The sequence below is a fragment of the Culex quinquefasciatus genome, chromosome 2 (genome assembly GCF_015732765.1).
Source record: "Culex quinquefasciatus strain JHB chromosome 2, VPISU_Cqui_1.0_pri_paternal, whole genome shotgun sequence".
NCBI lineage: Eukaryota > Metazoa > Arthropoda > Insecta > Diptera > Culicidae > Culex > Culex quinquefasciatus.
In genome coordinates this window covers 121,667,060-121,739,148 of record NC_051862.1, presented here as the reverse complement: position 1 = coordinate 121,739,148, position 72,089 = coordinate 121,667,060, and the positions used below count along the sequence as shown (strand labels likewise).

The 72,089-nt window shown below is 36.9% G+C and overlaps 1 protein-coding gene and 4 non-coding genes across 5 annotated transcripts; 4 read left to right on the top strand and 1 right to left on the bottom strand.

The window, feature by feature from the left end:
• The first annotated feature begins 15,539 nt into the window (after positions 1 to 15,539).
• Trnas-cga lies at positions 15,540 to 15,621 on the top strand. The gene has a single exon. It is a non-coding gene; the product is annotated as a tRNA-Ser (tRNA).
• Positions 15,622 to 35,936: 20,315 nt separating this feature from the next.
• Trnas-aga lies at positions 35,937 to 36,018 on the top strand. The gene has a single exon. It is a non-coding gene; the product is annotated as a tRNA-Ser (tRNA).
• A 1,523-nt stretch (positions 36,019 to 37,541) lies between these two features.
• Positions 37,542 to 37,623, top strand: Trnas-aga. The gene has a single exon. It is a non-coding gene; the product is annotated as a tRNA-Ser (tRNA).
• A 6,757-nt stretch (positions 37,624 to 44,380) lies between these two features.
• Trnas-cga lies at positions 44,381 to 44,462 on the top strand. The gene has a single exon. It is a non-coding gene; the product is annotated as a tRNA-Ser (tRNA).
• Positions 44,463 to 51,921: 7,459 nt separating this feature from the next.
• LOC6034134 (protein atonal homolog 8) lies at positions 51,922 to 62,746 on the bottom strand. The gene is made up of 2 exons (XM_001844447.2): positions 62,175 to 62,746; positions 51,922 to 53,785 (listed from the first exon to the last, which is right to left on the bottom strand). Exons 1-2 carry the CDS (start codon positions 62,239 to 62,241, stop codon positions 52,812 to 52,814), a joined length of 1,041 nt encoding a protein of 346 aa, XP_001844499.2. The 5' UTR covers positions 62,242 to 62,746; the 3' UTR covers positions 51,922 to 52,811.
• Between the last annotated feature and the right edge of the window lie 9,343 nt (positions 62,747 to 72,089).

Sequence of the window (72,089 nt, the reverse complement as noted above, 5' to 3'; positions counted from 1 at the left end):
GCTGTGGAGTCGGAGTCGGTTGAGTCGGGTCTTTTTGGGGACCTGGAGTCGGAGTCGAAGTCGACTAAATTTTATAAGCTGGACTCGGAGTCGGAGCCGAAGTCGAAAATTTCTGATAAACCCGGAGTCGAAATCGGATTTATTTCAATTCAACACAAATATGAACTTTTTTATTGTTCAGTATTTGTTGCAATGCATGTTTGTTTACAAAACTTTATATATTTTAAATTTATTTTTTAAATCGCGTGTACTGCATGGACATTTTATCATTTAATTTATTTTTTGGGCCTAAGAGATTTTTCAGATGCCATCATGTTTTTGAACCGTTATTTATTGTGATTGGATAGCACTAATTGTGTTCTTTCACTATGATCACTAATTGATTACCTCCAATCTTACTCATAATGGAAGTCTCATAACAACTATTAATATTAAAAAGTATAATCAAAATGTGAAAAAACATTCAATTGATTCTTGACTGCATCCTTTGCATGTTTTTATATACCCTTTGGCGAATGTCGTACAAAAAAAATTAATTTCTATGAAAAAAAGTGTCGTATTGAAAATATTTGAAACTATTTATTTTCAAAAATCTAAAAGTGCTGATCCTTAGCACACTATATTGATATCGTTGTCCAAATTTTGAGATATTTAATATAAATATCATAAACACTGATAGAATTTTAATTTATTTTTTGAATATTATTAATTGTTAAGAATTTTATCATGATTTATATGCTTAAAACATATTATGTCCACACTGTGTGCACGTACGTCTTTGAAAAAATCAATAGAGCTTCGAAAAAATAGATTCGTTGTAAATTGTTTGTTTAAAACCGGGGTGACTGCTATAATTACTGCGTTTCTTACAAATTTCAGCCTGAAATTGTGCAAATTGAAGTTAAATATCAAATCGATCACGAAGGCTAGGTTTCTTTTAATGTTTCATTGGAAAAAATAAGCAATTACATATTTGTTTAACTAATTAATTAACTTTTCATAAAATAAATGTAAAATTGAGTTTTAGTTAATAAAAAGTTTCAAATGTTCAAAGAACAAAATCAATAATTACACTGAGAATTTTTCAACTAAAAATGCCTTTCACGTAAAGATATTTTTGATTTCAATTTCAATAAAGCTATAAACAATTTCAATAAACTATAAATTTGTAACAATGAAACTAATTTTAGCTGTTCTTATTGTTAAATTGTCTAAGAATCCGATTATGAAGTCTGTTTTGCAATTCGAACTCAGGAAAACATTTCAATTTTAGATTATTTCAATAGTCCTATTTATCAATATATTCATCATTCTACAGGTACTCCATGCTAAGTATGATTCTGTTTGTATTTATTTCGTATTTTTCATTTTGCAAAACAAAACTTCCACTTAAAACAAATTTCATTTTATGAAATTTTTTGTAAATGTTTTGCTATTTTTTGATAATTTTTGTAATTTTGTGTTAATTTATGTTATTTTTTTGTTTTTTTTTGTAATATTTTGTATTTTTTTGTATTTTTTTTTGTAAATTTTTGAATTTTTTTGTAAGTTTTTATAAAGTTTTGTTTTTTTTTGTTTTGCTGATTTTGTTAAATTTGGTAAATTTTGATAAATTTTGTTGATTTTTGTTCATTTTTGTTGAATTTTGTAAAAATTTGTTTTGTTTTGTTAAATATTGTAAATTTGGTTTAATTGTTAAATTTTGTTGAATTTTGAACATTTTTGTAAAATTTTGTTGAATTTTGAACATTTTTGTTAAATTTTGTTAAATTTTGTTCTGTTGGTAAACTTTTTAAATAATGATTCAATTTCAAATTCAGGAAAACATTTCAATTTCAAAGTATTTAAATAGTCATATTTATCAATGTATTCCTCATTCTACAGGTACTCCGAACACTTCTCTGCCAAGCTTAGAATGATTCTGTTTGTATTTATTTTGTAGTTTTCACTTTGCAAAAAAAAAATTCAACTTAAAACAAATTTAATTTTATGTTTTCTTTTTGGTAAATGTTTTGTTATTTCTTGATAATTTTTGTAATTTTTTGTGATTTTTTTGTAAAATTTTGTAATTTTTAGTAATTTTTTGTAATTTTTTGTAATTTTTAGTAAATTTTTATACTTATTTTTGTAAATTTTTGTATTTTTTTGTAAATTTTTGTTAACTTTTGTAATTTTTAGTAAATTTTTGAATTTGTTCGTAATTTTAGTTTTGTGAATTTTTGTAATTTTTTTTTTGTTGGATTTTGTTAAACTTTGTTAAATTTTTTTAAATTTTGTTAAACTTTGTTAAATTTTGTTAAATTTTGTTAAATTTTGTTAAATTTTATTAAATTTTGTTAAATTTTGTTAAATTTTGTTAAATTTTGTTAAATTTTGTTAAATTTTGTTAAATTTTGTTAAATTTTGTTAAATTTTGTTAAATTTTGTTAAATTTTGTTAAATTTTGTTAAATTTTGTTAAATTTTGTTAAATTTTGTTAAATTTTGTTAAATTTTGTTAAATTTTGTTAAATTTTGTTAAATTTTGTTAAATTTTGTTAAATTTTGTTAAATTTTGTTAAATTTTGTTAAATTTTGTTAAATTTTGTTAAATTTTGTAAAATTTTGTTAAATATTGTTAATTTTGTTTCATTTTTAAATTTTGTTTAATTTTGAAAAATATTGTTAAGTTTTGTTAAATTTTGTTTAATTTTGAAAATAATGTTAAGTTTTGTTAAATTTTGTTTTTTTTATAAATTTTGCTGAATTTTGGTAAATGTTGGTAAACTTTGTTAAATAATGATAAATTTCAAATTTTGTGCTGAAATTTAATGATTTTTATCTTATTTTTGATTTTATAATTTAATTTTGGATATTTTAAGCCCATTTTAGACAATTTTAGACAACTTTAGACAATTTTAGATAATTTTAGACAATTTTAGACAATTTTAGACAATTTTAGACAATTTTAGACAATTTTAGACAATTTTAGACAATTTTAGACAATTTTAGACAATTTTAGACAATTTTAGACAATTTTAGACAATTTTAGACAATTTTAGATAATTTTAGCCAATTAAGAAATTTTGTTGACAATTTTAGACAATTTTAGACAATTTTAGACAATTTTAGACAATTTTAGACAATTTTAGACAATTTTAGATAGTTTTAGACAATTTTAGACAATTTATGACAATTTGTGGCAATTTATGACCATTTATGACAATTTATGACAATTTATGACAATTTATGACAATTTAAGACATTTTTAGACAATTTAGGACAATTTAAGACAATTCTAAACAATTGAGGACAATTTAAGACGATCGTTGAGCTTCCAACGACCGTACAATACATACAATTTGAGAAGAAGAAAAAATAAATAAAATTTTGGATATGTAGACTATTCCAAGTGTGGACAATCCCCAGTGTTTATTTGATGTTAGACCAATTTCTATTATCTTTTTATAGTAAAAGGACATAATTTGGTTAAAAAATATTCAAACAATCAATATCACTTTTGTTCAAATAATGCAACAATCGTGCAGACGAAGCAGCACGAAAATTCAATATCTTTCGACTGGACACTGACTTGCATTGTACTCCAACAAGAGTGCAGCAGTCTCATGTCTCGTCAAACTTTGATTCCAGAGGAGCTAGACGGCAGCATTTCATGTCCAGAAGTGGGGACAGTGGGAATATGACAATAATATAATTTATGAAACATAATTTCACGTCTGCTTGCGCTCAGCTTTTCGGACTGCCTCGCTGCAGCTTCCAACTTGAGAAGTTTTGAGGTTCGAGAGTCGGTTCAGCAACAAAAAGAGCCACAAGGATGAATGATGCGCCAAGTATGTGATACGTACAAATATGTATATTTGTGAAGTGATCGGTTTCGGTTGCGATACTTTCCAGGACTTGTTGGAAAAATTCATGGGAGTAGGGATGTTCTTGAATGTTTTTGATTGGACAATTAAATGTTTTCGAATGATAAGATTATCGGGCAAAATCACAAGTCTTCCATTCAATTTATAAAAATATATTTAGGGAAAAACAAAACAGACCATCCTTTGAGAGATTGTCCTTTAAGGTTCAACAAATTGTCTCAAAAAACCCCAATTGAGCAAGCTCACCAGCAAGGGGCGAGTGGGTAGATTTTTGTATAATAAAACCATTTATCATCCGATCCCCGGCGAGGAGGTACTTTTCAGAACGCGCGCGCCAAAAGGCATGGCCCGGTGCACAGTTTCGATTTCACTTGACAACATGCTTTCGCATATCATGGGAGCTCTACCATCCGCAGAAATGTTATGACCATCAGCATCAGGTTGTTATGATAATAAATTATGATTTTCAGAACCGCAGAACTCGAAGCTTGATGAGAGGAGGACGGGGGGAAATTATGCTGGTTGCATTGTCATTTCTTGTAAAACATGAAGTTCGGTTGTACCAATCGAATGTTGAGCATGTTTTTCACTCTTTGGCCAGACGTTGAAATTCACATTTCAATCATGGAGACACTGGCGTCTACGACTCCAAATCGGTATGCCAAACCTTTTTTGAATTCTTGCCCCGACTTGAAACATTATTTCACCACACAAACAGGAAATCGGCAATGACAACATCTCGTTGTAATTAAAAATTTGATTGTATAATGCTAAAAAAACTGTCTCAACATTTTTGTTGTGTCTCAATTTCTGCTGCTGCTGCTGCCTGCCAAACCCACAAACATCATAATTGTATTCACATGCCTTGATAAGCCGAGAATCATGCGTTGTCTATCAGCGAAATACCTCAACCGTTTAAAAAACGTGAACAAAAAATCGCATCTGGCATAGCGCAACTCATTTACGCGAGGCGCAAATTATCAGCATTTATTCACGACTTTTCTTTTTTTTTGGCGTGATTGTGGGTTTGGACACTCGCTGAAAGCAGCCCGTATTCCTGACCTTGCATTCGTTTTTTGCTCATTTTAAGAGGGTTTTTTTTCTCTGACCAGCTGATCTTTGACTCGGATTTGGGCTTCTTATCAGCTGCTAATTTGAAGACGCAACAGCGGATGCCATTCTTCGTTGGCGGTTTGCTTGATGTGGGATAAGATTTTTTTTAGAATGTGTACTGAAAATTTGTCTAATTTAAAAGGGCTTCACTATTTTTTTATGGCGAATTTATTCAAATTATTAGAAGCTCCAAAATTTGGTAATTTTTACCATGACTTGCCTGAGATTTTTCTCACACTAATTTGGGGCCGAGTTTTCTTGTGTACTCTTCGAAAAAATAGTAGGGAATTGAATTTCCTACAAGAAATTTGGCGAGGCATGGGCAATTCTCCGCCAACTCACACAGCAGTTGCTCCGACCCCTCTTAAATTTGCGTGAAACTGACAAAAAAAATCCGAGGACCATTTTTTGATATTTCGTGACGGAGGGGCGGTATGACCCCTTTCATTTTTAAACATGCGAAAAAAGAGGTGCTTTTCAATAATCAGCAGCCTGAAACGGTGATTATATAGAAATTTGATGTCGAAGGAACTCTTATATAAAAGAGTAAGCCTTACTCAGGCTTACTCAGAATTCCGAAAAATCGTTTTTTTATCAAAAAAAAAAAAATGCACTGAAATAGTTTTAAAAACTCTGCCATTTTCCGTAACTTAACTATTATTTTTTTTTAGAACAAAAATTTTCATTTTAAATAATTTCGTGTTTTTTCTAACTTTGCAGGGTTATTTTTAGAGTGTCACAATGTTCTACAAAATTTTAGAGCAGACAATTACACATTTTTTATATACAAACATAAGGGGTTTGCTTATAAACGTCACGAGTTATCGCGATTTTACGAAAAAAAAGTTTTGAAAATGTTGGTTGCCATTGATCATGGCCGTTCATGGTCACCCGCTACAGACACGAACGAACGAAACAAAGAGAAACGCAAAAAGTAACTTTATCAAAACTCTTTTTCGTAAAATCGCGATAACTTGTGACGTTTATAAGCAAACCCATTATGTTTAGATATCCATTTTTTTGTAATTGACTGCTCTACAACTGTGTAGAACATTGTTACACTCTAAAAAATAACCCTGAAAAATTAGAAAAAAGCATGATATTTTAAAATGAAAAATTTTGTTCTAAATGAAAAAATTACCCTTCTGGGTCAATGTAGATTCGAAAAGTACATCAAATTTCCCTTAAAATGACATGTTCCAAAAAAATTGTAGTTGAGTAATGGAAAATGGCAGAGTTTTTAAAACTAATTTAGTGTTTTTTTTTTCAATGAAAAATACGTTTTTTCGGAATTCTGAGTACTCCATGAAATCTGACGTATTTCTATCTCATCACCGTTTCAGGCTGCAAATTATTGAAAAACACCTCTTTTTTCGCATGTTAAAAATGGAAGGGGTCGTACCGTCCCTCCGTCACGAGATATCCAAAAAACGGATCTCAGATTCATGATCAGGAACAAAAGTTACCCCTTAGGATAAAGTTTCACGAAAATCGATGAGAGATCGGGGCAACTTTTCCCAATTTCGTGTGAGTTGGTACATAATCACCCAATACAAAAAATTAAATTTAAAAAAAAGTGAATTTCATTGAGGATTGAGTGGGAAGACTTGATTCCCTTTTGTGTATACAGTAAAAAAAATCCTGGTGATATTACATCTGGAAAGGAATACATCATTTCTGGAGCAACACGAGAAAAGGGCGGATAAGCATTTTGACAGTTTGAACTATTTTGCTCTTTCTCAAGCTTCAGGTAACTTTTTCTCAAAATTCGAAATGGGAAGCAATAGCTTACCTCCCCGAGCATGGGTAAATAACAAGGGAAATGCGTAATAATACCTTTCTCTGGTATCAATACCAAATTTTGGTATTCCTGGACCCTTTAAAATTTGTCTTAAGGATTATGCAAGAGCAAAATGTGGTATCATACCAATTTAAGGTATTGTTTTGATATTGCAAAATTGCAGAAAATGTCAATGATCGAACACCACATTTTGGTATTCTTTTGGTATTACAGTATTTTATCAAATTCCTCTGCAACTATGGGAAAATTTTGACCAATTTTGACAAAATAATTAATTTTGCGCTATAATGATGTCTCAAAGCGAATGCTTTCATTTAAAACCGGAAATTTCAAACTTGATTTTAAACATTTTTGATATACTCCCTATAGAAATGACTTGAAATTGTGGAAAATTTTCTAAGTCAGGATGGCACATTTTGGTATTATTTTGGTATTTAAGTGTTTTATCAAATTCCTCTGAAACTATGGGAAAATTTTGACCAATTTTGACAAAATAATTAATTTTGCGCTAAAATGATGTCTCAAAGCGAATGCTTTCATTCAAAACCGGAAATTTCAAACTTGATTTTAAACATTTTTGATATACCCGCTAAAGAAATGACTTGAAATTGTTGAAAATTTTCTAAGTCAGGATGGCACATTTTGGTATTATTTTGGTATTAAAGTGTTTTATCAAATTCCTCTGAAACTATGGGAAAATTTTGACCAGTTTTGACAAAATAATTAATTTTGCGCTAAAATCATGTCTCAAAGCGAATGCTTTCATTCAAAACAGGAAATTTCAAACTTTATTTTAAACATTTTTGATATACTCCCTATAGAAATGACTTGAAATTGTGGAAAATTTTCTAAGTCAGGATGGCACATTTTGGTATTATTTTGGTATTTAAGTGTTTTATCAAATTCCTCTGAAACTATGGGAAAATTTTGACCAATTTTGACAAAATAATTAATTTTGCGCTAAAATCATGTCTCAAAGCGAATGCTTTCATTCAAAACCGGAAATTTCAAACTTGATTTTAAACATTTTTGATATACCCCCTAAAGAAATGACTTGAAATTGTTGAAAATTTTCTAAGTCAGGATGGCACATTTTGGTATTATTTTGGTATTTAAGTGTTTTATCAAATTCCTCTGAAACTATGGGAAAATTTTGACCAGTTTTGACAAAATAATTAATTTTGCGCTAAAATCATGTCTCAAAGCGAATGCTTTCATTCAAAACCGGAAATTTCAAACTTGATTTTAAACATTTTTGATATACCCCCTAAAGAAATGACTTGAAATTGTTGAAAATTTTCTAAGTCAGGATGGCACATTTTGGTATTATTTTGGTATTTAAGTGTTTTATCAAATTCCTCTGAAACTATGGGAAAATTTTGACCAGTTTTGACAAAATAATTAATTTTGCGCTAAAATCATGTCTCAAAGCGAATGCTTTCATTCAAAACAGGAAATTTCAAACTTTATTTTAAACATTTTTGATATACTCCCTATAGAAATGACTTGAAATTGTGGAAAATTTTCTAAGTCAGGATGGCACATTTTGGTATTATTTTAGTATTTAAGTGTTTTATCAAATTCCTCTGAAACTATGGGAAAATTTTGACCAGTTTTGACAAAATAATTAATTTTGCGCTAAAATCATGTCTCAAAGCGAATGCTTTCATTCAAAACAGGAAATTTCAAACTTTATTTTAAACATTTTTGATATACTTCCTATAGAAATGACTTGAAATTGTGGAAAATTTTCTAAGTCAGGATGGCACATTTTGGTATTATTTTGGTATTTAAGTGTTTTATCAAATTCCTCTGAAACTATGGGAAAATTTTGACCAATTTTGACAAAATAATTAATTTTGCGCTAAAATCATGTCTCAAAGCGAATGCTTTCATTCAAAACCGGAAATTTCAAACTTGATTTTAAACATTTTTGATATACCCCCTAAAGAAATGACTTGAAATTGTTGAAAATTTTCTAAGTCAGGATGGCACATTTTGGTATTATTTTGGTATTTAAGTGTTTTATCAAATTCCTCTGAAACTATGGGAAAATTTTGACCAGTTTTGACAAAATAATTAATTTTGCGCTAAAATCATGTCTCAAAGCGAATGCTTTCATTCAAAACAGGAAATTTCAAACTTTATTTTAAACATTTTTGATATACTCCCTATAGAAATGACTTGAAATTGTGGAAAATTTTCTAAGTCAGGATGGCACATTTTGGTATTATTTTAGTATTTAAGTGTTTTATCAAATTCCTCTGAAACTATGGGAAAATTTTGACCAATTTTGACAAAATAATTAATTTTGCGCTAAAATGATGTCTCAAAGCGAATGCTTTCATTCAAAACCGGAAATTTCAAACTTGATTTTAAACATTTTTGATATACCCCCTAAAGAAATGACTTGAAATTGTTGAAAATTTTCTAAGTCAGGATGGCACATTTTGGTATTATTTGAATATTGAAAGGTTTCATCAATTTTCTCTGAAACTATGGGAAATTTGTTAAAAAACAATGTACGAGTTAATTAATTTTGCGCTAAAATGACTTGAAACCCAAAAATGTTAAAGATGATCTTAAAAATTAGTGTGATATACCAACTAATATTTTTTTTCAAAAACGTTTAAATATCTCTAAGTCGGGATAACCAAATACTTTGAAAAACGAGTCAATCGACAGATTAATTAATTTTGGTGAATTTCAATGCAGTTTCATTTTAATAACACTTATTTTTCAATCTTGTTATATTTCAGAAGCTTCAAGAACTTCAAGCACAGACCGTTCATCAATGACAAATGCATTCGGTGTGGTGAAGAATATCACTAATAACAACATGGAATCATCAGGTGAGTAGATTTGGCTGTTGCATATGAATAATTTCCGTTTTGCCTTCCTCACTGAGGTAAGGCTATAATCCTGCTCTAAAAATGAACTTCGTATAAAAACGTCGTAGACCCACCTTCATGTATACATATCGACTCAGAAACGAAAACTGAACAAATGTCTGTGTGTATGTGTGTGTGTATGTGTGTGTGTATGTGTGTGTGTATGTGTGTGTGTATGTATGTATGTGACCAACAAACTAGCTCATGTTTCTCGGCACTGGCTGAACCGATTTGACCCGAACTTGTTGCATTCGACTTGGTTTGGGGTCCCATAGATCGAGTTTTATACAGATTGAAGTTTCGATAAGTAGTTCAAAAGTTATGTTTAAAAATGTGTTTTCACATATATTTGGATCTCACTTAACTGTATGTAAACTATGTCCGGGTCCATCATCCGACCCATCGTTGGTTAGGTTATCAAAAGACCCTTCCAACGATTCAAAAACATTGAAGATCTGGCAACCCTGTCTCGAGATATGGCCACTTAAGTGATATTGATATACTTTTTTGAAGCCGGATCTCACTTAAATGTATGTAAACTATGTCCGGGTCCACCATTGGACCCATCGTTGGTTAGATTATCAAAAGACCTTTCCAACGAGTCTAAAACATTGAAGATCTGGCAACCCTGTCTCAAGATATGGCCCCTTAAGTGATATTGATGTACTTTTTGGAAGCCGGTTCTCACATAAATGTATGTAAACTATGTCCGGATCCACTATCCGTCCTATTGTTGGTTAGGTTATCAAAATACCTTTAAAACGAGTGCAAAACATTGAAGATCTGGCAACCCTGTCTTGAGATATGGCCACTTAAGTGATATTGATATTCTTTTTTGAAGCCGGATCTCACTTATATGTATGTAAACTATGTCCGGGTCCATCATCCAACCCAACGTTGGTTAGGTTATCAAAAGACCTTTCCAACGAGTGCAAAACATTGAAGATTTGGCAACCCTGTCTCGAGATATGGCCACTTAAGTGACATTTATGTACTTTTCTGAAGCCGGATCTCACTTAAATGTATGTAAACTATGTCCGGGTCCATCATCCGACCCATCGTTGGTTAGGTTATCAAAAGACCTTTCTAACGAGCACAAAACATTGAAGATCTGGCAACCCTGTCTCGAGATATGGCCACTTAAGTGATATCGATGTACTTTTTGGAAGCCGGATCTAAAAAATAGATGAAACTTGTGTACAGCCATTGTTGTGAGGAAGGCTCCAACCACATAGGTGGATTAAATTAGTTTTTTCACTAACTGCAACTGCTGCACTAAAAATGGTATGAAAATACCAAATTTTGGTATTACTTGTTCAAATACCAGCGACCATAATGTGCTCTTGGTTTCCCAGTAATAGATGGTAAAATACCATGAAATCATACCAAAATCATGTATGTGAAAGACCACAGAAATACCACAATATGATTTTCCAAGGGCGCGGGAATACCTAAAAATAAAACCATGGCAATACCAAGTTTTGGTATTCAAGCAATGTTCAAAAATCCAGAAGACCTCAACTTGGTATTGAAATGGTTTTATTTTGAGGTTTTATTTTACCCTTGGAATAACATGGTTTGGTATTGTTGTGCCCTTACACATACAAGATTTTGGTATGATTTCATGGTATTTTACCATCTATTACTGGGCAACCAAGTAACCAACCCTGCTCGGGTCCCCAGCTACCATTAAACACTATGGAGTTTGTAAAATAGTTGCCCCTTGCCTAGGAAATTACAAAATAGTTGCAGTTGTCCAAATGCTTATGCACCCGTTTCAAATGTTACTCCAGATTTATGACAGAAAAAATGTGTAATTTTCCTTCGGAACCATCCATAAACCACGTGGACACTTTAGGAGGGGGGGGGGGGGTTAAATTTCCAAAAAAGTTTCCACGTGATTTATGAATGGTCCCCTCTAAAAATGTGTGATTTTATCACTTTTTTGTTGTAATGTCTTTTGTTCAGTCCAAATTGAGCTAAAATTACATCATACTAGAGGTAATATTCAATCTTCCAAAATTACACCTTCCAAATTTACACAATTTTTAATAGTGTAGCTCTTTTAATCTGTCACTAGTTTTGAACTTTTTGCATGAGTACACGGATAGAAATCGCTAAGCTAATCTCTGAAATATTTCCAAAACCGTCATAAAAAAATCAATTTAACAATCGACATTATTGTTTCCAAAATCGAAAATTATTCTTTAAAATTTTGCAATTTCCTGTGCAAATCGGTCTTTTACACTTTCATTGACATCAGTCATTCATCCCAGTACTTGTTTTGGAACCACTCAAAACTAAACGAAACTAATCGCCAGGTGAGAGTGAATTTTGCAAAAGGCACCCCCCAAGTAACTGATTTAGCAAGACCCATTTCCCCTAAAAGGAAAAGTGATTAGCCTAAATCGCGTAAGGAAATCAAATTGTGCAGTCCACCTGACCAGCTGTTGGAATGTTGCAAACTTGCTTACAACTGCTGCTGCTGCTACTCATATGTCCACGTACCTGTCAGGTAATTGCGAATTATTAGCAACGTGACACTATCGATTAAAATGTAACTGCCCACACTCGCTCACTCGCGGACTCAGGAAACATACGGCGCTGGGACTGGGGACAGGTGATAGTTTAGGAAATCATACAATCTTGCAGCTGTCTCACATCGGCTCAAACACTCAGTGGGGAGGTGAGTGCTGGTGTGAGCTTAATAAAATGTTTAATTAATTATATTTTATGCTAATCAGATTGCGCTTGAGCCAGGTTGAGCTTGATAGGGTATCGTGCAGATCACCTTTTGCTATCGATCGGTGGTCTTAACTGGTTAGAAGGGTATACGTAATCTTATCCATAAAGCAACAAAGTAGCTAATCTCTTGGAAAACGTTTGTAACACTTCCTCGTGAATTCCTTTTAAGCCAAAGTGATTGACATAATTTATCGTATTGAGATATTTCGTGAAGAAAATCGAAAACAATTATGCATTACGATTCAATTAAAGTGCAATTTCTTTCCCTTACAAAGCTTACCCAAATGACATCCCATTTCTTCGCAAAAAGCGCATTCAATTAGCATTAATCGCTTTCATTCTGTTTGTTTTTCATTTTTTAAGGTGTTGCATCCTGTCCGTGGCATGTGCACTTTGCGGTTATTTGAATCGAAACAATGGAATTGGACGCATTTTTGGACTGCATCATCATGGACGCCCCGCCGGACCAAAGTTTGGTTCTCTGCGCCAACAATCCACACGCACCTGAATATTGATCAGCCAACCTCTGATGATGATGGCTGATCCAAAAGTAGCTGATCCTCACCCACTTTCCGCTCAACGCGTTGACAGAGGACGCCCGGGAATGTAAGCACCAGAAAATATCTTTCGAATCCGAAATGCAATTGGAATTTCATTAGCTCGAAATTCCCGGTGGTCGTCGCGGAACAAAAGCAAGCAAAAAAATATATGTTAATTGTTTCGGCACTGCTGGTGGCGCCCTGTCAGGGTGCAGTACAGAAAAAAAATAAAAATAAAGGCATTTATACCCTTCAATCTGATATATAAAGACGTGACACCTGTCGTGCAGTGCTGCGGTGACGAGTTCGAAATAAATTACTATTTCAGCTAACTTTATTTATTTCTTCAAATTATCCGGTGCAAAAAACTTTAAGAAATGCTCCAATAAGTTAGAAAATAACTGTATTCACGAACTAAAAGTATGACTTTGTATTGAACTTCCTTGGATTTATTTTTGCTTTATTTGGAAACAATTACCGTCAACTGGAGGGAATCGGTACTACAGTCTGAATAGGGACAGCAGTTTTTAGGAGCATTGAAAGTATTGAAAATAATAATTCCCGCAAGACAATTTGGCGGTCATATTTGTTTTAGAAAAGCATTCAATTCTTGATTCAGAATGTATCAATCAAAAAATATTTTTTCCTTTAAATTTACTATTTCTGAACCCTGCATTCAGAATCATCATTTACAGCAGGCCTGCCCAACGTCCGGCCCGTAAAGCCATTTCATCCGACCTGCGACGGCTTTTCAAAATAGTCAAGATAGTGCCCAGAAAAATGACCCCCTGCTCCACAACCGAAAAATGGTTTTTTGGGTTATTTTAAGCATCTCTGTTAATTTTGAGCGAAATTGGTTGAGATTAACCCATTGAACCCCGAGCCTTAAGTTGGTGAAAAAATGTTTTTCACACAAAAAATGACTTTTTTGAATCGCTAATCACTTTTCAGGATCGAGTTTTACAGCTTTGGTATGTTTTAAAAAGGTTTTTAAAATAATTTTAAAACATTTTGTAAAATATTTGAGTACAGATTTGCATCCTAATTTCGCTCCAATATTTTTTTCATTGATTGTTTTTACATTATTGTGTTAAGGAAATTAAACTTTAAAAAACTTGCAACGACCAATTGAATTTTAATGATTCTAAAAAGTTAATGGTATCAGGGTATTTAATTTAATTTTATACAAATCAAAATAAAAAAATCAACTCCAATTTTTGAATGTTATCTTTTATTTCTTCCTTAAAATCAAAATATATAAATCACATTTTTGCAATTCCGTCGTGAAACTACTTACTTTTCCTGTCATTCTTGAACGGCGAAATAGCCTACTTTTCTGTACCAAAAATAACAGAATCGAATAGCAACACTTTTCAAAATAAATGCTGAAAAGTTCTACTTTTCAGCACTACAATGGGTGCTGAAAAGTTGAACTTTTCAGCACTTGTTTCGAAAATTAACACTTTATTATAAATTATATTATTATAAACGATTTATTGACAAAAAAAATTAAAATTTGACATAAAATTTCTCTCAGTGTGTGTTTTTTGGAATTGCAAAAAATGTTGTATGGAACTCGTTGCAAAACTTGATTTTTTCAGCACTCTTCGTATTTATCCAACTCGGTGAACCTCGTTGGATAAATGTACGACTCGTGCTGAAAAAATCCTCTTTTTGCAACTTTTTGCATAAACTACTATTGCAACACTGTTTATTAATTTGGTCACTAAAAAAATAATTCAAAAATAGTAGTTTATGCAACAAGTTGCAAAAAGAGCATTTTTTCAGCACGAGTCGTACATTTATCCAACGAGGTTCACCGAGTTGGATAAATACGACGAGTGCTGAAAAAATCAAGTTTTGCAACGAGTTCCATACTAAATTTTTTGCAATTTCAAAAAACACCAATTGAGTGAAATTTTATGTAAAATTTTCATGTATTTTGTCAATAAATCGTTTAAATAAATTTTTTTTTTGAAAAGTGTTACTTTTCGAAACAAGTGCTGAAAAGTTCAACTTTTCAGCACCCATTTGAGTGCTGAAAAGTAGAACTTTTCAGCATTTATTTTGAAAAGTGTTGCTATTCGATTTTGTTATTTTTGGTACAGAAAAGTAGGCTATTTCGTCGTTCAAGAATGACAGGAAAAGTAAGTAGTTTCAGGACGGAATTGCAAAATAACTATTACCAAACATTACTTCCGGCCCGACACAGCTTCAGAAAAATCGAATATGGCCCGCAGGGCAAAAAGGTTGGGCACCAATGGTTTACAGGTATTACCCCAAGAGTGAATGACAGACACCATCGACGACCTTAAATATGAAATGATTTTAGTTGTGTCTATTCTCTCCGAAACCAAACAAAAATATCGAGTTTTCAATTAAAATCATGCTAAAGAGCCCTATTGATAGTTACAAAAACCTTGCAAAATAGGTTGCTTTGATTGTGAGAGTTGCCAAATGTGATGGAAACATGATCAAATCCTCAACCAGAAAAATATTTGAGCTTTCCCCAAGTAATGATTTTTTTAGTTTCAATAAGTTAAGAACATTAACGTTACTAGCTTGTCATATCATCAAACAGTACAGCAGTCGTGGCCGAGTGGTTAAGGCGTCTGACTCGAAATCAGATTCCCTCTGGGAGCGTAGGTTCGAATCCTACCGGCTGCGAATATTTTTTTTTAAATAACATTACAGATAGGATCAAAAAAATGTCAACAGGGGTGAATCTGAAGAAATAGGGAGAATAAAATCAGCTGAAATAGCTAAAATTGCCTAAAATTATTATATTAGGCACTTTAAACTTTTAAGTCAGTAACTGAGACTTTAGGCTTGGGGGGTTACATTGGACCAGAGTGATTTTTTAACGGTTTTGGTAATAGCTTGAAATCTAATCAGTGAACAATCCAGACTCGATTATCCGAAGGCAAAATTTCACTTTGGATAATTAAATATGACCTCTAAACTACTCTAAAGTGATTAGGAATAATGAAAACAAAGATGGCGGTGATGAAACATGGAGAAAATACTTTTTTTTTATTTAATAGGCAATCAACCATTCAATTATAACTAAAATGGGTTCGCAAAACTCGAATTCGATGTTGAAAGTATGAAAATGTATTTTTTCATGATTCGATTATCCGAAGTCCCATACAAACCTTCCGATAATCGAGCTTCGGATAATCAAGGTTTCGGAGAATCGAGTCTGGACTGTAAATCCAGTCCCTCTTACGTTTTGGAGATCATGCTTAAAAAAATTTGTAATTGTTGTTTTTTTTTTTTTCTTTTGAAATATGCCATCTTATTAGCCTGACGATACGTCAGAAACTGATGGTACGTACAATGTTAAAAAATTAGCCTTTTGTATAAAAATAAATTAAAAATTTTAAAATCTGGCGTATCCTTGAAAAGGGTCAGATGAAGAGTGTAACTTTTTTCTTAATAGTCTTAATTAAAATCCAGAACTTTGCCGAAAACACCAAGTCGATCTGAAACCTCAAGATACAGATTTTTGTATATTGACGTACTCATTTAGTATGACCAGCCCCAAAAATTGTATGGAGACTTGTATGGAAAACCTGATTTGCAAATTGCTTCTTTTGACATAGGGAATGTATAGACAAAGATGTATAGAAATTAAATAGTTAAATTTGAAAATAACAAAATTTGATCGAAATAGCAAAGTAATTTGGAGTTTGAAAATCACAAAACAATTAAAATTTCAAATTAAATTGTATAACTGGTACAACAAAATCAATTTCAGATAAATCTTTTAAAAATGTAGAGTAAGGCTGTCGCAAATATTGTTTGAATTTTTTGTCGCTCTACTCTGACCAAATCAAAGAAGGGGAGGGGGGGGGGGGGTTGCATTCTACGCCAGTATAGTTGTTTTGCAATCATTTGTTTCCAAAATATCTAAGTATTGACGAAAAGATTTTTTTCGCGATAATTTTTGTTGGGTGCTGTACATTTCACAAAAAAATCCATATTTTTTTCAGCTCTTCTGATTTTCGGGTCGATTTTTAAGAGGGAGTGACATAAAAGTTTAAAAATATTTGCAACTGCCTAATCTACCACGTTTTTATTCTGTTCAAGATAATTTACAATTTGTTAAGGTAAACTCAAACACACAAATCAATCCGAATCGCCAAACAATAAGTTGCAAAAATTCACGCCAGAATCTGGCCCCATCCACCAAAGTCAACGCGCGCTGGGCCGATTTTATGTCGGCATTTCCAAACGTAAATCCTTTGTTCATTGAAACTTATTAAGAAACGACCGCAACGTGCCCAAACTTTCAATTGATAAAAATTAATCAACAGAAGCCAGAAGCCGCCATGTGGTGCGAGAAAAAGACGCCGCGTCGAATTCAACCCCGTCAGCAGACTATGGCCAACTTTGATTTGGCCAGAAGGTGATTTTGTGGACCCCGGTGACGGATTTCGGACGCGGGGGAATCGATTGATGTCCCGAGAGCGGTTCGAGTATTTAATTATGATCGTGACTTTGGCGGTAATGGCAGGTCGGCTGGGTTGGTAATGATGTTGTTAAAGGAGCTCAATAACTGCGACTGGACTGTGTGTGGACGATGGCCATCCGGGCGCCATGCACTGGGGATCGGGCACACGACTGCAGTGCTGCAGTTGGCCATGGAAAGCAAATTGGAACTGGGCGGAAAAGTGCGTTGATCCAGAGCAGGGTGACGAAAACATTGATTTAAGCATTACTTTTAACTTTTAATCAATCTCAAATATGTTGCAAATTTACACAAAAAGTACTTCATTGCTTGTTTTTTCAAACCTGAACGCAATCCAGAATAAACTATCGGCCTGGGTTTGAAATTTTTATATGGTTTTCATGACTCCTCAGAATTATATTAGCATCAACACTCTACATTTTTTGCTATAATTAGCAATGTAGCCTACAAATTGTCAAATCTTCACCAATTATCAGAAAATTTCATCGGGGCCAGAAGCCTTCAAATGTAACACAATCGATTTTGTTTTTAAAAACGTAGAACACAAAAGTCGACTAGAGCGAACAAGTAACAGCCGTTGGCCACCAACGGCACCCGCCTTGTCAGTTTGTAGATCTTGGGGTTATCGGATAGGAATATTAGTAACGGTTGTTGATGTTAATACGATGTGCACACACCCCAGAATCGCATGGAACCAGATTGTTTGTTAGTGTAAGACACGTTTTTACCATCCTCACTGAGGAAAGGCTTTAAAACCACTCGAAAATTGAACTTTCTAAATTCAACTCTTAGATATGAGCAGTTCTCTACGGAATCGGTCTTTTTTCTTTAATTTTAATTTTTGTATTTTTTAATCCGGCTGAAACTTTTTTGGTGCCTTCGGTATGCCCAAAGAAGCCATTTTGCATCATTAGTTTGTCCATATAATTTTCCATACAAATTTGGCAGCTGTCCATACAAAAATGATATGTGAAAATTCAAAAATCTGTATCTTTTGAAGGAATTTTTTGATCGATTTGGTGTCTTCGGCAAAGTTGTAGGTATGGATATGGACTACACTGAAAAAATTGATACACGGTAAAAAAAAATTTGGTGATTTTTAATTTAACTTTTTGTCACTAAAACTTGATTTGCAAAAAAACACTATTTTTAATTTTTTCATTTTTTGATATGTTTTAGAGGACATAAAATGCCAACTTTTCAGAAATTTCCAGAATGGGCAAAAAATCTTTGACCGAGTTATGATTTTTTGAATCAATACAGATTTAAAAAAAAAATCGAAATATTGGTCGCAAAAATTTTTCAACTTCATTTTTCGATGTAAAATCGAATTTGCAATCAAAAAGTACTTTAGTGAAATTTTGATAAAGTGTACCGTTTTTAAGTTATAGCCATTTTAAGTAACTTTTTTGAAAATAGTCGCAGTTTTTCATTTTTAAAATAGTGCCCATGTTTGCCCACTTTTGGAAAAATATTTTGGAAAGTTGAGAAAATTCTCTATATTTTGCTTTTTCGGACTTTGTTGATACGACCCTTAGTTGCTGAGATATTGCCATGCAAATGTTAAAAAACAGGAAAATTGATGTTTTCTAAGTCTCACCCAAACAACCCACCATTTTCTAATGTCGATATCTCAGCAACTATAGGTCCGATTTACAATGTTGAAACATGAAACATTCGTGAAATTTTCCGATCTTTTCGAAAAAAATACTTTCAAAAATTTTAAATCAAGACTAACATTTCAAATGGGCGTAATATTGAATGTTTGGCCTGTTTGAAATGTTAGTCTTGATTTTGAATTTTTGAAAATATTTTTCGAAAAGATCGGAAAATTTCACAAATGTTTCATATATTAACATTGTGAATCGGACCTATAGTTGCTGAGATATCGACATTAGAAAATAGTGGGTTGTTTGGGTGAGACTTAGAAAACATCAATTTTCATGTTTTTAACCTTTGCATGGCAATATCTCAGCAACTAAGGGTCGTATCAACAAAGTCCGAAGAAGCAAAATATAGAGAATTTTCTCAGCTCTTCAAAAATATTTTTTCAATAGTGGGCAAACATGGGCACTATTTTAAAAATGAAAACTGCGACTATTTTCAAAAAAGTTACCTAAAAAGGTTATAACTTGAAAATGGTGCACTTTTTCAAAAATTCACTAAAGTACTTTTGATTGCAAATTCGATTTTACATCGGAAAATGAAGTTGAAAAATTTTGCGACCAATATTTCGATTTTTGAAAAATCTGTATTGATTCAAAAATCATAACTCGGTCAAAGATTTTGCCCATTCTGGAAATTTCTGAAAAGTTGGCATTTTATGTCCTCTAAAACATATCAAAAAATGAAAAAAAATAAAAATAGTGTTTTTTTGCAAATCAAGTTTTAGTGACAAAAAGTTAAATTAAAAATCACCAAATTTTTTTTTATCGTGTATCAATTTTTTTCAGTGTAGTCCATATTCATACCTACAACTTTGCCGAAGACACCAAATCGATCAAAAATTCCTTCAAAAGATACAGATTTTTGAATTTTCACATATCATTTTGTATGGACAGCTGCCAAATTTGTATGGAAAATTATATGGACAAACTAATGATGCAAAATGGCTTCTTTGGGCATACCGAAGGCACCAAAAAAGTTTCAGCCGGATTAAAAAATACAAAAAAAATCGAATGACCGAAATCTCAGAGAATTGCTCATATACCATATATATCAGGTCCTTTTGGTGTTGGAACCTGGCTTAGACCGAGTCGGCTCAATGCAAATCTAGTTAAGGACAACTTAGGAGTTAAATTTCTTTGTGACTTTGAGTAAGGCACCAACCGAGTAAAGGTGGATTAATAAACGTTTTTATTAATTTGATTCCTAATGGAAGAATAGAATTAAAGCATGGGTGAATCGGTCCTTCATCCGTGATGAACATGTCATTTGACGAAAAATTTAATTTACATAGTTTCTGCAATAACCTAATAGGGTCTTTTTTCAATTAGAACAAAAATTGTCACTATACATTTTTTTGTAACGTCATCTGGGGTGACCACAGTCACATTGGGCGAATTGGGACAGCTGTTTTAGCCAGAATCTTGCACTATATATTGATGTTGTAGACTGATTTCAGTTAGAACCGATACAGATCAACTAATTTAGTGCATCGGTTTTCTACTTTGAAATTTTTAAATGCTTTGAAAACTGCTGTCCCTATTAAGACTGAAGTCCTGATTCACGTCAGTTAACGGTAATTTAGCAGGGTTATTTTTCAGAGAGTATCAATGTTTTACAAAGTTGTTCAGAAGCCAATTATTTTTTCATGCTTGAACTTAAGAAATTTTGGTGTTTTTACAACATTTTTAAGAATACGATTTATTTTCAGTCAACACCATGCAGCCTGGTTAGAATAATGCATCTTGTGGTCAGTCGATCGTTGACTGGTGCTGGCTAACTGAATGGTTTCGTTAATGGGGCATTGTTTATAAATCAGTTCGTTTTCATGGCGCAGTTCGATGCAAATTTTGAGCAAGAAGTGGAATATTGAATATTGAATGAAATATATAAAACAAATATAATGGAACATTCAGTTTCAAAATCAATTATTTTTAAACTGACCAGCTGATGTTCGTTTCGAACTTCAAATCAGTAATATTTAGTCATGCCTTGTCAAATATTGCATCGCTGAAAAGTAAGAAATCCCGTCTACAATTTATTGATCACCGAATGATGCATGTCCGATGCTACTGACTGATACCTTTCATCAGCGGCTTCTTTAAAAAAAAGCTCGCCACAATCAAGATCACCGCCAAATCGTATCACAGCATCTTCGGCAGAAATAACGATAATAAAAAAAACTGCGTAAAACTGACCAGCATCCGCCTCACGGAAGCCATCGGTCGTCGTGGTCCTTTTCGCGACCTGCCTGCGACTGATTGATCTTTATCAGCGATCTTCAATCTTGATTGGTCCCCCAGCCAAATTCGACGCCGATAAAAGGTAAACAATTTTAGAGACCTGCGGCGCAATGTTGGATGGGGGAAAAATTGGCGGAAAATCATGTTTATTTCATCGTCGTCGACGGCGTTGTCACGAACCATGCCAAACGGCGCACATCCGCCACCACGGAGGCACGGAGAAAAAAAGTTGAGCTTTTGTTAGAAACAGTAAGATATCAGAAATAAAAAAAATATATGATATTTTAAAAGAAAACTTTTCAATTTCACCTTTCGCTTTGGTACAAATTTTCATTAAAAGTTTTGCAAATGCAAATTTATCTAAGAAGATCATTTTTATGCAATAACCTATTTTTATTTTTAGTCAAATGTCATACCTATTTGAAAAACGTTATTTAACTCACCTTTATGTGGTTGGTGCCTTCCTAACATTCATAAAGTGAATGCCCCACCTTAGAAAAGTGTATGAATAACACCAGAGTGCTTACAACTTTTGATAGGGTTACCAGATCTTCAATCTTTTGTGTTCGTTGGAAAGGTCTCTTGATTACCCATCCAACGCTGGATCGCATGATGAATTCGGACATAATTTTAGCAAAATAACTATGATTCGGCCTCAAAAAAAGAGTACAAAAAACATTTAAGTGCTTATAACTTTTGATAGCGTTGTCAGATTTTTTTTTTGACTGTTTGGAAAGATCTTTTGATTAGCCATCCAACAATATTCGCATGGTAAATCTGGACAACGTTTTCATAAAAATAACTGAGATCCGGCCTCAAAAAAGTGTATAAATAACACTTAAGTGGTTATAACTTTTGATATGGTTCTGGGCTCGCTTGAAAGATCTTTTAAATACCTTTTATAAAAATGTAAAGCATGGCGGGGTTTCTTACAAAAACCACCCTTTTTACAATCTTCCGGACTTTATCCGGTATCGTTTTTTTAGCAACACTTTTAAAGTACTTTACTAAACTTCACAGTTTATGGATAGTGGCTTATGGGACTCCAAGACGGATTGAATGCGACCAAAACGGTCAAAATCGGTGCATTGAGTGCAATTATTTTAATCAAGATCCCACCACACATACAGACAATTGCTTAGAATTTTATTCCAAGTCAAAATGTATACGTGAAGGTGGGTCAAGGCCAGTTTTTGATTAATCTTGGTTACATGAATTCCCGGTAGTGATTCTAAACTAGAGGAGTCATAAGGGATCAATCATTGAAACTAATTTTCGAGTCCAAAAGAATTTATCTATTTTTTAACTGTAAATTTGGATTATCAGATTTTTTTTATCTGCCAAAATTTCAATGCGGATAAATGAATCAGAAAGGTTTTATTTTCTTCTTATTTTAGATCGTTGGTTGAACTCTAATCTTATCATACTTCTTAGTGACTTGGAAATTTGTAAGCGGGAAAAAGGTTACATCTTTCGTGTTTCTTTTTTTGTAGAAAGTTACAATCAACTTTGCCCAAGACACAAAATCGATCAGAAATTCTTCTCAAGATAAATACTTTCGGATACAGTCCAGACTCGTTTATCCGAAGGCTTTGGAAAATTTTCAGTTCGCATAATCGAACCACAAAAAATGTATCGTAACCTTATTTTTTACTCAACACTTAGATGTTAAACTCCAAGATGGCGGCCAAAATGGCGGTGATAAAATATTGTAATGGGAAATCAACTATTCAAATTTAACTAAAAAGAGGTCATTGAACTTAAATTCAATGAGTAGGGGTAATATACCATTTCTCAGCCTATTTCTATTATCGGCCTATCAGCACTTTGATCATGAATTACAGCTTTCATAAAGTGTTTTTGACTGTTCCAAAGTAATAAATAGCTCAAACAAAAGTCAGCAAGCAACTCTTCGTTGTTGATACATCTGAAAATGTTGATTTAATAGCGCAAAACGGCAAAAGTGTTGAGAATTGGTCCAACGGCTTAGACTGATTAAAATGGGTATATTTCCCCTAGTTCTCCAGGATTTCGGTCATTCGATTTTTTGTATTTTTTAATCCGACTGAAACTTTTTTGGTGCCTTTGGTATGCCCAAAGAAGCCATTTTACATCATTATTTTGTCCATATAATTTTCCATACAAATTTCGCAGCTGTCCATACAAAGATGATGTATAAAAATTCAAAAAACTGTATCTTTTGAAGGAATTTTTTGATCGATTTGGTGTCTTTGGCAAAGTTGTAGGTAAGGATACGGACTACACTGGAAAAAAATGATACACGGTAAAAAAAATTTGGTGATTTTTTTATTTAACTTTTTATCACTAAAACTTGATTTGCAAAAAAACACTATTTAAATATTTTTTGATATGTTTAGAGGACATAAAATGCCAACTTTTCAGAAATTTCCAGGTTGTGCAAAAAATCATTGACCAAGTTATGAATTTTTTAATCAACACTTATTTTTTTCAAAAAAACGAAATATTGGTCGCAAAATTTTTTCAACTTCATTTATCGATGTAAAATCAAATTTGCAATCAAAAAGTACTTTAGTGATATTTTGATAAAGTGCACCGTTTTCAAGTTAAATCCATATTTAGGTAACTATTTTCAAAAAAGTTACAGTTTTTCATTTTTTTATAATAAGTGCACATGTTTGAATACTCTTGAAAAAAATATTTTTGAAATGCTGAGAAAATTCTCAATATTTTGCTTCTTTGGACTTTGTTGATACGACCCTTAGTTGCTGAGATATTGCAATGCAAAGGTTTGAAAACAGGAAAATTGATGTTTTCTAAAACTCACCCAAACAGCCCACCATTTTTTAATGTCGATCTCTTAGCAACTAATGGTCCGATTTTCAATGTTAATATATGAAACATTTGTGAAATTTTCCAATCTTTTCGAAAACATTATTTTCAATATTTTCAAATCAAGACTAACATTTCAAAAGGGCCAAACATTCAATATTACGCCCTTTTAAAATGTTAGTCTTGATTTGAAAATATTGAAAATAATGTTTTCGAAAAGATTGGAAAATTTCACAAATGTTTCATATATTAACATTGAAAATCGGACCATTAGTTGCTAAGAGATCGACATTAAAAAATGGTGGGCTGTTTGGGTGAGTTTTAGAAAACATCAATTTTCCTGTTTTTAAACCTTTGCATTGCACAGTGGTCCAGATCGCAAAATTAAGTGGAAAATGGATTTTCCGAAAAATGGTGACGTTTTGGAGCTTTGGTGTCTTCAGAAGAGTTGTTGCAAATGGAAAGGGGCAACTTTTGGTTTGGTTCAAAATTAGGGTGGTTCACGATTAGGGTGATTTTGAAAATCTAACTTTTCAGGAATATTTTTGGGAATTTTTTTGTCTTCTAAAAGTTGATGGGCTTGCCAATCCAAGCAACTTTGTCGAAGACACCAAATTTTATCTCGTAATCTACGCCTTCTATGACCAAATTTATAAAAGCATCTGAGCAAACCTTCAAAATCAGTTTTTGAACGTGGCAATTCAGGGTTAACTTTTAGAGAAAAGTGATATTCGGAGCACTTTTAGAGCTCTACAAAACAAACATTTTCATTTTTGACATGTCAATTTGGACTTAAGGGTCAAAAGTTACAGCCATTTAAGGTAAAAAGATGCAAATTTAAAACTTAAATATCTCAAAATGGCGCAAGCCAAATTTTGAGCACTAGGTTGCATTTGAAAGAAGAGATCTAGCACTACAAACGCTGAAAAAATCTCAGGGTGTTTTCTTTAAACTTGAGATATCTTCATTTGAAAAGTCTAATTTTCAAGGAAAACCATATGGGACCACCTAACGAAATTCGAAAATTGTCCAAATATATGTTTTCCATGTAATTTTGCCCGCTAAATCTGAATCTGCCCTCAGAATTGAGCCAAAATGTCAACAAATCGATTTTTGGTCATATTTTGGGTTTAAATGATAATTTTACATGGAAACCCAAAATATGACCAAAAATCGATTTGTTGACATTTTGGCTCAATTCTGAGGGCAGATTCAGATTCAGCGGGCAAAATTACATGGAAAAACATATTTGGACAATTTTCGAATTTCGTTAGGTGGTCCCATATGGTTTCCCTTGAAAATTAGACTTTTCAAATGAAGATATCTCAAGTTTAAAGAAAAACACCCTGAGATTTTTTCAGCGTTTGTAGTGCTAGATCTCTTCTTTCAAATGCAACCTAGTGCTTAAAATTTGGCTTGCGCCATTTTGAGATATTTAAGTTTTAAATTTGCATCTTTTTACCTTAAATGGCTGTAACTTTGACCCTTAAGTCCAAATTGACATGTCAAAAATGAAAATGTTTGTTTTGTAGAGCTCTAAAAGTGCTCCGAATATCACTTTTCTCTAAAAGTTAACCTGAATTGCCACGTTCAAAAACTGATTTTGAAGGTTTGCTCAGATGCTTTTATAAATTTGGTCATAGAAGGCGTAGATTACGAGATAAAATTTTGGTGTCTTCGACAAAGTTGCTTGGATTGGCAAGCCCATCAACTTTTAGAAGACAAAAAATTCCCAAAATATTCCTGAAAAGTTAGATTTTCAAAATCACCCTAATCGTGAACCACCCTAATTTTGAACCAAACCAAAAGTTGCCCCTTTCCATTTGCAACAACTCTTCTGAAGACACCAAAGCTCCAAAACGTCACCATTTTCGGAAAATCCATTTTCCACTTAATTTTGCGATCTGGACCACTGTGTATGCAAAGGTTTAAAAACAGGAAAATTGATGTTTTCTAAAACTCACCCAAACAGCCCACCATTTTTTAATGTCGATCTCTTAGCAACTAATGGTCCGATTTTCAATGTTAATATATGAAACATTTGTGAAATTTTCCAATCTTTTCGAAAACATTATTTTCAATATTTTCAAATCAAGACTAACATTTCAAAAGGGCCAAACATTCAATATTACGCCCTTTTAAAATGTTAGTCTTGATTTGAAAATATTGAAAATAATGTTTTCGAAAAGATTGGAAAATTTCACAAATGTTTCATATATTAACATTGAAAATCGGACCATTAGTTGCTAAGAGATCGACATTAAAAAATGGTGGGCTGTTTGGGTGAGTTTTAGAAAACATCAATTTTCCTGTTTTAAACCTTACAGTGGTCCAGATCGCAAAATTAAGTGGAAAATGGATTTTCCGAAAAATGGTGACGTTTTGGAGCTTTGGTGTCTTCAGAAGAGTTGTTGCAAATGGAAAGGGCAACTTTTGGTTTGGTTCAAAATTAGGGTGGTTCACGATTAGGTGATTTTGAAAATCTAACTTTTCAGGAATATTTTTGGGAATTTTTGTCTTCTAAAAGTTGATGGGCTTGCCAATCCAAGCAACTTTGTCGAAGACACCAAAATTTTCTCGTAATCTACGCCTTCTATGACCAAATTTATAAAAGCATCTGAGCAAACCTTCAAAAATCAGTTTTGAACGTGGCAATTCAGGGTTAACTTTTAGAGAAAAGTGATATTCGAGCACTTTTAGAGCTCTACAAAACAAACATTTTCATTTTTGACATGTCAATTTGGACTTAAGGGTCAAAGTTACAGCCATTTTAAGGTAAAAAGATGCAAATTTAAAACTTAAATATCTCAAAATGGCGCAAGCCAAATTTTGAGCACTAGGTTGCATTTGAAAGAAGAGATCTAGCACTACAAACGCTGAAAAAATCTCAGGGTGTTTTCTTTAAACTTGAGATATCTTCATTTGAAAAAGTCTAATTTTCAAGGGAAAACCATATGGGACCACCCTAACGAAATTCGAAAATTGTCCAAATATATGTTTTTCCATGTAATTTTGCCCGCTAAATCTGAATCTGCCCTCAGAATTGAGCCAAAATGTCAACAAATCGATTTTTGGTCATATTTTGGGTTTAAATGATAATTTTACATGGAAACCCAAAATATGACCAAAAATCGATTTGTTGACATTTTGGCTCAATTCTGAGGGCAGATTCAGATTCAGCGGGCAAAATTACATGGAAAAACATATATTTGGACAATTTTCGAATTTCGTTAGGGTGGTCCCATATGGTTTTCCCTTGAAAATTAGACTTTTTCAAATGAAGATATCTCAAGTTTAAAGAAAAACACCCCTGAGATTTTTTCAGCGTTTGTAGTGCTAGATCTCTTCTTTCAAATGCAACCTAGTGCTTAAAATTTGGCTTGCGCCATTTTGAGATATTTAAGTTTTAAATTTGCATCTTTTTACCTTAAATGGCTGTAACTTTGACCCTTAAGTCCAAATTGACATGTCAAAAATGAAAATGTTTGTTTTGTAGAGCTCTAAAAGTGCTCCGAATATCACTTTTCTCTAAAAGTTAACCCTGAATTGCCACGTTCAAAAACTGATTTTTGAAGGTTTGCTCAGATGCTTTTATAAATTTGGTCATAGAAGGCGTAGATTACGAGATAAAATTTTGGTGTCTTCGACAAAGTTGCTTGGATTGGCAAGCCCATCAACTTTTAGAAGACAAAAATTCCCAAAATATTCCTGAAAAGTTAGATTTTCAAAATCACCCTAATCGTGAACCACCTAATTTTGAACCAAACCAAAAGTTGCCCCTTTCCATTTGCAACAACTCTTCTGAAGACACCAAAGCTCCAAAACGTCACCATTTTTCGGAAAATCCATTTTCCACTTAATTTTGCGATCTGGACCACTGTGCATTGCAATATCTCAGCAACTAAGGGTCGTATCAACAAAGTCCAAAGAAGCAAAATATAGAGAATTTTCTCAGCACTTCAAAAATATTTTTTTCAAGAGTATTCAAACATGTGCACTTATTAAAAAAAATGAAAACTGCGACTTTTTTCAAAAAAGTCACCTAAATATAGATTTAACTTGAAAACGGTGCACTTTATCAAAATTTTACTGAAGTACTTTTTGATTGCAAATTTGATTTTACATCAAAAAATGAAGTTGAAAAAATTTGGCGACATATATTTCATTTTTTTGAAAAAATCAGTATTGATTAAAAAATTCATAACTCGGTCAATGATTTTTTGCACAACCTGGAAATTTCTGAAAAGTTGGCATTTTATGTCCTCTAAAACATATCAAAAAATAAAAAAAATTAAAAATAATGTTTTTTTTGCAAATCAAATTTTAGTGATAAAAATTTAAATAAAAAATCACCAAATTTTTTTTACCGCGTATCATTTTTTTCCAGTGTAGTCCGTATCCTTACCTACAACTTTGCCGAAGACACCAATTCGATCAAAAAATTCCTTCAAAAGATACAGATTTTTGAATTTTCATACATCATTTTTGTATGAACAGCTGGAGATCGAAGTAGGTCGCGTGGCGGGTCGGACGCAAATTTTTGTGCTCCTGTCATTTTCATGGAGTTTTGATTTTTTTTATGTTTGAGGCAAAATTCAAATGTCTTTAAAGTTATTTAAACGGTTTGCGAATGTTCTAAAACTTGTGCTCCTAGAGTAGAAGGAAACTGTTTGGTCCGCGCCGGAAGTGAAAGTGAGAAGGAGACCATCAAACTGCCAAGGGAACCAAGAGAATGACTGAATTCGCGTTACGGACAGCTTTATACCGGACGGTGCTGGGTGGCGTTAGTCATCAAATTCTGGTCTGAAGAGGATTACTAGAATTTGGCCAACTACGTGGAGCTGAAAGTCTGAATTTTTGGATCCGTCAGGATCGCCGCCTGTGGCAGTAATTTGGATGTGTGCTTCCTCCGGCATAGAACGGCTGTTCAAGATCATGTTGTTCAAACCCGGTGAGGAATTTCCTTTTTGCATCTTATTTAATTTCAAGCGTTGAAGGAGTGGCCGTGGCTGAATGGTTACGGTGTTCGCTTTATAAGCGAATGGTCCTGGGTTCGATTCCCATGTACTCCCAACGAGAAAGTTAAAGAAATATAAATTCGTGAAACTCCTGAACAATGAACGAAAAATCAAAGTTGCTCGAGGCGGGATTCGATTCCCCGTCCAGGTTGATAAACAAAAAGGCTAACCACTAGTCCATCGTGGCTTGATGAGCTATGACTGGAATTAGGAATACTGTTACTGCTAACTATATACGCGCTGGGTCTTTGTCCATTTGACAAAGGTTCGGAAGTTCTAAATAACGTTTGAATCTGATTGATGCAAACGTTCTTCAGGGCGGGGCTTGTCGATAAAGCTGAGGTACCTCGCGCTCGGCTAGCCAGCGTAGAAATGGGTCACCGAAGCTCGGCAGAGCTAACACCTTTCAAATGCCTATGCGAGTTATTTGCATGTATAGAATGTCAAATTCTAAAATACATGGAAACAACTCAATTTGTAAGAAGCGACCGCGTGGTCCCGTTTGATTGGTTGCACACACACACACACATCATTTTTGTATGAACAGCTGCGAAATTTGTATGGAAAATTATATGGACAAACTAATGATACAAAATGGCTTCTTTGGGCATACCGAAGACACCAAAAAAGTTTCAGTCGGATTAAAAAATACAAAAATTAAAATTGAAGAAAAATGACCGATTTCGTAGAGAATTGCTCCAATGTTAAAAATAATAAAATGGAAAAAAAACAAATTTTTTGTATGTGATTCGATTATTTGAAGTCCCATACAATCAAAAAATCAAACCATCCACATTGACGACCCCCGGGTCTTTTGTGGTCTCTTTTGCCCATACCTCCTCATGTCCCATACAAACCAATTATTAAACTTTGGATAATCGAGTCTGACCTGTATTCACATGCCTCTTTTTTAAGACCAACCTGCAAAATTGCATGAAGACAGTAAGGAACAACTAACTGAATGGCAAAAAAATCATGGTATTCCTCAAAAACTGATCTTTCCCCCTTAGCTGTTTCACATACGAAAGAAAAAAATACCAAAAAAGTAGCAGATTAACAAGAATTTTAGATTTTTCTCAGCGTGTCTTTTAAAACCCCCAAGAGATTCGCAAATTTTTTAATGGTTTCACATAAAGCGCAAAACAAAACAAAAACGCTTTCGATAACTTTTTCGGCTGGCGGACGACAAAAACGGGCCCCTGATAAATTATGTATTGGTTTCCGCTGATCGATATAGCGAGAGATCGTTATCGCGTATCGCTTGTTTGGACTGCTTTTTTGAGATTTATATTTTAGCAGCCGACTTGAAACGCGTATTTCGATTTGATTTGAACTGCAATCGGAGGAGGGCCAATCTTGGCGCTGACTGATCAGTAACGATTGACCACGATCGATGGATGGATGGCTGGGTCGACTTCTGGATTCTTTTGAAATTTTCCGCTTAACTTTTACTAACCGTGCTAAGCCATCGTCCAAGTGTGTACTATCCAACGCTTTTTAAAGATTAACCATAATGTCAAACATAATTTTACATGTATTTTTTTTATTCTTCTGCTACTATGACTATAACTATGTCCAGTCCATATCCGGTAGATTTTGTTTGCTTAGTTTTTGATTTGGAATGTGCTTGCAATACCAATAAATTAGAATTAGGGAAATAAATCAACCAGACCCCACTCAAACGAGGAAACTTTGTTCTGAATGCGCGATCAGCAGCACTTCAAGTTAGCCTAAGTTATGCTAATTCCCTTAATAATTGCGATTAGGACACCGTCCCCGAATACAGCTTAACCATGTTTTCAACGCGTTTCCCCACAGCCAGTATCGGCCCCATTATCGGCAGCTTAAAGTCTCCATCCATTTTCATCCAATAACAATTATATTCGGATTTGGCCGCCGCTCGTTGATTCATTGCTCCGTCTGTCTGTCGCAGGATTGGATTAGCCTTGATCAGCTGGAATGATCTTCGGCGGCGAACAACAGCGCAGGAATTAATTTTCGCTTTGAATAACTCAAAAGAGTGTCGCCACTTTCCAACAGAAAAAAAGCAGCCGCCTCATAAAGATGTTAATGTCCGTGTGCGTCCTCCTCTGTTTCGCTGAATTGAATTCCTCCCGCGTACAGGCAAAAACGTGCTCATCTGGCGCATAATTCCCGGCCGGTGACTAACGATCGCCTCAAATCCCCTGATCTACGACGCGTACAGCTGGTCATTTTGGAGACCGGACCCCACACGGATTGTCGCGGCGACCGCCCGGAAGGAGCACATTTATCACGGGATTTGAGCTCGTATCGATCGGTTAATGAGGTTTTGGGTTTTGGGCAGTTTTGGACGATTCGATCAACGTTTGGAACACGGTTTGGCTGACGGTGGCTGGCGAATCTGATGAGTTCCAAAGTAGAAATCAATTTGCCAAGCGTAAATTGGTGTCGTTTCTGTTATCAATATTCAATAGCTTCTGAATTGATGATTTGGTGTTGAAATCGTCGATGGCTAATTTGATTCACGTGTACGAGAGAAGCGCGCTGGCGTTTGAGGCGTGTGACTGCAAGTAACAAATTTTCTAGGAACTATGAGGTCAGGTAACCTCGGTTCTGAAATTATCGCTATTTAACCATATTTTTTGTGGGAAAATGAGGAATGTCTAAAAACAATTCAAAATCCATTTTCTTGCGTTGTTAATTTCGATTGATGTGATTTCGTTGCTCATACCAAAGCCGATGTTTATTTAGTTCACAAATTTTAAACGAAGGTCGCTGTATTTTTTCTTATTTTAAAGGGGATATTTTCATAATCTCATCAATCTAAGCTTCATTTTAGGACCCAATTGTCATATCTGACAACAAAACATCTTATTGGTGGGCATTCAGGGGCTTGAATCGGTGATCGTACTGAGCCCAAATGCCAAATATGAGCTTGATTGGATCTAACAGGAGCTGGCGCTTTGCATTTAAATTTTTTAAGAGATTAAACCCGTAAAAGAGATTTTTGTTCAAAAATGTGATTTATTTCCACATTGTTTTCCACATTAATGGCATGCAGGCCAGATCTTTGCGCATGTCTGTTTATTATATAATAGGCTTTCAAAATTTTTCATATTTTCAAAAGTGTCCCCAGCTAAAAAGCATCGCACCAATAATTTGATAACATGCCAGTGATGTCAAAAAAAACGTGTCAGTGGTCTTAAATTGGCTTAAAAATAGTAGTTTTTGCAATTCCGTCGTGAAACTACTTACTTTTTCTGTCATTCTTGAACGACGAAATAGCCTACTTTTCTGTACCAAAAATAACAGAATCGAATAGCAACAATTTTCAAAATAAATGCTGAAAAGTTCTACTTTTCAGCACTCAAATGGGTGCTGAAAAGTTGAACTTTTCAGCACTTGTTTTGAAAAGTAACACTTTTCAATTTTTTATTTATTTAAACGATTTATTGACAAAATACATAGAAGTTTGACTTAGAATTTCACTTAATGAGTGATTTTCGGAATTGCAAAAAATGTTGTATGGAACTCGTTGCAAAACGTGATTTTTTCAGCACTCTTCGTATTCATCCAACTCGGTGAATCTCGTTGGATAAATGTACGACTCGTGCTGAAAAAATCCTCCTTTTGCAACTTGTTGCATAAACTACTATTTTATGGGTTAAATCCCATTTTAAATTCAAATGCAAAGCGTCAGCTCCTGTTAAGTCTGAGCAATTATCTACGAAATCAGTCTTTTTTCTTAAATTTAAATTTTTGTATTTTTTGATCCGACTGAAACTTTTTTGGTGCATTCGGTATGCCCAAAGAAGCCATTTTGCATCATTAGTTTGTCCATATAATTTTCCATACAAATTTGGCAGCAGGCCATACAAAAATGATGTATGAAAATTCAAAAATCTGTATCTTTTGAACGAATTTTTTGATCGATTTGGTGTCTTGCGCAAAGTTGTAGGTATGGATATGGACTACGCTGGAAACAAATGATACACGGTAAAAAAAAATTGGTGATTTTTTATTCATATTTTTCTCACTAAAACTTGATTTGCAAAAAAACACTATTTTTTTTTTTTATTTTTCGACATGTTTTAGAGGACATTAAATGAGTCAGATTTGCGATTCCTTTCCGTAGGGTCGTAGAATTTTCGCGTCCGCCGTCGGTGTGTTTTTCGTTTTTTTTTGGCGTGCGTGTGTGCGTGTGAAGGTGCGGCTGGCTTTGGCTGTCTCGATGACAGTTGAGCCAGTCAGATTTGCGATTCCTTTCCGTAGGGTCGTAGAATTTTCGCGTCCGCCGTCGGTGTGTTGTTTTTTCGTTTTTTTGGCGTGCGTGTGTGCGTGTGAAGGTGCGGCTGGCTTTGGCTGTCCCGATGACAGCTAGCCAGTTTGATTTGACCCTATCAACACCCTATCATACCATTTCAGCTCGATACACATCGAAACTCGTCGTTCGCACCGTTAATCAGTACCTCACTAAACATCAATCATTTAAAACTCGTAAAATCATCTCAAGTTAAAAGTTACATTGTTTAATCCTTCATTCTTTAATTACAAATGATTTTGGTTCTATCTTTCCACAGCCGGCTGTCTAAGACTAGACCATTTCATTTAAAATTTAACAACCGATAAACGGGAAATGTCTCATCCGCAGCATCCGATTGTTTGCCTTGAGAATAATATATAACATCTTTCAACAAACACTATGATTTTGGGTCGCATCATCATCTTCAATGATGAATCCTGACCAAACAACCTATCCTACTAACAAGTTTTCAGGTTCCTGGCGCTCGTGGGGTGTAAGCACAGAGTAAATCAGCTGCCCTAGTAGCAACCTGCGCTAACTAACATTCCCGTCCCTTAAAATCGAGGTCTACAAACTGACATGGCGGGCGCCGTTGGTGGCCAATGACTGTTACCTATTCGCAACTGATCTAGCTTTAGCAATCATGGTGTTTTATCTTTTCAGCGCATTCATACATGCTGTTGATAAGGGAAACACCACTAGATCGTCGAAGCCTATAATCAGTAGTGCTGAAAGGATATTACGGTTCTGTTCAGCAACGGAGGGGCAACCATGGGTGATCTCTCATGCTCATGCTCATGCTCATGTTTTAGAGGACATTAAATGCCAACTTTTCAGAAATTTCCAGGTTGTGCAAAAAATCTTTGAGCGAGTTATGAATTTTCGAATAAAGACTGATTTTTCAAAAAATCGAAAAACTGGTCGCAAAAATTTTTCAACTGCATTTTTCGATGTAAAATCAAATTTGCAATCAAAAAGTACTGTAGTGAAATTTTGATAAAGTGCACCATTTGCAAGTTAAATCCATTTTTAGGTGACTTTTTTCAAAATTGTCAAAGTTTTTCATTTTTTTTAAATTAGTGCACATGTTTGTTTACTTTTGAAAAAAATATTTTTGAAGAGCTGAAAAATTCTCTATATTTTGCACTTTTGATTTTTGTTGACATGACCCTTAGTTGCTGTGATATTGCCGTGCAAAGGTGGAAAATTGATGTTTTCTAAGTCCCACCCAAACAACCCACCAATTTCTAATGTCGATATCTCAGCAACTAATGGTCCGATTTTCAATGTTAAAATATTAAACATTCGTGAAATTTTGCGATATTTTCGAAAAAAAATATTTTCAAATTTTTAAAACCAAGACTAACATTTTAAAAGGGCCAAATATTTTTTTTCAAAAGTGAGCAATCATGTGCAAAACTTCGACAATTTTCAAAAGAGTCACCTAAAAATGGATTTAACTTGAAAATGGTGCACTTTATCAAAATTTCAATTCAGTACTTTTTGATTGCAAATTTGATTTTACATCGAAAAATGAATTTAAAAAAATTTGCGACAAATTTTTTGATTTTTTGAAAAAATCAGTATTGATTCAAGAATTCATAACTCGCTCAAAATTTTTTGCACAACCTGGAAATTTCTGAAAAGTTGGCATTTGATGTCCTCTAAAACACATCAAAAAATAAAAAAAAAATAAAAATAGTGTTTTTTTGCAAATCAAGTTTTAGAGACAAAAAGCTAAATAAAAAATCACCAAAATTTTTTTACCGTGTATCATTTTTTTCCACTGTAGTCCATATCCATACCTACAACTTTGCCGAAGACACCAAATCGATCAAAAAATTCCTTCAAAAGATACAGATTTTTGAATTTTCATACATCATTTTTGTATGGCCAGCTGCCAAATTTGTATGGAAAATTATATGGACAAACTAATGATGCAAAAATGGCTTCTTTGGGCATACCGAAGGCACCAAAAAAGTTTCAGTCGGATTAAAAAATATTTAAAAAATCGAATGACCGAAATCTGAGAAAACTGCTCTCTAATAAAGCTCAGATTCGCGATTTGGGCTTAGTACATTTACCAAAGCCCCTGAATGACCTATAGAAAAAGTTAGTTTTGTAACGTCCTAATGCTTAGTCTAGACCCGATTGTTCAAAGTCTTAATTATCTGAAGTTTCGTTTATCCGCAGATCGCCTAAGAGATTTGTTGGGGTCCTAATTGAGATGAACAAATTATACTTAGATCGACCTCGTATATTGCGGTTCTCGAGATATCAAATTTCGAAAAATCAATATTTGGATATTTGTTGGTATAAACAAACCCACTTTTTTATTATCATTCCTCAAAGTTGATTGATTGAAACAATTCACCAATTTACCATGAAATCAGGTGCATCAGGATACTAAGTAAATAAAATGCAACAGATTAAAAACAAAAAAAAACGAAAAATAATTTTCCATTTAGTTATCTTGTCACACAAGTGCAGTCGTGGCCGAGCGGTTAAGGCGTCTGACTAGAAATCAGATTCCCTCTGGGAGCGTAGGTTCGAATCCTACCGACTGCGGTGTTTCTTTTAATTGTTTTTATTTTTAATAAATAGGAATCAATGTGTATACTGTTCTAAGAGACCAAGTGCAATCTTCCAATAATAACCCATTCCAGCTGATTCACGACCTGGAGAACCCCCCAAAGCTGGTTCCAAACAAAACCAATCACCATATTAATCAATGTTAGTTTTTTTCTAACGCCTCCATTGAGTGTTTGTGAACAATTTATGGCATAAATTACAAATTTCTCAGCGACAAATTAGATGTGAATAATTGCCGCCCATTTCGCAGCGATACCGCTTTTGCGCCGTTTGACACTTTGAGGAAGGCAAACAGATGCGCTTCGGCCCCACCGACTGGCTGAACCTCGTGAGATGAACACAACTGTTGATACGTGCTTAGTGTAGTTTGCCGCAACATCCAGAGTTTAGTAAACGGACTTGTAATGAGGTGTGCACTTGAATGCCTCGATAATAACAATCCGTAAATAATTGCACTTTGGTAGGACTTTGTTGAATAGTGTGGCAAAAAATTATGGATTCGTCGCAAAAAAAGTCATCACAAATTTTCTCCTGTACGCTATAAAAGATTTACCAAAAATTGTTAATTAACTATCTTCAGTTAAATTAGTTACAAGCTTCTACCACCGACTGTCTGTGCTTCTACCTGAACCTCGCACTAAGTTGGACCAAACTAGTGGTGCACGCTGTGTGCAACGGCGTCTCGTTTTGCGCCAACAGGTGAGAACGGTAAACATGTCACCAACGACGACGGCGACCGACGCCAACGACGTCCGACCGTTGCATGCTGTTAGTTGGACAAAATGAGATATTTATTTACTCTGAGCCTTCCGTCACTGGCACCAGGGTGTGATGTTTTCATCAGTCATTGTTTTAATTTACGCCGCAACTGATCACATTCCCCCCTCTCTGGTGGCAAACATATGGTCTAATTGCTAGCAAATAGCACTTTGGCGCGCAGTCAACGTGACTGACCGGTGACCACCGTGCAAAAATCGGGCGGACAATCGAGGAAGGTGGCTCGGGGCTAAGATCTCAACCGCAGCGCGGCATCCATGGTCTGGTCCGGTTCTGGCTAGTTTTCAAGTGATCTCTGCTTGCCGCTTATATATCACACTTACTTACTCTGTGCTACACTTAAGCTGAGTCCCAACTGTTTTGTGTTTTGTGCCAAACGTTCTATTTTCGTCTTTGCCTGTTGTTACTGTTACGAATTGCAATCTATTTTTTGAAAATAAAAATGAGTTGAGCAACACATCTGCTCGTGTCCTTGTCATGTGAAGCTAATGGTGCAGTTAATCGGTATAATACGTTTAATTCAAACAGGTTATTTTTAACAATCACACATGTTCACGTGCTGCCATAATCGAAACTACGACGTCATGGAAGCATGAGCAATTGCCTCGAAGCCTTATCAAGATATGTTGTTGATTTTCATTTGCGATTTTAGAAAATATGGTGTCGCTGGTGAGCTGTGTCTATAAATAATGTTATTGCCTTCATGTAAACAGTATGCAAGAGCAGTCGTGGCCGAGCGGTTAAGGCGTCTGACTAGAAATCAGATTCCCTCTGGGAGCGTAGGTTCGAATCCTACCGACTGCGGATATCGATCATCTTTTTTTTTGTGCAACCGAGCAGCATGTGTATTACGAAAAGTTTATCAAAGTGAAAAGGGAAGGTGAAGGTTGAATGGAAATTTACAAGTCGACTCGAAGTTATCCGTGTTGCATAAGATTAACACTTGTAGCCCCAACGGGGTCAAAAAAGTTGGAAATTCAAATACACCGGTTCTTTGAACTCCTGGAAAAAAAAAAGTTTGAAATGCCTTTTTCTTGGTAACTTATGATAGACGCATCTGTTTTGGATCTACCTTGTTTTAAGTGATTCTTGGCATCCTTCCGGATCGAATGCAACAAAAATAATCCAAATCGGTTTAGTTTTCGCCGAGGTCTGAAATGGATTTTAATTGAGTAGACGTTTTTTTTTTAAATGGCCGTCCCGTATCCCAAAACTTAAAAAAAAAACGCCTGTTCAACTGGAATCAAATTAAGATCTTGACAGATTGCTGTCTATCGTTACATTTATCATCTGAGCAGTTCTCTACGGAATCGGTCTTTTTTCTTTAATTTTAATTTTTGTTTTTTTTTTAATCCGGCTGAAACTTTTTTGGTGCCTTCGGTATGCCCAAAGAAGCCATTTTGCATCATTAGTTTGTCCATATAATTTTGAGCATGAGCATGAGCATGAGCATGAGCATGGTTGACTGCCAATGAGCTGCTACTCCGTTATTGACAGATCAGCTGAAGTTAAACAATGAATAAAAAATGATCAGTGGGAGCCAACCATCCGTTCACTGTTTAACCCCTGAAGACCCCGACTTTATTAGTCAATACCGGCGCCCTCCCAAGAAGCCTGCAGTTCAACAAAAGGGAGGAATGTTAGTCCGATAGTTGAAGTTGCAGACTCATCAAGCACATAGTTTTCGCTATATACTTGTTGATACCGCTTGAGACCGTTGAATCCACAGCATCTCCTTCAAGCATCACGTGATTATTATTTTTTTTTTTTGGGTTAGTAGGATAAGGTATTGGCTTTTCGATGCCTCCCGAGCTACGACGCTATGGGGAGGACTTTCATAACAGACCCGTCGGCGAGCCTTCCGAGCAACGATGCTATGGTCTTTCTGGTTAAAACACAAAATCACTCACACACAGTTCTTTTGCCTCACTATTAACTCAACGATCCAAATTGTCAGTGCGTCTTTCGTTCATTATATAGAATTGGCTTTTTCACCGCAAAAAAAAAAATTAAACCTTATTCGAAAAATTTAAACACAATCCACCCGACGCCGTGCCTTCCGATCAACGATGATATAGGAAGGGCTTTGAAAATCACAAAAGAAATCACTTTTAACTCCGCATATTTTTTACGACCACGCGCTCCCTTTGCCAATTATACACTGATGACGCTGCATTTTCAGAGGGTAATCTTCTCCTCGCAGCACACAATACACGATAAAAATGCGAAACAAAAGGCACACAAAAAAAATCACTTTTCACTCCGAATATTTTTTACAACCACGCACTCCCTTTGCCAATTATGCACTCTCTTAGTTTGTCCATATAATTTTCCATACAAATTTGGCAGCTGTTCATACAAAAATGATATGTGAAAATTCAAAAATCTGTATCTTTTGAAGGAATTTTTTGATCGAGTTGGTGTCTTCGACAAAGTTGTAGGTATGGATATGGACTACACTGAAAAAAAATGCTACACGGTAAAAAAATTTTTGGTGGTTTTTTATTTATCTTTTTGTCACTAAAACTTGATTTGCAAAAAAACACTATTTTTAATTTTTTTAATTTTTTGATATGTTTTAGAGGACGTAAAATGCCAACTTTTCAGAAATTTCCAGAATGGGCAAAAAATCTTTGACCGAGTTATGATTTTTTGAATCAATACTGATTTTTTCAAAAAATCGAAATATCGGTCGCAAAAATTTTTCAACTTGATTTTTCGATGTAAAATCAAATTTGCAATCAAAAAGTACTTTAGTAAATTTTTGATAAAGTGCACCGTTTTCAAGTTATAGCCATTTTAGGTAACTTTTTGAAAATTGTCGCAGTTTTCATTTTTATAATTAGTGCCCATGTTTGCCCACCTTTGAAAAAATATTTTGAAAAGCTGAGAAAATTCTCTATATTTTGCTTTATTGAACTTTGTTGATGCGACCCATAGTTGCTGAGATATTGCTATGCAAAGGCTAAAAAACAGGAAAATTGATGTTTTCTAAGTCTCACCCAAACAACCCAACATTTTCTAATGTTGATATCTCAGCAACTATAGGTCCGATTTACAATGTTAAAACATAAAACATTCGTGAAATTTTCCGATCTTTTCGAAAAAAAATATTTTCAAAAATTTAAAATCAAGACTAACATTTCAAATTGGCGTAATATTGAATGTTTGGCCCGTTTAAAATGTTAGTCTTGATTTAAAAACTTTGAAAATATTTTTTTCGAAAAGATCGGAAAATTTCACGAATGTTTCATGTTTTAACATTGTAAATCGGACCTATAGTTGCTGAGATATCGACATTAGAAAATGTTGGGTTGTTTGGGTGAGACTTAGAAAACATCAATTTTCCTGTTTTTTAGCCTTTGCATAGCAATATCTCAGCAACTATGGGTCGCATCAACAAAGTTCAATAAAGCAAAATATAGTAAATTTTCTCAGCTTTTCATAAATATTTTTTTCAAAGGTGGGCAAACATGGGCACTAATTATAAAAAATGAAAAACTGCGACAATTTTCAAAAAAGTTACCTAAAAATGGCTATAACTTGAAAACGGTGCACTTTATCAAAAATTTACTAAAGTACTTTTTGATTGCAAATTTGATTTTACATCGAAAAATCAAGTTGAAAAATTTTTGCGACCGATATTTCGATTTTTTGAAAAAATCAGTATTGATTCAAAAAATCATAACTCGGTCAAAGATTTTTTGCCCATTCTGAAAATTTCTGAAAAGTTGTCATTTTATGTCCTCTAAAACATATCAAAAAATAAAAAAAATTAAAAATAGTGTTTTTTTGCAAATCAAGTTTTAGTGACAAAAAGATAAATAAAAAATCACCAAAAATTTTTTTACCGTGTATCATTCTTTTTCAGTGTAGTCCATATCCATACCTACAACTTTGTGGAAGACACCAACTCGATCAAAAAATTCCTTCAAAAGATACAGATTTTTGAATTTTCACATATCAATTTTGTATGGACAGCTGCCAAATTTGTATGGAAAATTATATGGACAAACTAATGATGCAATTTGGCTTCTTTGGGCATACCGAAGGCACCAAAAATGTTTCAGCCGGATTAAAAAATACAAAAAAAAATCGAATGACCGAAAACTCAGAGAATTGCTCATCTGCAACTCACAGAACCTTTTAAAGTTGCAGTATTTTCTTAAGCACCTCAACATGTCTTATTTTCGGGGTGTATTACTACATTTTGGCTAGTTATTTTTTACAAAAAAATCGCGGCATGATAATTAAAAATCAGTAAAATTATTGTAAAATTTTTGGCAGATTTTTGTTATTATTTATTGATGATAATTTGTAAAAATTAAACACATTGAAAAATGTTCATTAAATTTCTATTCGACATATTTTAAACCGAATTGAATAAAAATCATCAATTACACCTGGGTGCTGAATAGTGGTTCGCGAAACGGCCTCAATTTTGAACTGTCAAAGTGGAACCAATTTACTGTTCGCCAAAAGTAGAGAGTATTGTTATCGATCATTAAAAATGGTTTTTTTGCAAGAATTAAAAATGTGTGGCTTTTAGAATCAGAAATTGAAGTCAAAAAATCTTAAGAAAGTTGACGAAGAGATCGTCATTTTTTATAATTATGAATGGAAGTTTTTTAGGGTGTCAATGCGGTTGTATTTATACAGAAGCTGTCTTTATTGTTTGATTCCGATTAAAAACCTACTGGTTTCGTGAAAATCTTCTCTGTTTGTTGGATCAGTTTCGCTAGAATCAGCGATGTTTTTTTCGCTGGACCAAGAAGATTCCAAAATCAGCCAGGGAATTTATCTGCAACATCACAGAATTACACTCTCGCCGCAGTTCTTTGTCACCAGTAGAAAAGAAAAACCTCTTCTAACCAATCGAAACTTAAAAACACGCAAAATTTTCCAGCAAAAATGTAAAAAACTAGAAAAAATAAAACACATACTACTGTTTGTAAAACAGCTCGTTTACCAGTAAGAAAAAAGTCATGCTTGTGCTTGAACAGCCTCCTACTTTGTAGATGTAAACAAAGTGGGATCATTCGAAAATCACGTTACGCATTCTCTCTATTCATCACCCAGATTACAACTATGTTTTTATAAATTTCCCCGACGTTAAATGAAAACTGCTAATCACAATTTCAAAAAATACACACATTCAACATTTAATAGCTCAAATTGCCTTGTTTTTTCTTTGTGGGATCTCGTGTAGTAGAGAAACAATGTGTTTTAATCTTCACATTGTATAATTCTATATCATACACAATCAAATCTTTTTTCACTACAAATTTACAAAAAGTTATCTGCATTTTTTTTAATAATGTTACAAACAAAATCTTCATTATCAGGATTTAAATTTGCTATGCATTATAACTGGTGCTTTTAAAAGCTTAAAATCTTGTGGACTTTTTTAATTTAAAAATCAAAGTTTAAGTATTTTTTCAAAGTAGAGTATTATATCAAATTTAGTGGCATAACTTATTTCATTAACTTTGATTACACTTTTTCCAAAATGTTTGAACTGATTTTACAATCTGTTTTAATTATCTTTTGCATTTTTCGTTTTTTTTTTTTGTTTTGCTTATCGTTCCTTCTTTCTTGTTGGTCCAGTGTGCTAAAAATAGGTAAATAACCTATAACTAAACTTAATTCCAATTTTAAGCATGATCTGTCCTAGGAACCCCCTCCTTCTGGATTGCGGGAAAAATCATTAAAATGTGTGTAGGAAAGAAACTGTATCAGTTTTTGGTTTTAGCACAATAATTGTTCGATAACCAATTCTCAAAGCTGAATAGAATTTTTTGGCAAAGTCATCATATTTTGAGAACGGGTTTCCCACAATTCCCGGATTTTCAATGCCCTACAGATATTTCCTAGTTCATGCATATTTAAGGGGTTAGTTATTTTATGGTTTACATGTAACCATAAAAAATGTCAGAGGATGGTATGAGCACACATTTAAACTTTTTTTCAAATCTTTGTGCAGGGCATTAAAATTTTAATTTTTATCAAAACAAAATAAATATGAAGACATTTGGATGTATTTTTGACGAGATATAGATATTTTAAGTTAGCAATTTCAAAAAACGGGGGCCACGATATCTCAACACTGCTTTGACCAAATCGGCTCAAAATTTTAGAGAAGACTCGTTAGACCGGTCCTATGTGCATGACGAAGGCCGATTTTCAAAAACTTAATTTAAAAAAGATAAAAATTGATATGTTTCATATAAAAAGTCACATTTGTATTCTATAAAAAAGCAAAATTTTGAAATCGGGCTTCGTCATGCACACGGGATACGTCTTTAGAGCCTTCACCCCAAATTTCAGCAAGTTTGGTCCATCCCATCTCGAGATATCGTGGCACTCGTAAATCAACTCGGTGTTCAGAGAAAAACGTTCACGAAGTTTGACAGCTCGCTTTGCGCATGACAAAACTGTGAACTTAAATCGTCTATTACTCAGTTCAATCACGAAATTTATTCATAAAACTTTCAAGAGTGATTGAAAATCATATTTTTAGTGAAATCAGTGAATTTTCTGTAATATGAAATTTCGTTACTCACTTCTCCTATACATATTAACTGTTTATTTTTTGTGATTTTTGTTCAATTTTAACGAATGACTTCTTTACACTTGTTTTTTGAAATACTCTTGCTTTGCATAAAAAAAGTACCGTTAACTGGGGTCAATCGGGACACATGCGGCAACAACAGTTTTAACCATGTCGGAGCACAATATTTTGATTTTTCTGGTTGGTTTCGGTTAGAACAGACTCATACCAACAAAATGTGTACATCCAATTCCAAATTTAAAAGCTTTAAGTGCTCTAAACACTGCTATCCCTATTCAGACTGAAGTCCCGATTCGCTCCAGATTATGGTATCTAATTCCCAAATAGTTGCTTCAAAATTGTTCAGCTTTTTCAGCATTTTGGGCAGAGAAGCTGTTGCAATTATATTTTGTAGGTTTTAAATTTTAATGAAAGAGATTTTAAAAATTGTGCTGCTCAAAGTAAACAATGATTTTCACACTAATATGCAAAATACTTTGAACTAAGTCAAGTATATTCTAAATGACAATGCAGGAAAAGTGTATTTTTGATCAATTCAGTCGATTGCATTTAAAACATTGACCAAAATCTGTAATGGCATTAGCTGATTTATCATTATTTCTCAAAAATCAGTAGCAGTAAAAGGAAAGTCGATACAGACGCTGGCTATAAATAACGCTCAAAGTGCTATATTTGTTGAACAAACTACGGAAATTATCAATGATTACAACAGATAAAATAAAATGTTCCATCAATATTCCCAACACCTTCCTCCTAAGACTGAATTGAGGAAAAAAACATGAAAGGAATTCAATTAGACGTCGAGTTTGGTACTAAACATACTCTCTGTTTAAAAAATCATTGATTGTTCCGCTTAAAAAATGTATTTCAGTTCTGTTAAACCAAGCACAATTAGATCGATTGTTTTAACCATGAGTATTTTAATTGTGAACTTAAAAAAAATCGACGTTATAACATTTGAGTCAAAAACAATTCTAATAATTTTGTCGTGCAGTCGTGGCCGAGTGGTTAAGGCGTCTGACTCGAAATCAGATTCCCTCTGGGAGCGTAGGTTCGAATCCTACCGGCTGCGAAATTGTTTTGAGATTTTTCTTTTTGTAGTGCATTTTGTGAAGTTATTGTTTGTATTATAATAATAATATTATATACTTTTAAAATAATTGCGATGTTTATTCATTCTATTATGTACAGTCTACTCAAGGTCGCCCAGTTGGCGCCAAGAAAAATAAAACGAAATCATAAGGGATTATTATTACACCAAAAGAAGTAGCTGCTCCGAACAGGGCAGGTTTCAACAACAAAGCCATTATCATAATGATAATCAGCTTCACAGATGTGTCATCACCGTCCAACCCGGCCTGGATCACGCTCCATCACTCGTCCAAGTCGAATGGCTTCGCCCCGGGCAAGGCCCCTCGGTTTGGCATGTCATTAATTAATATTTTACGATATCGAACCGTTTCGATTGGACAAGACAGAAGCATTTTTATTCGTTTGGCTGGTTTTCATTTTTTTTATTTAAATAATTAGTCCATCTGATTTAGTGTGTTCACGACGCCACCGCCGACGCCAACTTCGATCCCGTGCAGACGCTGACAAAAAAAAAGTTCGAGTGTCTGAGTCGAGGTAAATGACTCTATTCCAAGAAAATTGTCCATGCCATTTTGGCAGGCGACATATTTTGCACTGGTGGCCAATGTAAAATGACAAATGATGATGCTTGTCCGAAGAAAATGTGCTGGCCAAACAAGCAAACTTTTTCAATAACCAATCGAATTTATATAATTTAGAAAAAAAAGTTCCGGTGTTGACAGACAATTTTGGCAAATAAAATAAACGTCTAGGCAAACTAGTTGGACCATCCAAATATCGCAAGATCAAGGAATTTGGTAAATTAATCTTGAAATCCGAGTCCGGGATGAGCCAAGTGTCATCGAGATCATCTTTCAAGCCCGCGTGTGTGCACCCTCAAATTCGTCCATAAATTAGAGACGACATCTCGACCGTTGCATTGACCTGTCGCCAATTTCGGTCGAGTTATTCAGCAGCAGGGTGGCGCGCGTGGTTCTGGCAAATTATTCCATGAGCAATGCGAATTAGTGCACTGCTGTGACGTTAGCCATTTGTCTTTTTTGGCGGGACAATTTGTAAAAGTTAAAGCTCGTGACGATCGTAATGATTAGCACGTGCCGCATGCACTTGTGTGGTCTGTTACGGAAGCCAACATTATTTTTTCTTTTTTTTTGCATATATATTTGCAGCTTTAAATTATTTTACTGGGAAACTTAATAAATGCCAGACCTCTTCATTAGTTTTCTAAAGTTTTCAAAACAAACTTATTTAAGATGTATTTTTGTTGAAGGCGTTTCAATTTATTTGTTTCTCTGTTTAGAAAACGGTTTGATGAACTTTTAAAAGTTGACCAATTCAAAAAATTTGAAAAACTAATCTCGAAATTTACCTATTTTAAGCTTGTTTCGTGTCAACTGACTCAGAGGTGCTTTGTAAGTACGACATAGTACGGTGTGTCAGCTTGGAGGTTCAACTTTTTTTTCGGGGACACACTTTTCTAGTCTGTCGAAAAATTCTCAGCTCAAACGGTCAGCGGTGAACCGCAGCTGTTTGGTTTGCAACGTTGATTGACAAGTGTCGGCTGGCTGGCGCAGTTAAAAATATTTGCTGAGTAAACAAGAGACGGGGTGTTTTTGTTCGTAAACTACACCTCTGATGAGCTGTTGGTTTGTTATTGGCTCTTAAATAGTGCTACCATTCGTCATGGGGTCGCAATACGAGATGTGATTAATTTGAAATGCAGTTGTTCATGAATCAACATGAAATTTGTAAGATTGACCAAGATTGGTAACAAAATGTGTTGTTAGAGAAAATTTTCATGATGTTGGCAGGTTTTATCCTATTGCCATCCAATTGCCATTTAATGTGCTGATATGCCAACATCAACTGTTCGATAGAGTTACATGCCTTTCCCCTACATCAGTAAAATTAACTGACAACCTTCACCGTCTTCTCTACGTCACTTGGCGGAGGAACAGGTGTTCATAGATAACACCTAATTCCCCATATCAGAAGAGAGACCAAAGCCGCAGCATATCATTGCTATTCCAGTGCAAACAAACTTGGCTTACACAGCGCCAGAGCTGATGGTCACCGTCCACAGGTAAGTACACAAGCACTCGCATCCGTAGAACTCAATGTAAACACTCGTGTGGCGTTTTCTGTGTCCCATCTGGGCCCACTTGTGATGATGATGATGATGAGCGGCGGCTTGTTGTCGTTATCACAAACGTGCAAGCGCCCATTGACTCAAGCCCGATACACTGAAAGAAACCAACATAGCAAAATCAAATGCTTTTTCACGTGAGTTGCTCGAAAAACCTACACCATAAGTTCACATGCTTTTCCTTTGACCTACGTGTGTTTTGCATGTCAATTGGATGTGAAAATCATTTGAAGCCAGCTGATTGCATGCAAAACCCCCTTTCACGTTGATTACGAATGGATTTCACGTGAGTTTCATAAGAAAAGAACTTAGATTTTCCCCATTCGACTTATCCATTGATTTCGAAGTGAAAATCACGTTAGTTCGAAATGTTTATGCGTGTGGTGGAAAAACCTTCATAACTAAGATGGCCACGGACGAAGATGGTTATTTTTTTTCTTGTCAGCTTGAAATGGACTGCGGATTTTTTTTTAATATTTGATTAAAAAAGCACGGTGTGGTGCAAAAAGCAACCAACAGTGATTACCTAGGTAAGTACAAACAAAAACGGACCAGTAAAAGTTAAAATTTTATAAAAATCATTTTACGTCTTTTTTTTACAGGAATCAAGTTCCAGCTAAAGGTCTGTTTCAGAATCCGCCAGTAGAATCCTGTGATCCGGAAGTTCACCGGAATATCCGCTATGATTCGGCGGTCGGTGACAACATCTTTTTTGGCCAAAGAATGCAATCGTTTCTTCCCGGAGTCCGCCATCAAGATCGGATCGCGCGTACACGGTATCGTACGACGCAGTGTTCTGTGTATTTTACATTTAAAAAAATGTAGATTGTGCATAATAAATTATAAATTGGCAAATAAATCTGGTTCAAAAAATACGACAATCCAAACTCATTATTTAAACATATGAAAGTCTATGGAAAATCATTTGATTTCTACCACAAATTCATATCATTTTCATGAGCTAAGCATTGCAAAGTCATGTGAGCTTCCACGTCAAATTAACGTGTTTGGCATTTGGATTTGCCGGTTCGCGCGATCGATTTTTTTCAAGTGATTTCCACGTGATATTCACAGGCTAAGTCGTATGGGGTAGATTCATGTGCAAAACATGTGACATTGCTATGTGCCTTTCTTTCAGTGTACTGCACCGACACTCAATCGAAAAGGGCTTATCGCAAAGGTTGATCGATATCGGTTACACCTGCTCAGGTGGCGAAATGGAACGGTGGAAGATAGTTTTTTGGTGCTTAAAAACATGTAAGAAACAAGGCGAAAAAAATGCAAGTTTAAATGTTTAAGTTAAATTGTTCCATTGATCGATGCCTCTGTGCTCTCTTGTACTTAGCTTGCTGGGTTTCCTATCTAGTTAGCATAAGAAAGCATAGACACATCGTGATTGTAACATATTGATTAATGATTCATGGAGTTTTGATCCGTTTGACAAGTCGGTTTCAGTCACGGAATTCCAGGGGGATGCTAAAAACCGTCATTTTGGGGGTTGAGATTGATATGCGCACAATAAAAACAAAAATATTTGTTTAGTTTATATTTTATTATTTTTATAATATAAATTTTTATTTACTATAGTAAGAGTCAAATTAACGTTTCATGTGATAAAAGTATGTAGATGTCGCTCCCCGGCGGAATTCCGACAGGATTCTACAAAGCTGTATTTTCAGTATTCTGAAAGGAATGTTAGTACCGTAATCTGGGGTGAATCGGGACTACAGTCTGAATAGGGACAGCAGTTTTTAGAGCACTTAAAGCTTTTAAATTTGAAAATGGATGTACACATTTTGTTGGCATGAGTTTGTTCTAACCGAAACCAACCGGAAAAATCAAAACATTGTGCTCCAACATGGTTAAAACTGCTGTCCCAATTCGCCCCATGTGTCCCGATTGACCCCAGTTTACGGTAACATTCTAGCAGAACAATTTTCATATATTAAAAGTCTTCAATTCGTGCAATCGCTGCAGATAGAAGAAATAGAGGTTACAAATTCCGGATTTGAAGATCACTCACCAATTTGATTATTTTAGTCACTCTCAATCCCCTGTTACATATTTTCACCTTGTTTATTGTAATAACAATTTTAAACGAAACTTTATTTAAAGCTCCATTGGTTTTTTTAAGACGTACATTGACATCACGCCATGGCTGAAGGAGTTTTTAATTGCAAATCAATGTGACTAAAAAAATTCTTCATGGAAAGGGCGCTTGCGGGTTCCTTTTCAATCATCCGTGACCTAATAGTAGTTTATGCAACAAGTGGCAAAAAGAGGATTTTTTCAGCACGTACAGTCGTACAAATACGAAGAGTGCTGAAAAAATCAAGTTTTGCAACGAGTTCCATACAACATTTTTTGCAATTCCAAAAAACACACACTGAGTGAAATTTTATGTCAAATTTTCATGTCATGTTTAAATCAACAAAATGTTGAAAAGTGTTACTTTTCGAAACAAGTGCTGAAAAGTTCAACTTTTCAGCACCCATTTGAGTGCCGAAAAGTAGAACTTTCCAGCATTTTTTTGAAAAGTGTTGCTATTCGATTCTGTTATTTTTGGTACAGAAATGTAGGCTATTTCGTCGTTCAAGAATGACAGGAAAAGTAAATAGTTTCACGACGGAATTGCAAAAAAAAAATATTTTACCTGGGTTTTTTTTCAATTTTAAAATTTTCTGTACATTTAAAAGGAGGTGCGTGATTCTTGAATCTTCACCTAAAACTAAGCTTTTTGTATTATCGTGCGCCTCCATCAAAACATATGAAAAACCATAAAATTAGATAAAAAACAAAAATCCACAGGTATTTTTTTTCTAGGTCACGGATATTTTGCTGCAACCTTCCATCGGATGAGGAAGTAAAATGTCGGTCCCGGCCTTGGTTGTTAGGCCGTTAAGTCATTCCAGGTGTAGGAGTTGTCTCCATGCCATAAGCACAAACAACACACCAAACTAAGCCTACTCCGGTGGAATCGCTGGCGGCGGTTGAACTCACAATCCGAAGGTCGTCAGTTCAAACACTGGGGTGGAAGGTTCCTTGGAGTAGAAAGAGGTTTGGGTGCTCTCCCCATTCAAGCCTTCGGACTCCTAGGTTCGAGCAGAAACTTGCAATAGAGACCACAAAAGACCCGGGGGTCGTGAATGTGGATGGTTTTTGGATATTTCAAAAGGACCCTTAAGCTACCTTTCCAAGAAGAAATTTTATAAGCATATTGATTTGCAATGATAATCACTTTCCGTCATATTGGCGTGGGACATACAGTATGAGAAAATTCGTACCGGTTGAATAATATTTGAAAACTAAATTAAAAGCCTATAATTTTTTTTCTATGCATTTTTATTGAGTTCTTTTTGGTACTGAAATCTTGAGATTTGTTCAACGATAATTTTCAACGATATCAAAATAGTTTGCCAAGGGATCGACATGCTCAGATTTTAGTAGAGAAATAGTTAACATTAAGATAATCGATGTATTTAACATATTCAATGATTATTTCAAAATTAGTTGCAACCCTTTTTGATCTTTTTGTCAGTTTCAATTATTTCAAATGCAACACATTGATTTGTCTGTACTTAGTTATAAACAAAATGCGCATGTTGAGTTCGTTGTTATAATCGTTGATTGTTTGATAGAAGAGTTATACTGTCGGTGACTTTTTCCGTTTTTTTAATCCTTTTATTTAGCTCGTAACTTTTTTTCTGAATAATTATTTACTTATAACTCCAAGTCATTCGCTATCGGGGTAAAAGATGACTGTGTGTGTACTTTTTCAGAAAGAACTGGATTAGATTTGGTCAAATTTGAATTGAAAAGGTATATAAATTTTGGCAAAAGGAAGCAGTCATGATTCATCTAAATATTTCTGATAACAAAACTAATATTGTTAACTATTTTTTTTATTATGATACTAAATACTTGGGTAAAAGGATATTAACAGGTACAGTCATCCCTCATATTCGGAACAATTTACAGATCGGCCAATGTTCAAAAAATCATAGCAAATCGATAATTGAACTTAATGATTCGCTTTTATCTTCATTTGAAAGCTTTTCTTGCGATGTTTCGAATGCTGTATCGAACATCTGCAAATTTTAACTTTTATATCAAGTTTTTGAAGAAATACTTTGACCCATGAAATCCACAAATTCGCAACACTTTTTTCTTACGGATGTAAACAAACTTTGGATCTCTTTAGGAGTACATATTTGTTACAAAAAAATTACTTCACACACTGAAACCAGTGAAACTCAAGTTTAGTGATGATTTATTCATGGTCTGATAACTTTTTTTGTGAAAATATCAGTTAAATTCAGGTGTTTCACAATTGTGGGAGGCACAATAACATCCCACAATTATGAAACAGGCCATTTGGAGGCAGTGTTTTGCTGCTCTGGACAAAATAGTTTTGAAATGAAGTTTTTTGTTCAAAAAGTACTACTTTTACCAGTGAAATAACAAGAGAATGTCCAAATAAAGGTCCTAAAAATAGTAGGGTCGAGAGAAAAGCTGCATTTGCCGTGCTATTGACAAATTATCACAAAAGTGTTTCGAATTTATGGATGTTCCGAATAGGTGGGATGACTGTAATCATTTTGTGATCATAGTGAAATAACACAATTAGAGCTTTCCAATCTCAGTAAAAAGCTTCAAAAACATAATTAAAAAAATAAGAAAATGGCAACGCAGTGCATGCGACTTAAAAAAAAAATAAATAAAAATATAAAAACTTTTGTAAATTAAGCTGTTTTATTGCAATTACTGAAATAAAAAAAAACTTTTTTTTTTGTTGAATTTAAGATAACTCCGACTCCGACTCCGAGTTTTCAAAAAATTTCGGCTCCGACTCCGACTCCAGCTCATAAAATTTACCCGACTCCGGCTCCAACTCCGACTCCAACTGTTCGAGTTTTTACGACTCCGACTCCAGGTCCCCAAAAAGACCCTACTCCATCGACAACGACTTCACAGCCCTGCTTTAATCTAACGCCTATGGCCTAAGTGCCAATTCGCGTAACAGATGCTAACCAAATAACAAAACCTGGAGCAATGTACCATGAGCAAATAAACAAAAAAGACCAACATTTACTTCAAGCTCCCTGTTATCCCTACGAAAAGAGCAAGATTCGAACACAAACCGTTGCTTTACCAACATAGGATCATACATTTCACCATAACAATCGGAGGAAGTTTGAAAGCGAATGGTAAATGTAGCCTAATTGATTAGGCCGCTGAAACTAGTGGGTGGAAGAGGATTGTGATATTATCTTACAAAATTTCTGAATGCATGTTTTTAAATTTCACTCGAAAATAGTTTCGGGTTTATTTTGTATCTTATTTCCACAAAAATGTTTTGGGGTATTTGTTGTAGGACATTTAAAATTGTTTACAAAACAATCACAAATTTTATTTGCTTATAAATACGTATGGCCTAGTAATTGTTGTTGATGCGCTAACTTTAAAACCTATCTAGTGAAGATCAACAAACTGTTTGTAACAAAACAAAACATAAAAACACTATTTATTCCAATTGAAGTGACTATTTTAGGACAAAGTGTATGTGTGTTAAGTGCTTGCAGGCTAAAATGCGTTGTTAATTTGTGGGTGTGTGCGTTACTCTTGCATATGGCACTTGCTATTGTTCTCACGGAATCTACGAATATGAAAATCACAACTCCCGTTCGTTTATTGTTACCTTCTTTTGGTGAGTTTATTGTCTCATTCTCATTTTGTTTCGTTCGAAAGCAGAAGAAAAAAAAACCTTATGGCAACGAATCAGACCTGAACGTTTCCTGCTCCTCTATTTGTACTCTTTACATCTTTGCGTCTCCTCTCAGTTAAAACACTATTATATTTTGTTTTTCCTCGTTTTTTCGCGGAAAATCGACTTGAACTTTGCGCGAGTTGGTAGCAATAATAAATAATAAACCTGTTCCCTATCGACTAAAGCAATCGTCACGCGCTTGAAATCACACTCTCACACTCACTTCCAGATCTGTAGTTTTATTTCCAATAACTGCCCGCAGTCGCGCTGTGACTAAGCGAAACCGTACCGGAAGTTGCTCAAATTCTATTTGACAGCTCCCTCCTTTCTCCCTCTCTCAATTGCTAAGCGTTTTGATTTTATTGTGTGTCCGCAGCACCACATGTGTGTTGACTCCCGCGGAAGTCAGCGCCCGTTTACTCGTCCTTCTTCTTCTTGATCTTGCCCTCGGTCTGGATGGTTTTCGTCACCATCTCGACGCACTCGCCGATGGACGGGGCGGACGCGTCCTCGCTGTAGTCCTCGCCCGCCATCCGGCTCAGTGTGAGAATGTATGAGCAGGCGATCCGCAGAATCGACAGCTTCGAAAGTTTCTGCGAGTCCGAGTAGGCGGGTACGGCCGACCGGAGCTTCTCGTACGCGGCGGAGATTGTGTGGACGCGCGTTCGCTCCCGGGCGTTGGCCTCGATTCGGCGCTCGCGGGTCATGTTCTTGTAGTTGCGGGGCTGAGAAGAGTGCTGTTGGTGCTTGGAGGATCGGGAAGGTTCTCCGATGACGGGGTGGGGTGGCACGAACACGGATTCACTGTCGGAGGTGGTCAACCGGTTCAGACTACTGCTCTGAGCGCGGTCTTTCTTGGAGGACTGAGATTTTTTGGAAACCAAGGCGAGCGGTTGCTGCTGGTACGATTGGGGGGAGGGAATTGGCGACGGTTGCTGCAGCTGATCCAGCGGTTTAATACTGATGGCTCGGTGGAGGGTCGTGACGCCGGGATGTCTCACCGTGAGGTCGGCGGGACTGGGGAAGTGAGCTGGCAGTGGTTGATGCCCACTGGATGGCGCCCACGGTCGGAATGGGTTTCCACCGGCATGGTGCTGATCCAGAAGTTCCTTCTCCTGCTTGAGTTGCTCCTCGAACCGGATGCGCTTCTTAATAGGTCCCAGCAGATCCGAGTCGGAAATCACCCTCAACGGTTCCGTGCTCTTCCGCTTGTTCTTAACGATCGCCTGTGGAAGCTTCACCTCCACCGAATCCTCCGAGCTGTTCTCCGGCGTGATTAGACCGTCCCGCGAGCTTTGATCCAGACTCTTGAGATCATCCTCGTGTTCAGAGCTGCCCGAGTTGAAGCCCGAATCACGCTCCAGCGACGCCGCAGCGGACATGGCTGCACCTGGAAGGAAGAGAAGAGAGAGAAAAATTATACGTTAGATCGGTTTTTGTTACAAGGTCGTACGAGAAAAAAAGTCGGCCACTTCCAGATGGGGGGGGAAACATAAAAACGAGCGCGCAACAAACTAAGAATGAGAAAAACCGGCTGACAGGTGCTGCCAGATGTGGTTATTTCCCCCTAGAGGGAAGCGACGCGACGCGGGAAGAGACAGAGGGGCGAAAGTCGTAATTGCGTACAACCGAGACCGACCAACCGAGCGGAGGTGTAATTTACGAGTTTAACGAGTGTCCGTGGGTTCTTCCTTGTTATTCTTCGACGCGAGGAAGAGAGCGGTCTGATCGGTCCGGAAATTACGATTTAATATTATTTACATATTCACGCCATCGCACGAGCGCTCGCACGCCTGGAACTGGAGGAATTTCCCGGTAATGCCGGTAATTAGAGAGAGGTGCCAAGATGCTGCTTCCCGTGTCATAAGTTAATTTTATACTTTTGTTTACACCCCGAAGAGCGCTTCCCGACGTGTCAGCGACCCAGAATCTGGAACCACATCGTGGTCGTAGCTAATTTATGCAAATGCAAGTCAACCAGCGAGAATGAGGACTTGGTTCTTGATTCTGTTTGAGCGCCGATTTTGGCGCGAGTGGCGTCTGCAGACGTCTGGAATGTTAACGCCCACTCCCCGTTCGGTTCGGAGTTGACGAACTTTCGAGACGTTATATTTAGTGGATTTCTCTGCACCTGGAGAATGCACTCCAGATGGCACCCATTTGAGCGAAACCTTTATTGTTTTTGCCGTGATTGTCTAGTGGTTAGGACGTTGTTTTTGTAAAATCAATTTGAAAGCACGTGTTTCCAGCTTCAGTCATTTTGACATGTAGCGTCAGAGTTGTTTCCAAAGGGGCGTTACGGGTTAAACGTGTGTTACAATAGAGTTGGTTACCACTTTTACTGCGCAATAAACAGGTTGCCGTTCCAGATGTTTCACCTCGCGGTGCAGAGCGGTAATCTGCTATAACACGTCGATGTAATAAATTAACTTGTAAATGCTAATCATTACATAAATTGTGCCACTAGAAGGCGCACTCCGTTAATTGACTTTGTTATCGAATTTGACGCTTGGTCAGGAATTCCTCGAATGGCATTAACCCTCCAGAGATAAGTCTGTTTTCAGGATCCAACGACGATGACAGGCCAAAATATGATGAGACGGCCCATAAAGATCGGCATAATATTCAAATTTCTGCTCCGTCGTAGCGCTGGATTCCAGGCCCCGACGACACTTCCAAGAGGGTTCACAGCTTCTGCTTTATGGCCGAAGCGCCTCGCCCTGCTGTTTTTGAATGTCTTTTCTCCTCTCCACATCTTCTTCGACTTTGTCGCTCTGCGTGTTATTGTTATTGTTTTATATAATGCTAAATGACGGCGCCAGATTGTGCTAAAACCGTCTCGCCGGTCTCTTGTCACATACACACATGCAAACGATGACGATACAGAACTGCTGCGCACACACATTCTAGTCCCATCCAAGCAGTCTGGGTTGAAGCTGACACTCTTCTTTCTCCGCGCTGGCCGCGAAAGCGGTCCGCCGGAGGAAAGACCTTTTTATTGTTATTATTCGCACGATGCGCGGCCTCCCCCCCTCTTCGTTCTTGTCTCGGTCTCGTATTTCGGTACATTTGAAAGTTTAAAAAGGCATAAATAATACGGGGTGAGGACCGACGAGCGTCTGGTTGCATCGTGTTTCACGCGGCTCAGATTCCAACCTTTAAGTTGTGTTGTCCTACGGGAAACGATCCCACACAACCTCTCGTCTTTATATTCTGCATGCATTTAAGATAATAATCGCAATTTCGCACACATGTTCCGTTCGGGCCACATCTGAAACCCATGAGGAACGACCCTTTTGGGATCTAGTTGGCGGTGACCGCCCGAACGAAACAAGTGCGAGAGCCTCCTGACCGTGACTAAACGAGGGCGTAATTAAACGACAGCATCTGACGTTTGCGCGAGCGATTCAATCAGCCCACGCCGCACATAGTAGGCCAGGCCCGGCTGACAAGTGCCGGTGCTAGTTAATCACCCCTCGTCGTACCTCTTCTCGTCGACGTGACGGCTGCTGTTTGTTTACATGCGCGCGCGCGATGCCAGTTGTCAGAGATTAGTGAGGGACTTTTTCCACCGCGCGCTATCGAAACCAGCTGCTACCGCTTCTTGCCGTTGTTGTTGTGGTGTGTTTGAGTTGCTTTCTGCACTTTTGCGGCGCTGACATACCGATACCGAGAGGGGGTTGGTGAGTTGTTTCTCATTAGTAGCTGCCTCTTTTATTAGCGTTTGCCAGATGGTTTTCACATCGTTCTCGCGCGGACCAAGTGGTGGGCGCAGACCATTGGCGCGATAGATTGGCAGCGCTAGCGATGGTGATTGGAGTCGACGGGCTGGGCATTACAAAGTATTTAGGGCTGAGTCAGGCCGGAATTCGGAAGCAAATAGACGACAATTGAGCGCTGAATTCCGAAGAATTGCAGCGATTCATGAATGTTTCTAACTGGACGACTCTATTAACGATTTTCGGAAGCAGATTGACAGTCAATGCTGACGCTTACTTTGACAGCTCTGATAAGTTTACCGTCCAAGTCAACTACTCTGAACAAGTCAAAGTTCAGTGCCAGAAAATTTACAACCAATGCGAGGAATTCTACGACAATTGTCAGCGTAAACAACAATGCATCTTCTTTCGTGCACCCAACTGAAGCCTCGACCGTAAGTCCCCGCACTCGGAACTTGCATACAATTAGCATAAATCAGATGTCAAGTTCGCGAAAGCGCAAACAATTACAACCGATCGTCGTCGCCATTTAGCAGGTGCTTCCAACTCCGATCGATGCACAAACACTTCCTGATCGATAACGCACCACGATAACGCGCGTTACGTGACAGGTCACCCAGCCGTCACAATTCTAAAGGGCTGAGCAATTATCACCGGGCATTGCATCAGCACACACGGTCGTGGAAGTGCGCAGCTGGAAGGTGTGTGACACTAATTTATTCGCATACCCGTAAGTTATTAAGCGGAGAATGCAAATATATTAGGATCGGTGGCGGCAGCGCGGTTGTAATGAGGAAATCGACCTGTCAAAATCGCGCGTCACGTGTGACGGTGGCGCCATCGCGCGCCGTAACGCCTGCAGGAAGCGCCGCCCTCTCTATTGTTTGTTGATGTTAGCAAGGCGCCAAACCAAGGCGCGTATTATTCAAACAAACTGCGTCTTCTTCAAAAGGGAAAAAGGGAAAATTTGTGGCAACAAATGCAATTTGTTGGGAGGCAGCGTTTATTTGTACGGTCCTGTCACGACGACGGTGCAGCATTCTTCCAGCGAGCAAGCACAGCTGGAGAACTGCGGCACAGTGCGGAGTTCGTTCGTCCGAAGACGTTGGTTCTGCTTGCTCTGGACGGATTAATATAATATGTGTGTGGGTTTGGCGCCATCTGTCCGATTATATCCCATATATAACGATGCAAAGGGAGGGTCCGGCGCACATGCCGGCTTTGTTGGCTCCTTCCCCGTCGTCGTCGACACATTCAAGACACATTACAATCGATTGCTGTTGGAGCGGTCCTCACCCACCAAATCATCAGGCGAAGGAAAACGATGTGCTGCAAAAGTGTTATCTCGCATCTCTTCACCGTATCCTTCTCTACACGGGTTGGGACTCCGTTCTTTATTCACCGAGCGCACAACCATGTCCCGTACCTGCTCCGACCTCTCCAGCCGGCGATATCGTGTCTGATTTCGGACCTCTCCCATTCCCGTTTCCGAAAGCGGAGCTCGTTATTAATTTTCGAAGGTCTCGAAAATCGAAAAATGTGAGAAAAAGGACCAGTTTCGATAACCACAAAAAAACAACAACCTCGCGTGAGTCACTTAACATGGTGCCCGCTGCGGACACCCGAGATCCCGAAGGCTTATCGAAATCAGGCCCTCGGAGTCCGGTTCCACGAAATCTTGCAGTTTTTTGCTTTTGCCTTTGCTCTGTGTCGTTTCGCTTTCGCGCCGCGGCAACTCGACAAAAGGATGTCGCGACAAGATTGCAACAACCTCCGCGCGGGCCCCGAAATTAACATAAACTTCCAGAAACAGCAACTGGTTTCCCGGACGGACTGCGTGCTGGACTGGACCATGGACATAGATGGCGCGCAGCAGCCGGCGAAAAGGGACGAGACAAAATTTAAAATTTCACGAGATTCTGATAAAAATAACCGACGAGGACCGGCCACTCCGTGGCCCACAGGTTGTCCACATTTTTTGCGTACAATTTAATTAAAGTGTAATTTCTTAATTTGGCTTTCGCGTCCCCTCCGACAATGTTGCTCTCGGACGCCTCCACTTTGCAACACGTGAGCAGCGCCGGGGGGTTCCCCACTTGCATTTTCTGGCGCGTCAAATAGATCGCTCTCACACACTCGAGCGAGTTGCTATTTTTTATCGCTTGTTTACACGGCCACTAATCTGGCTCTTTGCGTTCTCCTTCTACCCACCCCTCGGTTTCGCTGTCGTCGCCGTCTTTCAATCCTCCCTCACGCGACGTTCGTCGCTGAGTGTGACGGTTATTTTTAGCCTCTACGCTCACCGCAATGACGATCCGGAGGTATTTTAAGAACCGGTGACCGAAAAAACATCAAACGGCTCAGAATCTCTTTGAAAAGCAAATTTTGATGATAGGATTCGAAGGAAAGTTGCGCATTCCAACTTTAACGGGTACTTGACCGTCAATTTGACAGCTGTCAAAAGCGTTAAACGAGTGGAGCGGGGTGAAACATCAACCCGATTATTTCTGCACCATCTGCAAAACGATTCTAAAATTACCCTCGACTAATCGTTTCCCAAGCCCCGGCTGTGACGATACTTGATAAGATATTGCACGTTGCCTCTCGCAACACACACATTTTATCCAGATGGCTGTCCCTCTAACTCCGTTCCCAAAGACGAACTTTTCAGAAGAATCGCACGAAACAACAACAACAATCTCGCCCGTTGCAACGCGTTAGAGACGACAAACTTGTTCGCGTTCTGAAGCGAAAAGGCTGTTTACCCATCTGGCAATATTTGCCTCCCCTCTCTCTTCTTCTTGTTTAGTCTTTCGACGACAGTTGTTGATGTTTGTCGAGTGTTTATCTATTCCCTCGGCGCGATAGTGCAGCGGGCTCAGATGGCACTCCTTCGTGCGAAGAATGCGGTTCGTTGCCAAAGGGTCAACCGACTCAAAGCCGCCTACTTTGACAGGTTCACTTTCCGATCCGTTCCACCCCCCCACTTGGACGCCTTCAAATCGCCAAATTCTTACCCGACGTCGCCCCTCGCCCCCTTCGGACCGGATGACTGATGGCGATCACCGTGCCGGCGACTGTCGCGGCCCGCGCCTGTCTCCCGGTGACCAAGTCGTAGATGATTAATTTCCCTCAATCGCCGAGGCCCCCGTCCCCGTCACACTGGCGTCAGCCGAATAAATCAAACTTTTATCTAAATCTCTCTACGCGCCGTCGTCGTCCGAACTACCGTCGGCGACGGCGCTCTATGTGTGATCCGAGATGGCTTCTGGCCACTTCTTGACGGCTGCCCCCCATCTCAGGGGTTCTTGCTCAGTGGCCATGTGGTATGCTAATGCGATTTGTCATCGCGATTGCGCCCCATCAAGCACCGAAACGGCGAAAATTGAGCGGTTTGGGCGAGTTGGGGGGTGCGCCGAACGGAGTTCGGGGTGAGGGTAAACTTTTTGTTTGGTAAAATAACAGCTTAAAATATTTAGCGGACAAGATTTATATCATCGTCTGGGTGCTCAAGGTGCGAGAAGGCGTAGGCGCGCGGGAATGCCATCGATCTGACGTGTGTGATTTTCCGAGAAATTCTAGCGCTCCGCCACCATCTGGCCGCGTCCCGTCACCTGTCTCGAGGGGCCGCAAGGGGTGAACCCCAAACGAGAATTAGCTTCTCGAGGAGATTGTTTATTTGCGTCTGGCTGATCCCGAGCCGCCACAAGTGACAGATTTGTTTTGATAGTTCCGTTCCAAGATGGCGGCGGCGGCGAGGAGGAGCTGGGTGGGTACCTGAAGATTAATAATTTATTTGTCGGGTTGCGTCTCGGGGCGCGCCCGATGGATTACTCTTGCTCAACCCCGAGGGGACCCCTCGGTGAACCCCTTGGCGTCCGTCCCTAAAAACTCTCTCAGGGGGAATTTGACGGCAGCATGTGGGATTTATATTCGGTCGTGCCTCGTTTTCTCCTGCTCGCTTTTTATAACGAAATAAAAGAAGACACAGGTGCGTTTTAGTGAGCGATTTATCTTCTCGACATGTACTCTGCTCGTCGTCCACTCTTTTTTTCGGTGTTCCGCGTCCCGCTTTTCCCTCCGTGCATTCCGGCAAGGGTTGCGGACGGCGAGAAATAATCGAGAATGGTTGTGTCAGTTTGTTTAAATGGATTATTGAAATTTAGAGCTTGCGCTTGTGGCAACAAAGTTTGTCCTCCCTCTTGCTTCTGCTCTTTGCGCGGTGGACCAGATGGCTCATTTGACGATGGTGTGTCATGGGAATTACCCGGACGATGCCACAATATGATGCCTTTTTAACGAGGAACGTTAAATTTGTGAGTTTTGCTCCAACCCTGCATTTGACAGCTGCGCTATTTAGAGTGACGCGCAATGCAAACACTGCTGAGGGTAACGAACTGTCAAACGCAGGGTTACTCACATTTGAGTACTTCATAGCCTTTGCAGATTTTTCAATCTTGATTCGTGAGAACCGTCTACCTGGTCATTTCGCAGAACTTCAAAGGACTCGGAGGAACCACGCCAATTCCGCGCAGATGAAAGAGCACAACCAAACAAAAACATCCAGTCAACGAGAGGGTCATAAACCACCACCCGTTCCAGAGATCTCCCGCAACAGGACCAGATTTCCTGCGGCACAACAAACTTTCTCACCACCAGCAAAGCAATCCGGAGGAGGAGGAGAACCGGCGATACCACACGTCGCGTCCCGCCACGGTTCTAAGCGCGCGAAAGGAAAAGGAAAACAAACGCTTCATTTTATATTCCTATAAAATCGGGTTGGCCAGGGCTATAATTATACCATCGTTCACGAGTCGAGTCGTTCCAGCGGCGCGGCGCGTCCATTCCGGGAAAAGGTAAAAACTTGCCGAAACAGACACACGCGGTGCGCTTGCAGATCCCGTCGCAGCATCTTCCGAGAACCTTAGAAGTTTTGTGTGCAACAACCGTGTGGAGCCGAGGCGCATCCGGTCCCGATATTTTTAGCTCGTCAAAATTTTAATGACATCGGAATCCGGCGCGTTGGGGGATCACCGGAGGGGCGAGGAGTCTAATTTAATGAGTAAACAGCGCGTCCGCAAGAGTGTCGAACATCTGTCTAAACATGGTCCAGACCGCCCTCTTTCAGTGTCTGGTGGCGACTGCTGGAACTAATTACGGTTTGATTATACAGGTTCAAGAGAGAGGCAAGAACAACAGGATGACGGCGCTTCCGTTAGCTCGCCAACGCCACCGTCCAAAAGCGTGCTAATTAATTCGAAGAAGTCCAAATCCGACGGAAGATGCACCGCAGAGACACGCTATTTTTGGAACCTGCCGCGAACGAATCGAGCCAGAGGAAATGCACAACACGTGCATTCCCTTCTAAAGAGAGAGACTACGATGCAGCGCCGACCATCCACGAATCCTTTCGATTGAGTGATTTATGTGACTGGCGGGACAGCCCGGCCAACGCACGACGCCGGGAACACAAAAGCGCAGCTTTGCGCGGCCAATTAAATCCACGCAAAGGCGCCACCACAAATAAATGACATAATTACATAGCCGCTGACTCAGACGAGAAGTGCGGAGAGGGCGGTACCGCTGCAATTACTTGATTTGATTAGTTGCGGCCGTCCCGCCACGCACAGATGCTGCGCACTCGCGGGCTCTCCCAGATTGACTCATGGGACGGCGAAGCACGCACAACGGCTGTGGACGTCAGGAGCCGAACGGCGGGCCTGTCTATTAGTCATGTTGACGGCAACGTGCGGACAAGGAAAGTGTCACGCCTTTCGGTGACGGCGGATGGCGCCGCCAAAGTCACCAACTCCAATTATGCAATTAGTCAGACGCCATGGGAGAGGTGTTGAACGGAATGTGGTCCACGCGGTGAGCAGATGTCTAGAGCACAAGATCAGTGTAGAATTCTAGAATTCTAGAATCTAGAATCTGGTAGCCCCAACCCTTTTATATCTTTCACTCCAGCCTGTGTTAAATACTTTCTGTCAACTGACAGATCACCGTGGACTACTGCGATTGCCGCAGCACGGTTATCCCAAATTACATAATGATGCCTACCTTTCATCAGAATCGCCGATATCTCGACCGCACTCAGCTTCGGGTACATCTTGGCGATGGCATTCATGGCACACTGAGTTCAAATCCTTGCTTCTCACTTTCGTATTCCAAATAAAAACGGCTCGGTATTTACTCTTCCAATTTCACTAGAGCCGACTCTTTAGCATCCTTCAGCACACTGCTTAACGGCTTATCTTCACTGGCAATTCTCACTCACTATTTATTGCTATCAACACTCTCTGATTCACCAGGATTCTCTGAACAGCCCAGCTGTTTCAAATCCAGTTTTGTTCTGCTCTTCAGTTCTTCCTCGACTTCTTTCCGGTACCCAAACACCGGAAGTCGCGCGCACTGGCAATCCAATATTTGACTCTTTACTTCCGGTGACGACACCACCACAAACACTTTTTCCTCGTTTCTCCTGAATACAAATATATCCGTCAAACAACAATCCTTGCGTCGGAAACACTACCGGGGTCGGAACCGTCTCAGGCACGTCTCATCTTGCGCACGTCCAGCCAGTGACTGATGCTGAAGTTCTCGGGTTCTGGCGACGACGTTCGACCGGCTGGCACGGATCCTCGGCATCGCACATCTGTTTTCCTTCTGAACTCTTCGGAGAGAGCGAGTCTGCTGTTCCTGCTCTCCGATTGGTTCGCCCATTCGGGAGAGTGAGAGCGAGCCCGCGAGAGAGAGAGAGAGAGCGAACGCACGCCGGGGGTGCACTTGCACTGCGTCGGGATGCACTTGTTTATTTGTGTGCCGTCTCTGTTGCACTCGTCCAGGTGTCAGGTGTACGCAACGCGGCGCTAAAGAAAGAGCGAGCGGGATGGGCGATTGCGCGTTCGGGTGTTCTCGGTGAGAGAAGAGAGTTTGGTCTCTGCTGGGGAGAGCGAGCGAATGAGAATGAGAGTAAAAGTGGTTTTGGCGGTCCGGTTGGTGTGATTGATGTGGGTTCGGGTCGACCGGCTGTGTTTTCAGTGCTTCCGCGACAACCGATGGCGATGGGGATTGATGGGTGGCGGGTTGCATGCCTTGTGACTATCAACTTTATGACATTTTCTTAAAGATTTTTGCTGACTAATCTATGAATTGATAGAGTGATAGAAATTTGATTGACAGCATCTTCTGTTGAATTGTAAAATATTCTTTTATTATTCATAACAATTAAAATCAAAATCTGCTATCCTTATAGAATTAAATAATTACTTAATGTTTTTGACTTCTTCACCGTTCTGACGAAAGCCTATAAAGTCACTCGAAAATTGAATTCTTAATTTGACCTCCTAGACCCACCTTCACGTATACTATCACCTTAGAATCAAATTTCTGTTCCTGTGTATTGTATGTCCTGTTTTGAACAACAATTTTGTCGATTTTGAAAACATTTACAATGAAATCTAAAAAAATGTTGACGATTTTGGAAACATTTCAATGTTTACAAATTCGACAACATAGAGTTACCGGATTTGCTTACATGATTTCTATCTAGTACTTCTACAGTAATGCAAAAAAAACGATTTTGGCTTAAGTCCGGAAGTTGTAGAAAGGGTGGTTTTTGTATCAAAACGGGTATTGTTAAATATTTTGAGAAAGGTATTTGAAAGACCTTTACAATAAGCCCAATAGATTGATGATCTGATAACCTCTTTTAAATGTTGAGTGTTAACTATAAATTTTTTTCTTAAATTTTAATTTTTGTATTTTTTAATCCGACTGAAACATTTTTGGTGCCTTCGATATGCCCAAAGAAGCCATTTTGCATCATTAGTTTGTCCATATAATTTTCCATACAAATTTGGCAGCTGGCCATACAAAAATGATGTATGAAAATTCAAAAATCTGTATATCTTGAAGGAATTTTTTGATCGATTTGGTGTCTTCGGCAAAGTTGTAGGTATGGATATGGACTACACTAGAAAAAAATGATGCACTCAAAAAAATTTTTGGTTATTTTTTTTTTACTTTTTGTCACTAAAACTTGAGTTGCAAAAAAAACACAATTTTTTTTATATGTTTTAGAGGACATCAAATGCCAACTTTTCAGAAATTTCCAGGTTGTGCAAAAAATCTTTGAGCGAGTTATGAATTTTTGAATCAATACTGATTTTTTAAAAAAATAGAAAAAATGGTCGCAATAATTTTTCAACTTCATTTTTCGATGTAAAATCAAATTTGCAATCAAAAAGTATCAAGTGAAATTTTGATAAAGTGCACCATTTGCAAGTTAAATCCATTTTTCGGTGACTTTCTTGAAAATAGTCGCAGTTTTTCATTTTTTTAAATTAGTGCACATGTTTGCCCACCTTTGAAAACAATATTTTTGAAAAACTGAGAAAATTCTCTATATTTTGCATTTTTGAACTTTGTTGATACGACCCTTAGTTGCTGACAAAGTTGCCATGCAAAGGTTTAAAACAGGAAAATTGATGTTTTTTTTAGTCCCACCCAAACAACACGCCATTTTCTAATGTCAATATCTCAGCAACTAATGGTCCGATTTTCAATGTTAAAATATGAAAATATTTTCAAAATTTTTAAACCAAGACTAACATTTCAAAAGGGCCAAACATTCAATATTACGCCCTTTTAAAATGTTAGTCTTGGTTTAAAAGTTTTGAAAATATTTTTTTCGAAGGGATCGGAAAATTTAACAAATGTTTCATATTTTAACATTGAAAATCGGACTATTAGTTGCTGAGATGTCGACATTAGAAAATGGTGTGTTGTTTGGGTGGGACTTAGAAAACATCAATTTTCCTGTCTTTAAACCATTGCATGGCAATATCTCAGCAACTAAGGGTCGTATCAGCAAAATTCAAAAAAGCAAAATATAGCGAATTTTATCAGCTTTTCAAAAATATTTTTTTCAAAAGTGGGCAAACATATGCACTAATTTAAAAAAATGAAAAACTGCGACTATTTTCAAAAAAGTCACCTAAAAATGGATTTAACTTGAAAACGGTGCACTTTATCAAAATTTCACTAAAGTACTTTTTGATTGCAAATTTGATTTTACATCGAAAAATGAAGTTGAAATTTTTTTGCAATTTTTCTATTTTTTGAAAAAATCAGTATCGATTCAAAAATTCATAACTCGCTCAAAAAATTTTGCACAACCTTGAAATTTCTGAAAAGTTGGCATTTGATGTCCTCTAAAACATTAAAATAGTGTTTTTTTTTTGCAACTCAAGTTTAAGTGACAAAAAGTTAAATAAATAATCACCAAAAAATTTTTTAAAGTGCATCATTTTTCAGTGTAGTCCATATCCATACCTACAACTTTGCCGAAGACACCAAATCGATCAAAAAATTCCTTCAAAAGATACAGATTTTTGAATTTTCACATATCATTTTTGTATGGCCACCTGCCAAATTTGTATGGAAAATTATATGGACAAACTAATGATGCAAAATGGCTTCTTTAGGCATACCGAAGGCACCAAAAAAGTTTCAGTCGGATTTAAAAAATACAAAAAAAAATCGAATGACCGAAATCTGAGAGAATTGCTCTACATTCTTATTGTGTTTATAATGGTAACTTCGCTCTAGAAATTTATTTGTGGTTGATATTCCGGTAAAACGTGATTGGCTTTTTAAATCTACCTTAAATGTTATAAAATATAATAAATTAATCACGTGGCTGGGAATTAAAATATAATAAATTATTTAAATTACAGCAGAAAGGTAAATTTACTAATTTTATGATGGAAAATTGTGCATTTTTTTTTCTGACATAAAAGATATACTCATTCCCAGATGTAATATATTTTTTTATGGTGCAGAGTACCTACTCTGTTCCAGAGCAAATTTTATCCAAATTTGCGGCCGTGTATAGTTCTGTAAGGTTGCTTTAGCTGTAAATATCTGCACAGAGCTTCCCAAAGTTTAAAAATCAAACTTATGCTAAGGAAAATCAATTTTCTTCGTCATCCTAAGCATGTTGGCCTCTTCTCATCACTTTTGCAGTTTTTCGCATTTAAAACAACATTTTCAGTTACATAACCGATGGAAAGTTGCTTGATCACATTTATTCGAGCTATTTATTACTTTGGAATAGTCAATAAAATAAATAAATTAGTTGCAAACTTGAAAGGACAAACTATGCAAACAGGCTTCTACGGCCATAAGAAAAAGAACCGAGTTTTACTTTAAAATGACATAAATTTCACTAAAAATTTCCAGTTCTGCAACGCTTCTCCAAATTTGACCACAGCTGGCCCGACTCCTGCATCGCCTTCCGTCGTCCCAGATGACTTGTGCTGACCATTTGTTCTCTGATAAACCCTCCCGTTCAAGTTTCGTTCCTCTCGCCAGGCCAGGCTCAACCTACTGAACCAGGCGGAAAAATGCAACATCAACAAATTGAGCACATTGTTGCCATAAGCTTCATTCAACCGCCCGAGGATCCTTTTTTTTGCTTTGCTTTCTTTCCTTTGACTTTGAGAGAGTTGTGGAGGGGGTTTGTGGTCCATATGTTTCAAATTGCATATCAACAGCGCATTTTGTGTATATTTTGTAAACAAAAGTCTGAAAAAAAGAAAGACTACAGTAATGCCAAGAAGGAAACAGAAACACATTCATTCGTTTAGCACGTCTCGGTTTTCAGCAGCTTTTTTGGCACTAAACTCAAAGCAGACGCAAATGGGCAAATACTCGTTCATTTGTTGTTCCCCGGTCGATATTCTACAGCTGGGACCATATGTGTTTGATGTTCGCTAGTTGGAATAACAGTGGACTCAAAAATCAACTAATTTAGAGCGTAATTGTGACAGGACTAAAACATTTGCTTAATAGGTTCCCGTTTAGCATTCTTGTTGCACTGCAGTTTAAACAGCCACTGTTTAACCTGTTTAAAGTTTGACAAAGGAGTTCGGTAACAACTGTGAAATTTGTTTGCTATTTAAATGTAGTTCAATTAAATAAATTGTTAACCTATTTTCCGTTTTTTATAAATAAAAAATTAAAAAAAATGGAAAAATGGTTCCATAGAACCCAAATTTAGCAATCATATTTGCTCAATATGACAATCGTCCACGTTTTCATCATAAAAGTTTGTTTGTTTCGGGCCAGAATGGTTGCAACTCAACCAAAAAGTTTATTTTTCTTGCTTTTTTTTTTGCGTACATCTTCCTCGATATGGGCAGAAAGGCGCTGCACATGTGGTGGTCGGGACTCCGAAAGGCGAAGGGCAAAGTCAAATAGTCACGGCAAATGATGGCACGTCGAGGACCAGATCCGGAACCTGGGCTGGGATCTGCCGAAAGTCGGCAAGCACCGCATGGTGTTCGTTCGTTCGTTTCTCGGATGCGGTTTTTCAAACGCCAAGTGTGAACCAGCTGTCATTGATAGTTTAACTTTGTCGAGTTTGAAGAGTGTTTGGAAAAGTGCCCTCTCGGCTCTTTATCTGTTTTGTTTTATTTTGTCGGGATAAACATGCGTTTCGAAATGCAAGGAGAAGTTGATAATCATGTAGGAAACTTTCCGGGAAAAGGGTGAATCATTTGAATGATTTAACTGAAGTTCAACTACATTGAATACCTTTTGTTATTTTGAATGGTTTGAACATATTTTGAAGAAGTGTAAAATTGATAGGTCGAAGATTTATTTTTTGCGAAACGTAAAATACGAATTTAATGCAAACGGAATGGTAACTAGTTTGTTAGACATAATGCAGTTTCGAACAAACGTGTATTGTTTAACTTTTTATGAAAACATTGATAAATAGAATTATTTATAAGCTCTCAAAATTAGAGGTGGGCAAAACCGCTCTTTTTTAGGAGCCGCTCATTTTCGTTCGCTCACTAAAAAGAGCTGCTCTTTTGAACGGCTCTTTCGCTCTTTTTCAAAATTTTGATGAAAAGGTTACTTTAAGAATTGTGTGAGTTTGCGAACTCTTTTCTAAATGTATGTATGTTAGCCCGGGTCAAAAAAAATAAAATTGCTCAAATCAAAAAGTATATGAGATTGCCCGAAAGAGTACTCAAAATGGGGCCTACAGCCCAAATTTCAGCCCATTTGGTTGAAAATTGGCTTGCCTTGAGCAGGAACAAGTTTAAATGGGAATTAACCCGTAAAACTTTAGCAATTGGGTACATTGCTCTGTACAAGTCTGTCGTTGAAATTTAACGACTTTTGCATACCATGGGGTCCAAGGGGATGGTCTGGGAAACAATTCCTCTGAAGGGTGCAAGATGGTCCGAGGCCTCTAAACTTGCCTAGAAGCAGATTCATTCCGGCGTCGCCGAAATTCTCATGGTCCCAGCAAAATGTACAGGGATAAATCAAAGCACGCTAAGAAGGCTGCCTCGATCAGAGGACGCCACATGTCAATCAGCCACCACGTGGCAGGAGGGTATGTGGAAATGTACCCAATTGCTCAAGTTTTACGGGTTAATTCCCATCTAAACTTGTTCCTGCTCAAGGCAAGCCAATTTTCAACCAAATGGGCTGAAATTTGGGCTGTAGGCCCCATTTTGAGTTCTCTTTCGGGCAATCTCATATACTTTTTGATTTGAGCAATTTTAATTTTTTTGACCCAGGCTAATGTATGTATGATCCCCATACCCGCAGGCAACTTGATCCCGAAACACATGTGAGCGCTAGGTGAACAGTTCGATCATCTTTTACTCCGTAATCTGTACACCCACGTGCATAAGTTTTTTTGCACGAATTTTAGTGCTACAAAAATCGGCGCAAAAATTCAAATGGTTTCCCTCTTCCCTTCCCAAGCGACGGAAATTTGTAGCTAGTGTAGGGACACTTTGCATAGACGCCCTTGTTCCCATGACGTCACTGAGGGTATGGAGCGACGAGAAATTAATAAGCATGCCCCCTCAGTCGAACCTTCATTAGAGAAGCAGGAAATCCACAACTCACAGCGAACGACCAAGGGAACACCCTACCGCGTATATAGTGAAATGGCGTAGTTGTCTTTATTGAAATGAATGAATGTTAGAGTAAGTGAAAGTCAATTTTGATATTTAAATAGGAAAGATCTCACCAAGTCAAAAGCTCCGACTCCGGCATCATCGATCGCGACATGTCACTTGAATCTTCTGGGAATTCTTGCCTTGATTTGCTGAACTACCAGAAACGAAACTGGTACACCACCAAAACAGCCAGCAACTTCCTGGTTTTCGGTTTAATCTTCAGGGATGCTGGAGTTGATGAATTCTACCCATCCTGTTTGATTATCCGGAACATCAGGACTGGAACCACAGGACGTTGAAATCGATGGCAACTTAGTGATGTTCACCAGCTGCTGTTAATCCGCCTTTATTTTCCGCAATCCCCATTTCCTGTTCGTCAGCCACAAAGATCTTTCACCGCCATGGCTGTCACTGGCCACCAACATATTTACCGGTGAAATATCCGTATTTCCACTAACTTTATGATTTTTGAAACTCAAATTTTTGGGTTGAAAAATGACCAGTTTGCGAACTCTTTTCTAAATTCTGATTTAATCGATGAAGTCTTTAAACACTGAAGTAAATCAGGCAAGAGAATTATTATTTTCCATAATCTCTCAGCTATTTAGTAGATTTTTGGTAATATTTTATAAGCTATGCAATTTTAAATGCTCAAATTTGTATTCGGATAATACTTTAATGTACGATCAGTTATATAAAGAAAAGCTTTTTCATTTTGTTTAGAAAATCATTTACTTTTTGGAATTTCAAAGAAAAATAGGTAACTGAAAACTTTTAAGTGGTGCTTGGCAGCAATGCTATTTTGGGATTAATTATTATAAGCAATTATTTTTCAATAGAGAATTGCATTTTCAATTCTAAAAACAAATTTTGTGATGCAATTTGTTCGAAATTCGATAAATTATATTTATACAGCAATTCTCCACGAAAACAGCATGGAAAAAAACAAAAGTCCTCGGATCGAGCTCAATTTTTTTCTGGGGGTTCCCTGGTTGAAATAATTAGACCCGTATTTTTTGTTTGGCCATTAGGGTGACCTACGCCGTGTTAGGGTGGTCTGAAAAATGGCCATTTTCGTCGATTTTCGCAAAAACCACTTTTTTCGAAAAATCATAACCGATTTCAATTGTCTTATACGCAAATGAAAGGTGATAAGTCGGCCTTTCAAAGAAAAATGGTAAGAAGTTTCAAAAATCTAGCCTAACATATGAAAAGGGCGTATGAAACTTTAAAATGCCGTTTTGACGGTGTCTGGACCAAAGAGCCTATGTCTGGAAATATTTTTATCGGATTCCCCGGACATTTTTACATAACTTATTAAAAAATGGGAGGAGTTCATTAACAGGATTCCGAGATATGATTTTTTGAAAATAAAATCCGTGTTTTTTGACGCGCCGCGCGCAAAAACCGGAAAATGACGAAATTGGCAAAAAATAAACTTTTTTCACTAAAACTGCGATAACTTCAAAATTTTAGCGATGACCTATACATGTCTGGGTACCAAAAGTTGCGTCTGTTAATTACAAAAATCTGTTAAATAAAAAAAATAATTGTACAATAAAACTTCGCTAAAATTTCTATTATTGTATACTAGTCCAAACTTACAATTTTTACAGCACTTGAAGTTATTTGTTTAAAAAAATGCTCTTAGGCCAATTCAAATATTTTTAAAAGTTATTTTTAAGGGGTCGAGGGGCGGATAAAAAAATAATATAAACATTGAAATAACAAGCCATAGTCTCAACATTTGAATGCAAAAAGTGTTTTAACAATCCAGTTCGAATGAATCTTCTGTAATAAAGAAAGTTAACCAATGCATTAAGCTGTTTTCACAAATCACCACTTTGCAACATTTATAAAAATTGACTTTTCAGTTTCAACCATTTCACATAATTAATATCTTTTTGATATTTTTATTTCAGAATACATTTCACTTCTTAGACACATCTACTAGAAAAGCTGCAACATTTCGAAATGTCAACTGTCCAGCTTAGCAGATTGAATAAATGCCATGCAAAAGAGCTTCAGTTTTCTTGGCCATCATCAAATTCCATCGCATCAAAAAATCCATCCAAATGACTTGGAATAGCAACAGATGAGCCGTTGCATTGCTTCAATTCGTCCTAAAACAGCAAAACAGAACCTATAAAACCATACTTAACGTCACATCTGATGTTCCTGTGCACCTGTCCAATGCCAACGAGCGACATTTGCTCTATCGAACGTACCGAACGAACTAAGTAGGGTAACCCAAACCCACCCCAACTTAATGCCAGGCCAGACTAAGCCAAGCCGCCAAGTGCGCGCTCACGAAATTGATGGCCAGTTTCGGATCGGTTGAGAAATAACGGAAAATCCCGCGCTAAACAAACCGAAAGACGTTGCAACGATGCACCTGTTTCAACCTTTTGGGGTGGCCACCGGTGGTCCGGTTGAAGAACTCCTCTCCACGACGAAGGGGTGTAATGGTGCGTGGGAACGTAAAGGGGTTTGAAATGCAAGGAGGGAGAAACAGTCACTAAATATGCGCCACTATTAAATTGGCTCGTTGGCCCAGAGTGAGGGATGACAAGTTTTCACGGAAATTTCATTAGGTCATTTGAATTTCTTCGTTTCACCCAAAAGTTTCGAACTGAACATCGCCAGCGAATAGCGATCCTGCCCTTAATTGCAAACGAGTATAAATAGGACCGAAAACCGCCGCGTGATGATGAGGTGAGAAAAAGTCTTGCTCAATGGATCATAAAATGTTGGCATCGTTTCATTAGGCACGACCAGCTGCTGTTGTTTGCGCTTGCTGTAGGTTAATGATTGAGGTGAAATTCATCGAAACAAATTTCGTGAATCACTTAGTGCAGGTGAAATTGGCCGATTGTCGAATGCGCACGAAGTGCAATTTCTCATTCTCATTTGTTACTGTTTATAATTTGGTTTTGTTTGTGTATTCTTGACATTTAAAATTTAGTCTGAGTGAGAAATTTTG

Coding starts and splice junctions, on each gene's coding strand:
- LOC6034134 (XM_001844447.2), bottom strand. CDS start 62,241: ATGAATGCCATCGCCAAGATGTACCCGAAGCTGAGTGCGGTCGAGATA. Junction 53,786..62,174: donor ATCGGCGATTCTGATGAAAG/GTAGGCATCATT, acceptor TCTTCCTTCCAG/GTGCAGCCATGTCCGCTGCG.